At 38.8% G+C, this 72089-nt stretch overlaps 2 protein-coding genes across 3 annotated transcripts; both read left to right on the plus strand.

Moving 5' to 3' along the window:
* The first annotated feature begins 1727 nt into the window (after positions 1-1727).
* LOC127086363 (uncharacterized) lies at positions 1728-34059 on the plus strand. The gene is made up of 4 exons (XM_051027113.1): positions 1728-1867; positions 32481-32551; positions 32626-32886; positions 32961-34059. Exon 4 carries the CDS (start codon positions 33150-33152, stop codon positions 34056-34058), a length of 909 nt encoding a protein of 302 aa, XP_050883070.1. The 5' UTR covers positions 1728-1867; positions 32481-32551; positions 32626-32886; positions 32961-33149; the 3' UTR covers position 34059.
* Positions 3387-10800, plus strand: LOC127086362 (uncharacterized). Of its 2 annotated transcripts, XM_051027112.1 has the most exons (5): positions 3387-8507; positions 8726-9187; positions 9451-9560; positions 9666-9762; positions 9841-10800. In XM_051027112.1, exon 1 carries the CDS (start codon positions 3853-3855, stop codon positions 4909-4911), a length of 1059 nt encoding a protein of 352 aa, XP_050883069.1. In that variant the 5' UTR covers positions 3387-3852; the 3' UTR covers positions 4912-8507; positions 8726-9187; positions 9451-9560; positions 9666-9762; positions 9841-10800. The 2 variants fall into 2 exon arrangements, with proteins under 2 accessions (XP_050883069.1, XP_050883068.1); XM_051027111.1 differs by having other exon boundaries at positions 9666-10800.
* Positions 34060-72089: the final 38030 nt, after the last annotated feature.

The following is a 72089-nucleotide window of genomic DNA, read 5'->3' on the forward strand; positions in this document are numbered from 1 at the left end:
TTATCATCTTATAGGTAGGAAAAGGTTGCCAAGGTCCACCAACTTATAGGCAAGAATGAATGAATGATCGAAAGAGGGTGTATAACCACGAGGTGCTAATAGCAAAATATGCTCCATTATTGAAGTGTTGAATGATTGATGCTTGCTTGAAAAAGACATGTCAATTACATGATTTAGATTGCACTAAAGTCTATGAACAAGGACAAATGCTTTGAATAGCTAGGGCATACGCCCTGTATGCAAAGTCACTCTAGAAAAGGGTAGGATAAACTCCGTCTCATCATTCCTCATTACTTAAGGCTCATACCGTGTAACCCTCATCATGGTTGAAAGTGTTATTAGAGGCTTCTGATTATTGATCTTGATTATTCCATGTTGTTTGTTGTATTGAGAAGACTTGACAATGGTTTGATATGAATTGTGCTATAGTCTATGAATAAGGGCGAATGCTTTGAATAGCTAGGGCCTACACCTCGTACGCAAAGTTATTCTAGACAAGGGTAGGAGAGACTCCGTATCATCATTCCTCATTACTTAAGGCTTAAGGCTTACAATTTGAATAACGCTTGTCAAGTGTTGATACCTTTGTTGTGCTTTGAGAAGTAGCCCACTTTGCTAGCTATGCTTGATTGATGTTGGCTTGAAGTCTTGATCTTGTATTTGAACCTTGAGGTTTTGAACTCCTGAGATTCAGCAGATCCAATATAGCTTGAGCATAATTAACTTGCCTTATCAAGTGATCAATGGTCTTTTGATCACTTGGATAGGCTTGGGGAATTACAGCACAATACAAAGGATTTGGTTGACCAAAGCGACATTTGGTCAACACTAATCAGTGGGATTGAAATAATAGTTGAAACTAGGTATAAAATAAACCTATTGAATTAATAAACTAAATAGAATCAAACAAATCCAATTGAAGTCCTAAGTTAAATGATCATTCATTAAAATCAAGATTTTTAAGCCCTAAGGGCAAAATGGTCATTATGTACAACTTGAACTAGTTAGGAAAATAGTCTCTAATAATCAATATTTAATTAGAACTAATCAAGCCTAAGTATATTTAATCATGCCAAAAATAATTAGTCCGCGTACTTGATAAAAATTAAAATTTTCTAATAATAAATCAAGATTAACCTAATTGATCTAAGAGATTATTAATAAAAAAAACTTGAATTAACTCCTATTCGTAACATTAATCAAGTCCTAATCATACAATCTAATAAATCTAATTTTAATATCTATTCCTCAATTTTTAATTAACCAAACATTCATAAAAAATGCAAAAAATACATGCCAAAAAAAAGGTTGAAAATGAGCCAAAATGATGAACAGAGGGGGTGCAGACCTAGATGAAAGGGGATCAGAAGAGCAAGCTCGTTTGGGCCTTAGGCCCAAACGGCCAAAGCTTGAAAACGATTCCATCCACCTTCTTTGTGTGAGATGCAGCGGAAACAAGGGAAAGAAACGTGTATGCCAAAAAGCTCTTGCATCTCGTTTTCAAATCTTGGATTCCGGCATCTCTTCGCCGTCACCAATCGCATCCGATCACGGGGTAGCATCTGAATCGCTTCTCCTAAACGATTCAAATCAGCAAAGCCTTCATCTCTCGTCCTCACTTCCACCATCATCGCGGTTCAACGATCCTTCATGGATTCACAACGTTCCTCAATCCGCAATGGTTCGCATTATTCATCATGTTCATTTATCATTATCGAAAATTCGAACTTCAATCCACGAATTCACATTGCGTCCAACAAAAATCGAAATCAACGATATCAAATCGCGACGGTGTCATGGAATTGAGCCTAAACGAAAAGCAGGGAGGAGTAGAGTTTACCGGTTTCGACGCGGCTTGCAAGAACAGGTGCGAATCCTATATGTTTCTTCTAAAAATTATGCTCTTGTGATGCGTGAATTGTTGGTTGTGAGATGCTTCTTCTCTCTGTTCTGAATTTCTTTTATGAAAGTTTTGGCTTCTCTGCATCCTCTGATTTCTGAAGTGTCGAATGATTATACAGGATTCAATTTCGGTTAGAAACTCCAAATGAAATTCAGTTGAAATGCTATTGTAATTCCTAGTTGGTTACAAATATTAAAAAGTTGGTTAGAAATTGAAATTGAAATGAAATTTCCAATGTACTGCAAATGAAATTCACTTTTCCCGCTTCACCAAAAAATGCACGGCTGGTGTTTAATGTAGGTTAGTAGAAATTCAATTTGTGACAATGAGCTTTGTTAGTTATTAATGGAATTCTTCTTGTTTTTGAACTATACTATTCCTGAATGTTTAAAGCTAGTGAAAAACGTTTAGAAAAATTATGCTGTTAGTGAAAATGATTTTAATGAAATGTAAAACCACATGCTAAATCAATGTGTTAGTGGGGAAAAAATTGTCTGTTAGTTTTGTGATGTTATTAGGTTGGTTAAGTTTATAGTTGATGGTTGGTTATGAGTTGTAGTGTAATTGAGCTTCAGTCGAAAAACTTGCTTGCTGTTAATATTGATTGGATTATTGTGTTATTTTATGAACTGTTCTAAAACTTGTTGAGAATGGACTGTTTGAATTGAATGCACGCATGCCAATGGTATAGGATGAAAGATGTTAGTGTTTGCGGTGGATTTTGGCGAACAACCTCTCATTTTTCAAAACTTGTCGAATTGGATTACTTGCAGGATCAACCACACAAATCCTAGGATATATGCAAATCTAAATAACTTTGTAAATCTCTAGAACAACTTTTGTATCTTTTATTTGGTTCTCTAAGTATTTCATGTCGAAGGTTATTGACTGAAAATGCTTTAAGTAAAAATAAACTTAGCAAGAATAAGATAAATGGCAGAATATAACTGGCGAAGCATAAAGTATCGAAAAGAAAATGCGGAAAGATAAATGACTGGAAAACGTAAAGGAAACTGGTAAAGAACTTTGAATTTTATGAAATAAAACTTTGAAAGAAATGGTGTTTGTTTACACGTACATGTTCCACATATGACTCTTTTCTCTCACACGGGCACTTTGAGTATTTACAGGAATCTTGTACAAGTTTTCACACACTTTTTTCAGATAACAACTATCCTATTTATATACAAATAAAACAACTGTTACTAACGAACAAATCCTAAAACTGTGACACTTGGCTTTCTTCCTTTCGCCAGATGCTTCCACGCGTCTTCTGCCAAATGTCACAACTCTTTTGAATTTGAAATTACACTTTACGTCGAAATGACGTCCCTCTCCAGACTCTGTCGAATTTGTCGAAATACTATAGCATCATCCATATTCGTCAAAGACGTCTTTCCATCTGCAACTATCCTGTCGAAATGTCGAACCATCATTTTGTCGAAGTGTCGAACAACACAAATGGCGTCATTTGTCGAAAGAACCATTTTGCACACTAATCTCATGGCGTCAAAAACGCATGTATACAAATTGCCCCCAGCAAAGATGTTTCGACTGTCTTGGAGAAACAGTCATTTGTTGTCAACCAGTGTTTTGATGCCATGTCATTTAATCTCATTAATTCCAAGTTTTTGTAATCTCAAATTCCAATACAGATTCATCATTACACTTTCTCCAAGATGTCACGTCTAGCCCACGTTCAGCATCTACCTCCATCATTTCCTAACATCATGGCCTCTTTTCCACTTCCACCTCTTCAACATCACCATAAAAATCAGCCACGTGTCCACGATCATCATTAACATTTAAAGTATTTTTATCATCTTCCTCCTATAAATACCCATAAACCATTTTCTCTAAACTCTTTTAACGCTTCAGAACTCCTCTCTTCATACCCATTTTTAAACTTTCATCTTTCCTGAGAAAAAGTTTCTTCTTCCTTCTCAACAATGGCTCCTCAAAAATCTTCCAGCAACAAACACTCTAAAAAGAAACAAGATTCAACTCTTCCTCCTGCGCATGATTTGAAGGGACCAACAACTATTGGAAACCAGCAATATGTTCCTGAACCTCCAAATGAGAGAGAAAAAGAATGTATCTACAAATCTCAGGTATTAATTCCTGTTCTTATTTCTGGAAACTGTCACGCTATGTTAGGTCCACTTCCGAACCCAAAGATTAAGCCAGATCGTTTAAAAGAATTTTTTCCAACCTATTTCCATATTAAACCCATAGGCGCTGGAGTGAAACCTCAACCTAAAGAGAAAATGGTAGAACAAAAAGACCCATCGAGTTCGACTGATGACGGAGAAATGAACTTAACTTATTTAAATTATACCAGGATATTTAGAACTTGTCCATGGTCGAAAGACCCTTCAGACTACTTATCTTGGCTAAATAAAGTTGAAAAGATTAAAGGGAATTTCTGGAAAGAAGTAGGTATTTTCGACCTTATCCAGTTGTCGAGAGCAGGACCCAATATTTGTCCCAATATGCTTTTGGCTTCCCTCTACTTCTGGGATAGTACCTACAACACCTTTCACCTTCCTTGTGGGATGGTTACGCCCACTCTTTTCGACGCCGCAACCATCGTTGGCCTTCATCCCAATGGGATAGATTTCAACCCTACTAACCTGAACGAAGATACCATCGCTTTCGACACCAGCCTTGCCCCATACTCTTTATTTACGTCTTACTATCATGACAAGAGTACCATGGAAGTTTCGGATGTCAAACACATAGCCTTTTTGACTCTGTGGCTATCCAAATATGTGTTTTGCTCTCGTTCCCTCCAAGTTGCCAAGAGATTCATTACCATGGCCAATCAGCTTCACGCAGGCATCAAACTATGTTTGAGCGAAATGATTTTGGCGAACCTTTACGAATCTCTGAGTGAGAGCGTACATCTTTTGAAAACCATCAAACCCAAGGTAAAATCAATTTATCAGGACCTTTTTGGATTTTACAACTATGGCTCAATGCCACATTTGAAGCTTCTCTCCCTGTAGAGCCAGAGGTAGATGAAGAAGAAGTGAAAAGCAGGACTGTCGAATGGCCAAGGTTGGTGCAACTAACGCCAACTGATGAAGGGATTAGTGTCGCATTACGCGAAAAACCGGCGGGAAAACAAGAACAACAGAGCCGCCACCGTGCGTTATTTATCCCAAAAGAGGGAAAGGAAACGCTCAGAGTAAACCTGGAAAGAACATGGTCTCGCGACCAGAGAGAATGGGATCGGGAGTCGGTTATGCGAAGGGAAGGTATTAGCACCCCTACGCATCCGTCGTACTCGACGGGATCCACGCACAATAGGAAGGAAAATGGTTGCTAAAACACTGCTCAAATAAACATCTACACAGGCTGAAAGAGACACAAGGAAACAAACAAGACTGACTCGGCAGGACATCGTATCCTGGGCCTACTTAGTCTATCAGGCATAGACATCAGAGTCAAAGTAGTTCGGACAGGGGAAACGACACATGCTCGCTAGGATGTCGCATCCTATGCATACGTATCTCCTTTGGACGAAGGAGAATCAGAGCATTCGTAGCTCGGCTGACACGCACACAAACGAACACAGGCAATGGCAAACGTGGAGCCTGAATGCCAATCACTGGGCTTACATCAGCATCCGAACCAAAACACACAAAGGGGCAAACGTGGAGCCTGACAACCAATTGATGGAATTATGTCAGCATCCGAACCCAAAACACACTCAAAAGGGCAAACATGGAGCCCGACAACCAATTGATGGAATTATGTCAGCATCCGAACCCAAAACACACAACAGCATACAACAAGAAGAAGGGTCTCGATTGCAACTAGGGTAAGAGAAGGGGGTCTCAATCGCAACAAGGGCGAGAGAAAAGAATTAGTGTTAGTGGTTAGTCAAACTCGACAAGACATCGCATCTCGTGCCTACGTATCTCACCTGAACATGAGAATCAGAGTTGCCGTAGTTCGGCTAAACTATTCCTGTTGGTTCGTGTTTTTTAGGTGGACAACGTCACTACGCAATCTACTGGATGCTCGACCTTTGGAGACTTACTCACCTGTAGTAGAAGGAGTGGACGTATCCTTAAGAGGGGATAATGTTTGTTTGTGTTTTAGGAAAGCTCAAGCAAGAAAGGAAGTCCTATACGAAGGAACCGTGCTACCTTAATTGTCATGCAAACGAGACTACGCGGAGTCTAGCAAACCTAGGGGATACAATCACACCACACAAACATATACAGCATGAAATAAACACACCAACAAGGGGGCTCAAACATCAAGGCTAGGCTTTAGTCGAGGGGTCATATCAACCTCAACAAACAAGCCTCTGTATCGGGGTCAGGTTAGCTCTTAACCTTGCCATTGAGGGGCTAAGGTGAAGCCAGATGAAAGGTGATGAGGGGTGTGCCTCATTGCTTCTATCTCAAGTCAGAGAGAGCATCAGACAAGGGAGCGTGGGTCCAGAATGGGGGGACCCTTCTACGCTCAGGACATAGACTCGACTGTACAATGTACAAGATCTTGGGCTTGGATCTCAATGCTACAACCATGCAATGGGAGCAAGGAGAAGACTCACAGAATAGTGGGGGATAGATTGCTTATCCCTACCTTCCACCAATTGCCTCAAATGAGGACTTTCCCTGCTTAGGACAAATATAAACATACACAAGCATTGCCTCTTAAGGAGGACTTCAGACAATGTGCCCGGCCCGGTAACAGCCGGGTCTCCAGACTACATGAAGAAGAAAGTTCTATACCTCAATGCCAATTGCTTATAAGCAAAGCAATGCAAGTTCTTAAGAGAACTGAGCAACTAAGGGTACCTGTGTAAATAGCTAACCAGTCAGTACACAATTCAAACAAACAATCAACAGTCAATATCACACAAACAGACAAATCCAATCAGACAACAATGAGCGATCCATGAACACAAGGGAATCCCCCATTAAGGCCTACAAAACACACAATTGTTAGCCAACAACAACAAATGGTTAAGCTCAAATGAAGGAGCATCATCACTCATGGAGATGCATTCTTGAACCTGAAATCACAATTCAAATGATAAGTCCAAACCACTAGGTCGAAGCCTAGGGTCAACAGAGGGAAAAAATCCAGAACAGAAGCTGATACTCCACATGAAGCTCATTTACTCAGGTGATAATATGTCCTAAAATTAAGGGAGCATGCAAAATTGAATTATTTCTAAGCCTAGGGGTAGAATAGTCATTTCACAGTTAGGGAGTAATTTTGAATTAAATTTCTATTTATGAAAGTTCTAATTAGAGCAATTAAATTCTATACTATTCTAATTATTCTAAAACAAAACTCCTAAGAGATTATTTAACTCTAATCCTAAAATTAATGTTTCAAATGACTTCTATCATTAACTAAAATTCTAATTAGCTTCTAAAATCTATTTAGACTAATCCTAGAATTAATTCTAAATCAACAGTATTTCTAATGGTCCACAATTAATCCTAAAATTAATCTTTAATACTACTTCAAATGTTTTTCTTTATGGAAAATCTAAGTTTGATAACTCCTAAAACTCTGTTTAGTTCTAGTGACTAATTAGCTCTAAGACCAAATTTTAATACCTAATTAAAGTCCTAAGAACTAATTAACTAGCCTATTAATCTGAGATCTAATGCTTCTACATAATCCTAATCCTTCTAATCAGCATCTAACCATCTGGAACATAGAAATACACATGTGAGGAAGCGTATAGGTGAAGTCCAAGAAGAATTCACCAAACGCGCTTTTTCGCAAAAGCTACACAGGCAAAGGAAGCGCTTGCCGTTGACAAAGTGCTTAAAGAAAACTCCATGCGAACATCACATTCGTCATCACCCTGACATTCACCAGCAAACATCGCTGTTCGCGGACACTTCACCATCTCGGATCGTTCAACAGTCTAACGCGATTCGCGTCCATCCACCATCAACAATCAACTACTCAAACTTACGAAATCAACAACATCAGCTATCCTAATCTACGGAGCCGAATCGCAACGGCATCAACAAATTACTCGAGCACGACGAAAAAGAAGAACAACAACTCACCGGCGATGACGACGGGAGGACGGATCGGCGACGGCTACGAATGGATCGGTTTTGATGTGTCGCCGCGTTCTTCTTCCTTCTGTTTCAGTGCTTGCAATCTTCTTGAATTCGGTTAGAATTTCTCCTTGCCGCGAGCTTCGCCTCCACTTGTATTCAATGCTCTTCTTCTTCTACCTTTCTTGGAGCGATTCCGGTGAGATGTTGATTGTTGACGGTGAAGGTGTCGTGAATCGGTTACGGTGGTTGAAGATTCTACGAGGATGATCGGAGGTTGGTACAGTGAATGTGGTTGAAGAACCGAGGTGGAAGAGGAGGTTGAAGTGGTGGCCTAGCTCTGCCGTGTGGAGCTTCGAATGATGAAGCTCCCACAACAATGGAGAATGAGCGTGTACTGAAGGTGAGGACTGAGTGCAGAAGCTTCTGGGAATCAGGGAAAGATCGTTCGAACCCAATGATTGGCAATGATTGCAGCTTATATAGCACAATCCCAAGGGCAAATTGGAGAATTAAGTATGAATCATCCAGCTGGCACCTGAGTGAACGAGAAGGTGAGTTTCTACATCGTGAATTAAGTCACGTGTTATTTTGACACCAGTTTACTCTCTAATCCATTGGCTTCAAATTCTTCGATCCACTGTGGATACCTATATTGAACTAGTTTGTATTCAATAACCGGTTTGTTGCTTGAATAATCACTGATTTGAATTGGACTGTCATTTGGATGACTTGCTTCCTTATCTGAACTGCTCTTTCATGGTCTATGCAGGTTTGTGGTCTCATTCTCTCGCCCTTTCACGTGCCGTTTTGGTTTTTTCAACTTTTCTTTTGGCTTGTGTTGCTGCGTGCCGCTCATGTTTCAGCTTTTGGTAGTTGAGTTTGGACTGCAGTTAGCGGCTTGTACTTGCGTTCACATTTGGAATATGCGTGCTATGAGCTACGTTTGACACTGGCTCGGAGTTTGTAGCAGTTTGGATTTGCCGTCGTACAGTTGCCGTTGGGTTGTGAAGCTTGTTGCATTTCGGTATTTCGCAGCTTGCACCTTGAACGTGTTGATGTTGCTTTAGTATGAGCTGTGTTTTGGACAGAGTTTGGCAAATGTTCTGCAGGCTCGTCATGTATGATGTAGCAGTATTAATGTGGACTTGTGCAATGGTTTTGTTGTACTGTGAGTTATCCAATACTCTGACTTAATTTTCCTTGCAGTTACAACTTCAATATGCTAAACCAGGTCAGTCCAGAATTCACTCTTGAGCTGATTATACCTTGCCCTGTTTTCTGTGTAATGGTGGAAACCCTGTTAACTGAACTTGATGATGGATACAATAAGTAATCTACTGCAAGACTGCCCTTTCTGGCTTGATCATTGATGTTGGATTGCAGGATGTTATTGGCTCGGTTTTTTGCATTAACTGCCTGACATGCTAGGATGAGAGCCCTTTGTGGCATGTGAATGTTGTTGTTTGATGTTGTGTTTGTCTGTTGTAAATGCAGGTTGGTATTCCATGATAGAAACACATACTCACTCAAGGTCTGATTTGTTAGAATGAATTGCAACAAAGTGTTGCAAAATTCTGCAATACTTCATGACAGGCTGGATAATGGTAAGTGAGATACCCCTCCTGATTAGTTGTAATTTTATGTATTAATTCCTTGGTCATGACCATGGTTCTGTTCTGGTTTTGACTTGTGGTTCATTGTTTTGCTAGGTATGATGATAACTCGTTCAACAAAGTGACCACTGTTGGATTCAACTATAAGTGAGATCCCCGTCCTGGCTTGGATTCTGCAGCATTGAATTGCTAGGTCTGTGGAATATTATAACTGGATTTAAGTGTCAACGGGCTACACTTGGTCTTTAACAGGGAGCTTTGTCTATTGCAGCGTATGGCTAGGGGGATGAGGAAACCGGCCATCACGAAGTGCATTGCCAACGGAATCAACAAATAGACTTGCAGGTCTGCCCTCAAGATCATATATACTTGACTTGTTAATAAGACCACCAGAGACAAATTGGAAGCTCCGGTACGGAAAGGTGGTTCACGAACCTGGCTATATGGTCCTGTTGGGAGATTCATGAGGCTGAGGTTGAAAGTTGCGGCCTGGAATATTAAACTGAACATCAGAGCCGGCTGGTTGCTTAAGCATGGTTGGCTGAAAATTATCCATGGAGTTTAAGGCCTGTCCCGAATGAAGTGCAGGTGCAGCTCCATGATTCCTGAGAAGCGCTGAAGAGTTTGCTGCAGAAAGAGGCTGATTTGGACCTGTTGGATGTTGCCTCTTATCATGACCTGAATTGGATTTTTTTAATTGCAGGTCCCATCTCTACTTGACAGTGTGCCAACTGGTTTATACGCAGGCTGCTGCAGGATGATGGCATGATGGTGGCATTGAGTCTCAAACCAAACTCACGAGCATCCTTTCCTTCAACTGGCCAATGTAAGTGTAGTATCAAATCATGTGACTGTGAAGCTTGGTTTTGGTGCACGCAAGTCCCTGTTAGCAGTGCAGCATCATGGTTGGCAAAAATCACAAGACCAAGTCATAGCAAGGTACACATGGAGTTGAAAATGAGACAAGCTACTTGGACATGAAGATACAAAGTCAAACCCATCAAAAACGACTCTTGGATGATAAATCACGGGAAAAGAGCTAGATTAGGCCCTAGATGGTTAAAAATGGATGAGTTGACTTTGGTCAAAGTTGACCAAAAAGTCACCCGTTGACCAAAGTCAACAATTGGTTAAAGCTTATTTTTTTTTTGTATTTTCCCCAATGCTTGTACATTTGTGATGAATTGTAAGTGATTGTGAATGAATGTGAGATTATGACTTGATCTTGACACTTGAAATTAATTCTTGAACATGAATGGATACTTGTAATTATCATGAATCAAAACTTGACTTTGTAGTGGATTAATTAAAACCTGACATGGAATGCCTTACATGACAGGGCCAATGAACTCTTCACAGATGAATCACAGGAATCAAAACTTGAGTGAATGACAAGGCTTGAATGTGCATAGGTCATGACTTAAGGGTTTGGGTTGACTTTGGTCAAAGTTGACCAAAAAGTCAACCGTTGGTCAAAAAGTCAACTATTGGTTAACACACCTCTCTTTGCATTCTTTCATGTAACGGACCCGTCATGATCATGTAATGAATGGAATTTCTTCACCTGAATGAACTAGGAACAAGAAGTTGCTGAATGCCATTTAACCAAACAAGGAGATCAAGCATCTTGAATGATGATGTACCAGCCGAACTAAGATTAGGAGGCCACAATATAGGAGTTTGACCCGATTAGGGTATGGAACCATGACCAAGTAAAGGCCTTTAAAACAGAGTCTCGGCACCTCCAGAAACCACCATTGACACCAGATTTAATCATAATACCCAAACATCTCCACACTAGGCTTCGATTGGGGCCACCCCGAATTCACTAAGAAATCCTAGTTGCCACTAGGTGTAAACATAAAGCTCTGAATTCAAGTCACTACCATCTTGTGTTGAACCTAGCTTATATAGATGAAATGCATGCTCATGATGATATGCAAATATTAATAACCTAAAAATGAAATGAATGTACAAATGGTAGGGTGCAAATTTGAGGTGCTACAGCTGCCCCTATTCAATCAGCTGGGAACCCGAATGGATGAGAGCAACGGCTGTCAGACTTTCAGGGTAAACAGGGATTGAATACCGAGTACCGTAGAAATTTGCACACTGCTGGGACTTATTTCTCTATTTTCCTTTTTTCCGAGGTACAACCACATCCAGACATCGACACACGATGAATGGGATCAGAAATCATCTCAACTAGATGCCAACGGACAACTAGGAAAAACTCAACGTTTACCAAGACCAACGGAGAGGTACGTCAACTCTACTGGGACGACCAGGAAAGGACACAACCACACGTCAGCGGACGTAGCGGGAAAAACTCAACGTTTACCGAAACCAACGGAGAGGTAAATCCACGTGGGGATAGGTACAACTAGACGTCATAGGACGCATAGGGAAAAACTCAGCGTTTATCGAAACCAACGGGGAGGTAAATCAACTGGGGACGACCAGGACAACTCGACCAGACGTCATAGGACGAAAGGGAGACTCAACGTTTATCGACACCAACGGAGAAGGAGAAAACTCAACCAGACATCATAGGATGAAAGGGAGACTCAACGTTTATCGACACCAACGGAGAAGGAGAAAACTCAACCAGACATCATAGGATGAAAGGGAGACTCGACCAGACGTCATCGGACGAAAGGGAGAAGGAGAAAGCCACTTCACGAGGGAAAGGCATCACAACCGGAAACCGAATAGGACGTCTACTGGGAATTCTGGCTGGGAATCAACCAGACATTAATGAATGACTGGGAAGAGGGTATACAATCAAACGTTCGCGGACGAATGAGAAAAACACAACGTTTATCGAAACCAACGCGGAGGTAGATCCACTGGGGGAAGGATACAACCAGACGTCATCGGACGACTAGGAAACACTCGACGTTTATCGACACCAACGGAGAGGAGGAATATTCTGAGGGGAATCATCTGGTACTACCAAATGATCTGCGGGGAATAAGCAACTATACGTCATAGGACACATAGGAAAAACTCGACGTTTATCGACACCAACGGAGAGGAGTAATTTTCTGGGGACGACCCTGTGGGGAAAGATATCAACTATACATCATAGGACGCATAGGAAAAACTCAACGTTTATCGACACCAACGGAGAGGAGGAAACTCTTCTAGGGAGAGTGAACACAACCAAATTATCAGCGGATAACTGGGAAAAACTCGACGTTTATCGACACCAACGGAGAGGAGGATCAAATTCACTAGGGAAGGGACGACGTTACGAACATCGAAAGATGACGTTTACCGACGTCAAAGAAGACCAGACACTTACGCATGACTGGAAATCACCGAAGAGATGGTGTTTACCGACACCAAGGAAGACCAGACACTTACGCATGACCGGAAATCACCGAACGATGGTGTTTACCGACACCAAAGAAACAACCCTCGCGGGTGCTGACGAGATACTGACATCTACAAGATGACAGGGCAAGGCTTGACACTTGCAGGGGGGTCTCACTGGGGAGAACAATCTTTTCTTTCCAACGGATGAGGAAATAAACCTCTGTGGGGATTACCCTGAATGCCATCAGGAGCAACTGTAGCAAACATGCTGTACAGGTTGAACAAACATCCGCCTCTGCCGGGGATACTGTCTGATTGGGTTTTGGAACACATGAATGCATATGTTTGAATTTTTCTATGGCGTAATGCTCCATATTGAATGGAAATGCTACGCGTTTTGAGGATGCAATGATTACTACATGCAAAATGCGAATGAACCCTGGCTATGGAGCCAAAAGATCAGGTACTCCAACTTGGCGGGGAGACTCTGACTGAGGCATACTCTGCAGGGAGAGCCTTCATCTGGGAATGCTTTGCGGAGAAAGCACCGACTTCTCACTCATGCTGGAGAAACAAAACTGTTGCCGGGAACAGGATAGACTTCGCTGGGGATATCCTTCACAGGATCCAATCCACTCGGGGACTCCACTTGGGAAGCAAATAAACAATACTCCGCTGGGGAAGTAGACCAAGCAACTCTTTGGGGATGGTACTCGCCAGGGAATAACAAGACATCTTTACCAGAGATTGATAAAGCGACTTCACTGGGGAAGATTCCACCCAACCTTAGGTAGAACAGCTCTGCTTCGGGGAATAACCACTACTCCACTGGGGACGACCCCCACAATCCATAGGTAGACTAAACTCAGCTGGGGATGCCAATACCGATCTGTCACGGTAGCTCGTCCAATCCACAAGTAGGATGAACTCTGCTGGAGAGATATTTCATGAAACCCGCTCCACTCGGGGAACTTGCTGAGGAACAACCCACACCACTCTGCTGAGGAGAACAACTCTGGTGGGGATGATAACACATCATATCATACTGGAGATAGACCTTCACAACCCTGCTGGGGAGAAGCACTCACGACCACGCTGGGGATAACAATACCACAAACCCAACTGCTGGGGAACAACATTCTCACGACAAACTCCGCTGGGGGAACTCCTGGGGAAACGCCCGCCAGGCACTCAGTGGGGAGCTCAGCTGGGGAACCCATCAGCACAGGCCTGCCGGGGATAGGCAGTCTTTGGATTTGCTGAGGAAAGAAGGTACTATCCACAGGCACCACTGCAGGGGAATAAAGCTCTGACAACTCTCAAACTTGCCTGGGGAAGAAAATACTTGCTGGGAAAATGCTCACGGATGACGACCTGCAAGACAATTCAACACAATGCCCCAAGGGTACATGGACAAGATATGCTCAAGTGTCCTCAACATTCAAAATGATTTTCAAATGTTTTATCCTTCTGCAAGTTATGGTTAAGCCCTCATGTTTTATTATATGCAATGTTTATCAAAAATTCGGACGTTTTTGCAAACAAAACAGTAAAAATAAAACAAAGAGCTTTTTATCTGAATAACGACTTTTATTGATTGAAAGTGTGCCTGAAAAGGCAAATACATCGGGAAGCAATTCCTAGAAAGAGGTAATTGCGCACAAAAGGAAAATAAACTATCCTAATGGCAATGTGAATACGGCATCCACTATTTCCCAATCCTGTTATAACCCACAGATCATCAGTTTTCCTCCCAACTCCTTGCTTTCTGAGAAGAATGACTGGACCGATCACATCTTTCGAGATGGCAGACGAATGAGGCGCGATGAAGTACAGGTAACTCAGACTGTAGTCTCCGCTTTAATCCCTCTTCTGGCTGGATCGCCCTTTCGGGTTTTCAATCCACCGGGATACCCATTTTTGCCTAAGCCGCCCATTGCGGGTTTTCGACTTACCGGGTGTACAAATTCTTTTCATTTATATCCCTAATTTTTGCCCGAACCTTTTCTTTCTGTTTTTTGGTTCGCCGGGATGCCCTTTTTTGCCTGGACTCTTTTGTTCTTTTTGTCCAGCGGGTCAATTTACGCGAAGTATTTTTTGACTACATCTGAGTTAACAGGGGACGGAAAATCTTCACCATCCATCGTTGCGAGCATCAAGGCTCCACCGGAGAAAACCTTCTTCACAACATATGGACCTTCATAATTAGGAGTCCACTTGCCCCTGTTGTCGGTACCGGGAGGAAGGATCCTCTTCAAAACTAGATCACCAGTTTGAAATGTCCGAGGACGCACTTTCTGATCAAAGGCTCGCTTCATCCTTCTCTGATATAACTGCCCATGGCACACAGCTGCTAGCCGTCTCTCTTCGATAAGGCTTAACTCGTTAAACCTTGTACGAATCCACTCGGCTTCGTCCAGCTTGACATCCAATAACACCCTCAGAGAAGGGATCTCCACTTCAACTGGTAGGACTGCTTCCATACCATACACAAGGGAGTACGGGGTTGCCCCGGTCGACGTGCGCACTGAGGTACGGTACCCATGCAAAGCGAAAGGCAGCATCTCATGCCAATCCTTGTACGTAACGACCATCTTCTGCACAATCTTCTTGATGTTCTTGTTAGCTGCCTCTACAGCGCCATTCATCTTTGGTCTGTAGGGAGAAGAATTGTGATGTTCGATCTTGAAATCTCTGCATAGGTCTTTCATCATCTTGTTATTGAGATTCGAACCATTGTCAGTGATGATTCTCTCAGGAACTCCATAACGACAGATGATTTCCTTCTTGATGAACCGGGCAACCACTTGTTTGGTAACATTGGCATAGGAAGCTGCTTCCACCCATTTGGTGAAGTAATCAATCGCGACCAGGATGAAGCGATGTCCATTCGAAGCAGTAGGCTCAATCTTCCCGATCATGTCAATGCCCCACATGGCGAACGGCCAAGGCGAGTTCATGACATTCAACGGGCTTGGTGGTACATGCACTTTATCAGCATAGATCTGGCACTTATGGCATTTCCGAGCGTATTTGAAGCAATCGGATTCCATAGTCATCCAGTAATATCCGGCTCTCAATAGTTTCTTGGACATTGCATGACCACCAGCGTGGGTACCAAACGAACCCTCGTGCACTTCTTGCATCAACATGTCTGCTTCGTGTCTATCCACGCATCTGAGCAAGACCATGTCAAAGTTCCGCTTGTACAGCACATCATCCTGATTCAGATAAAAGCTTCCAGCTAGCCTTCTCAGGGTTTTCTTGTCATTCTTTGATGCACCTTCAGGATACTCCTGAGTCTTGAGGAAGTTCTTGATGTCATAATACCACGGTTTCTCATCAATAGCATTCACAGACTCGGCTGCAAACACATACGCAGGCCTCTCGAGTCGATTCACAGCAATATGTGGCACATGATTCCACCAATGAACTTTTATCATGGAAGATAAAGTAGCCAAAGCATCAGCCATCTGATTCTCATCCCGGGGGACATGGTACAACTTCACCTTCTTGAAGAACGTCAGTATTCTTCTGGTATAATCTCTATACGGAATCAAATGCGGCTGGTTCGTATTCCAATCTCCATTGACCTGATTGATCACTAGGGCAGAATCTCCAAATATGTCAAGTGTTTTGATCCTCAGATCAATGGCTTCTTCTATCCCCATGATACAAGCCTCATATTCAGCTTCGTTGTTGGTGACATCAAACGTCAATCTGGCAGAAAAAGGTATATGAGCACCTTTAGGATTGATCAGCACTGCACCAACACCATTACCGTTCACATTTACGGCCCCATCAAACATCAGTGTCCACTTGTCATCAGGATCCGGTCCTTCCTCGACAAGAGGCTCTTCACAATCTTTCATCTTTAGATACATGATGTCTTCATCAGGGAATTCAAACATCATAGGCTGATAGTCATCAATCGGCTGTTCGGCGAGATAGTCTGACAAAACACTACCTTTGATAGCCTTCTGAGACGTGTATTGGATATCATACTCTGTTAAGATCATCTGCCAACGGGCAACACGTCCGGTGAGAGCCGGCTTCTCAAAGATGTATTTCACTGGGTCCATCTTAGAAATCAATAAGGTAGTATGGTTCAACATATACTGCCTCAGTCGGCGAGCAGCCCAGGCCAAAGCACAGCAAGTTTTCTCGAGCAGTGAATATCTTGTTTCACAGTCGGTAAACTTTTTGCTTAGGTAGTATATGGCATGCTCTTTTCGACCAGACTCGTCATGCTGTCCCAATACACACCCCATCGAAGTCTCGGTAACTGAGAGGTACATTATCAAGGGTCTCCCTGGAACCGGAGGGATCAGGATTGGAGGTTGCTGTAAATACTCTTTTATCTTGTCAAAAGCTTTCTGACAATCATCATTCCACTTGATTGCCTGATTCTTTCTAAGCAGTTTGAATATCGGTTCACACGTGGCGGTTAGGTGAGATACGAACCTTGCGATGTAATTCAATCTCCCTAAAAACCCACGAACCTGCTTTTCGGTTTTCGGTTCAGGCATCTCCTGAATAGCTTTGACTTTAGCTGGATCAACCTCAATCCCTTTCTCACTGACGATGAAGCCTAACAGCTTCCCAGATCTCACCCCAAACGTACACTTGTTTGGGTTCAGCCTCAGCTTGAACTTGACCAATCTGTCAAACAGCTTCTGCAAATTAACCAGGTGCTCCTCTTCTGTCTGCGACTTCGCAATCATATCATCCACATACACTTCAATCTCTTTGTGCATCATGTCATGAAAGAGAGTCGTCATTGCCCTCTGATAGGTAGCACCGGCATTCTTCAACCCAAATGGCATCACCTTATAGCAGAACGTGCCCCAAGGTGTAATGAATGTCGTCTTTTCCATGTCCTCTGGCGCCATCTTAATCTGATTATAGCCCGAGAAGCCATCCATGAAAGAGAATACCGAGGATTTAGCCGTATTATCAACCAATACATCGATGTGAGGTAATGGGAAATCATCTTTCGGACTCGCCCTGTTCAGGTCCCGGTAATCGACACACATCCTAACTTTGCCATCCTTCTTCGGCACAGGAACGATGTTGGCTACCCATGGCGGGTAAGTTGTTACTGACAAGAACCCAGCATCGAACTGCTTCTGAACCTCTTCCTTGATTTTAACTGCCATATCAGGACTCGTTCTGCGAAGCTTCTGCTTGACCGAAGGACAATCTTCTCTGAGAGGCAGTCTATGAACCACAATATCAGTATTCAGCCCAGGCATATCTTGATAAGACCAGGCGAATATCTCCACATACTCTCTCAGCATCTCAATCAACCTGCTCTTGACCTCAGGTTTCAAAGCAACCCCAATTTTGATCTCCCTTCTGGCGTCCTCAGTACCAAGATTCACAATCTCCAATTCCTCCTGATGAGGTTGGATGACCCTTTCCTCCTGCTTCAACAATCTAGCCAATTCTTTCGGGAGTTCACTGTCTTCATCACTCTCCTCTTCAGCTTGGTAGATGGGATTGTCGAAATCATACTGAACCATAACAGATTTGTTCATAGTGGATGCCATAAGATCAATTCTGCATGTTGATGCTTTATTTTAGAAAAGATTTCAGGAAAGTCACAAAAAACAAAAACATTGCCATTTTTATTTTTTTGAAAAATGAAAAACAAAATAGAAAGACATGGATCACAAAATTGTTTGCAAAACGTCCTTTATTAATGATAAACAATGAAAACATGTGGCCCTACAATGAACCACTACGTCTTGGGCAGAACGTAGGGTTTGGTGCAGAATGAGAAAAACAAAAGAAAATTACTCTGTCTGGAGAGTAACTTGGACTATATCCTCGGCAGTCCAGTTGTTGATCACCTCCCCTGGTGCACTCGGGCGGACCCAGCAGTCGAGATCACAATCGCTATCAACATCTTCAACATCAGCTGCGAAGACGGCGCCATGATTCATCAGCCCAGCGCTGGTGAAGGTACTCGGACCTGCTGCCCCCTGCTCTGCTCGGAGAGGCTCATAACCGATGCCAAACTTATCTTCTTTGACAGGCAAGTCCACCATCTTGCCCCAGCCCTCAGCTCTACCAGAGTTAACCACCTCCTTAGCTTGCTTGTAAGAAGTGATCGAAGCACCTGGCTTCTTCTGCTCAGCGTAGGCCACCTTCTCAAGAGCCACGGTCTCGAACGCCTGGCATAGAGTTTCGTGGATCTCGCCATCCACCTCAACATATTTAAACGAGGACAGATGACTCACCAAGATATCCTCTTCACCGCACACGGTCACAATCTGACCGTTCCAGACATACTTGAGCTTCTGGTGGAGAGTCGATGAGACTGCTCCCGCTGCATGGATCCATGGACGTCCCAGAAGGCAACTGTAAGCAGGCTGGATGTCCATGACGTAGAAGACAATGTCAAACTCCTCCGGACCGATCCTTATAGGCAGAGTGATTTCACCAAAGACAGAGCGCTTGGATCCATCGAATGCACGCACAACCAGGTCACTCGGCGTCAGCACAACCCCTTCAATCGGTATCTTCTTCAATATTTGCTTAGGCAACACGTTCAACGAAGACCCGGTGTCCACCAAGACATGTGACAGCACAGCCCCCTTACACTCCATGGTGATGTGCAGGGCCTTGTTGTGGTTCCGCCCCTCAGGTGTCAAATCAAGATCAGTGAACCCTACACCGTGTCGGGTAGTCACGTTAGCAATTACACCTTCAAGTTGATTGACGGAAATCTCATGAGGTACATACGCCATATTTAACATTTTCAGCAAGGCGTCTCTATGTGCCTCAGAGCACAACAGCAGAGAAAGGATAGAGATTTTGGAGGGAGTTTGATTGAGCTGATCTACAATCTTGTAGTCGCTCTTCTTGATTATCCGCATGAATTCCTCCACATCCTTCTCAAACGAGCCACCAGGCACATTCGCTTGAGTAGGAACTTCATCGACCACGGCCTGTTTGCCCTTTGCTTTAACAGATGCCTCAGCATTGGCATCCCTCAACTGTTGAGGCGCAAACAACCGACCACTACGGGTAAAGCCTTCGGGTCCACCCACATTGTCCACAGCGGGACTCACAACGACCGGAGCTTTACTGGCAGGTGCATAAATCGTTACAGGCGCTTGATTTGAAGGCCTGACCCTGTTCTCAGCCCTCCTGTTGCTTCGGTAGGCATTGTCATACCTCCAAGGCACAGCATTATTGTCCACGGCCCTTCTAACCGGAGCGACGATTGTTGTCGGAGTGTTGGCAGCGACTGGTGTAGAAATGGTAACCGGAGTACCACTATTTGTAGGTGCACGTCCTTCAGACGGCTTGAAGAAAATTGTGACAGTAGACACTGCCCCATGATCTCTGTTATCAGCCCTACCAAACTGCACACGGCCTTGATCCATCAAACCCTGGATACCAGCCCTCAACAGTTCACATCCGTCCTCTGACTCTTCACAGCCCACACAGTCTCTATCACAGCCCGGATGAACACCACTATTCAGCAGACGGTCTTTGACTACCAGCAGAGGAGTCTGAATCTCTTCAACATTGGCAACCAGATCTTCAGATTCAACCCCTTCAACACAATTTACCCTATGAGCACCATGCGCGGGCATAGGATTATTCACAACATTCGGCACAGGGGAGAAATTGATCGTCTTGGAATCGATCAGATCTTGGACTTTATGCTGAAAAGCCCGACATTTCTCTATATGATGTCCTGGTGCCCCAGAGTGGAAATCGCACCGGACATTCGCGTCATACCCAGGTGGCAAGACAGTTGGTGGAGCCATAGTTCTCAACTCCACGAAACCCAATCTGAGCAACTCAGGTAGAAGCTCAGCATATGACATGGGCAACGGGTCAAACCTTCTATCCGGTTGCAGCCTCTGCCTCGGCTGATAAGGACGTTGTTGCTGTTGTTGTTGTTGTCTTGGTTGTTGAGGGGGTGGACGTTGTTGCGGTGCAGGGATGGTCACTGCAGCAACCTGTCTATATTGAGGCTGATTTCTGTTCGGCCCCCGGCGATGCTGAACAGCACTGGTTTCACCTTCTCTACGGCGAGGTGCCCCAGAGAAAGGTTTCTTTGATGAAGAGGAACCCGCATCATTGATCTTCCCGGCCTTGATCAAACTCTCGGTCCTTTCACCACAAATTACCACATCAGAGAAGCTTCCGAATGGGCAACTCCCCATTCGGTCCATGAACACTCCCTGCAGTGTGCCAATGAACATATCAGTCAACTCCCTTTCCAGCATAGGGGGTTGAACTCTGGCAGCCAGCTCACGCCACCTCTGGGCATATTCTTTGAAGCTTTCGTTATTTTTTTGGCACAGACTCTGCAGCTGAGTCCTGCTCGGTGCCATATCCATGTTGTGTTTATATTGTCTGAGAAAAGCTTCTCCCAGATCCCTCCAGCATCGGATAGAGTCTCGTTTGAGTTCCATGTACCAATCTAAAGATGCCCCAGATAGGCTATCTTGAAAGAAGTACATCCACATTTTCTCGTCATCTGTATATGCCGAGATCTTCCGATAATAAGCCTGCACGTGAGTGCGAGGGCAAGAAGTACCGTTGTACTTGTCAAAGGTGGGCGCTTTGAATTTGTGGGGAATCCTCAGACCTTCCACTAACCCCATGTTCGTGACATCGAACCCAAGAGAGTTCTGGCATTCCATCGCCCTAATTTTCTCAGCCAGGGCATCGACCTTACGATCCCTATCTTCATTTCTAGCAATATCACCCTCGTCCTCACCCATCATTGTGAACATGTCCTCTTGTCTATCGACAAAAGGAGCTGGGTGACGCGCCGGAGCCCTGGTAGCCCTGGCATTAACCTCTGCAGCAAGAGGCTGACCATCAACCCTTATACCCCTGAGTTCTTCTCCAGTGGCGTAACCATAACCAGGAGCGGCAGCAACGTTGACATTCTCATAACCGGGTGGAGCAATAGGTGAACCATGGTTAGACGCCTGAATAACCGTTTCCTGCCTTTGAACCAAAGCACGGAGCTCCTCCTGACCCTGAGCAACCCCTTGCATCATTGTCAAAAATTGGGCCATGTTCGCCCTCATCTCAGCCATCTCAGCCTGAACCTGATCCATGCTTCTTTGCTGATTGAGTCTTGTGGAGTACCGGTGTGGTCGCTGATCAGCTATCCTGCCTGACACAGGAACCAGAGTGAGAAGTCGGCACAAGAACACCTGTTATGCAAATGTCATGATTATGGTGCTAATGCATATGATGCGAATGATATGATCATTTCTCAGGCATTCAAAGAGCCTGATCCATCTCAAGAAATGACAATCTGCAACAACGCAAAAGCAACAGGGAGATATAGAGACATCATACAATTGAGTAATGAATACAGAGTGAAACCAAAATCTCATCTATAAATGAGCAACTGGATCATACAACAAAGGTCCAAATATCCAAAAAGTACAACAAATGAATCCCATCCAACAAGCCTGGGGGTGATTCACAACATAACATCAGGAAATACAAGCTAAGACAAGCTACTTCCAGGAATGAGCGTCTTCAAGTAGTGACACTGGTCTATCAACAGTTCACACTCTGAACATTCTGGTAAGGGAATGATCTTCTCCTTCAATTGTCTTCTAAGCTCAATAACCTCCGCCCCAAACTGGGTCTCTGATGCAAGTCTCTGGTCGACTTCTCTCTTCATCTGGATATCTTTGGCTTTGAGTTGCTTCTCCAAGTCTCTGATCTTCTTCAGATAACCGGCTTCAGCTCTCTGCAACCTCAAACACTCTCTGTGCTCTGCATCTAGCAAGGTCTCCATCTCTGAATAAGATCTCTTCTTACTCCTTATTTCCCCAACATCTGCACTCTGGATGTCTCTGAGTTGATGAGACAGGTTCAGCTTATCAGCTTTGGCTTGGTACAACTCCATCTGGGCATCCTGCTCTTTCTCCTTCAGGCGACGATTCTCCATCAGAGCTTGCTTATACTATTCAGCAGGCACAGTACTAGCAAGAATCAAGGGTGGTTGCACTTGCAACGGACTCATCCTATCATAGGGCAGCAATAAATTTTCCACTCTCTTCTTCACCCAATCTGTGTAATCAGGCATAGCAATGGCAAACTTCTTCCCCAAAATGGATCCATCTCTGACACCAATGGACTTCCAGGCTCTTCCAATCTGCTCCAATCTAACAGGGTCATCTTTCTTCTCAAAATACACACTCTCAGCTATCTCAGCTTCAAGTGGCCTTCTACTCATAATGAATCCCAACTGGCGAAGGGAAAGAACTGGGTTGTAATTGATGCAACCCTTGGTCCCCACAAGTGGCACGTTCCGGAATTCTCCACAACTCATAATAACATCTCGCACATCCATCCGGTATGACTGCCATCTGATATCATATGAAGTGAGAGACATCACCCTCTGAGTCCACCTATAAGTGCTCTGAGCATCGACAAACGGCCCACTGACTGGTAGGAGAGACATGAACCATCTGAGCAACAGTGGGAGACAACACCTGATGGCCCCACCCTTACCATGCCTACTGTGGATAGCATAGTAAGTGTCAGCTAACAGAGTAGGAACTGGATTCCTTCCAATGAAGATGCAGACTGCAGCATAGTCAATAAAGTTGGGCATACTAGGAAACAGGACGATCCCATAGATCATCGCAGCAAGCTGGGCATGAAAAGCTCCCCAATTCCCCTTCTCTGCTTCTCCTCTAGCAACTCTCAGCAGAAACTTCAATGGCACACCCACAGCATCTCCATTGGCCTTCCAACTATCACTGATATCCCGGACACTCAGATGCAAAGCCCTAGCAACAACCCTGAAATCAACTTCCTTCGGTACGTCCAGGAAAGGAACCTGATGCCGAACAGGGACACCCAACAGAATGGAGTACTCCTCGAGAGTAGGCGCCAACTGATAGTCCTGGAAAGTGAAACATCTAAGCTCTGGGTCATAGAACTGGAGAAGCGTCTGTAACGGCACCGGGTCGACTACCATCTTCCACAGAGTCAGAATATCCCCATACTGATCCACAAACCCCCTCAGACGATCACTGGTCACAAGACTACTCAACTCAATCAGAGATGTCAAAGGCTCACGGTGGAAAATGTAGGAACAAGTCTTCCGCTTCGGCTCGGGAACTGTTGCCATCTCTATCAATGAATCAAGCTCTGGAATGTACCTGAGAAATGATATGCATGCAAGGATTAGTTTCTTCTTTTTTTTCTTTTTTTTTTTCATTTTTTTTTTCATTGCATTTCTTTTGAAAAATAAACATGCTATGATGCACATGATGCAGACACGACTGGCAAGCTGTGCATCTCTGAACACAGGATCAAAACTTCGGCTTGAATTCTGATCACAATCATCTGAAACCCAAAGTCAACTGGTCAACTGTCGTCTGAACCCAATCTGAGGAACTGAGTCACCAACAGGAACACACTGAGTCACCAACGGTCACCATCAGTCACCAACAATCACCATCTGTACCTGTTAAAATGATCATTCCCTCCCCACTCACGGGTGTCATCTAGGCCAGGGTAAGGTCGAGAGAAACGCAGGATAAACAACCCTTTCAAGAATATCATCCTGTGCACACCAGATGTATGCACCGATAATACCCCATCAGAGTCTGAACTGCTCGTGATATCAATGTTCCGCTAAGTGGCGTACACCACCCGCTTCCCATGAATCACTCTATTCCTAGGTTTCCTAGATTGCACTCATAGCCTGGGTATTGGGCCTTTTACCTCGAGTATCACCCACCCCAAACAGAGAACACACAGCCAGCACAACAGATGAATATGAATGAATGCAAACATTAATGCACACAATAAATGCAAACAATAAATGCACATATATACAGATGAATGCAATAAATAAAGCAGCATATAACAACCAAGGCCCTAACCTAGAGAGCGCTAGGAGAGACTCGCTTAGGGAAGAAGGACCAGCACAGGTCAACTTCTCTAGTCCCCAGCAGAGTCGCCAGCTGTCGCATTACGCGAAAAACCGGCGGGAAAACAAGAACAACAGAGCCGCCACCGTGCGTTATTTATCCCAAAAGAGGGAAAGGAAACGCTCAGAGTAAACCTGGAAAGAACATGGTCTCGCGACCAGAGAGAATGGGATCGGGAGTCGGTTATGCGAAGGGAAGGTATTAGCACCCCTACGCATCCGTCGTACTCGACGGGATCCACGCACAATAGGAAGGAAAATGGTTGCTAAAACACTGCTCAAATAAACATCTACACAGGCTGAAAGAGACACAAGGAAACAAACAAGACTGACTCGGCAGGACATCGTATCCTGGGCCTACTTAGTCTATCAGGCATAGACATCAGAGTCAAAGTAGTTCGGACAGGGGAAACGACACATGCTCGCTAGGATGTCGCATCCTATGCATACGTATCTCCTTTGGACGAAGGAGAATCAGAGCATTCGTAGCTCGGCTGACACGCACACAAACGAACACAGGCAATGGCAAACGTGGAGCCTGAATGCCAATCACTGGGCTTACATCAGCATCCGAACCAAAACACACAAAGGGGCAAACGTGGAGCCTGACAACCAATTGATGGAATTATGTCAGCATCCGAACCCAAAACACACTCAAAAGGGCAAACATGGAGCCCGACAACCAATTGATGGAATTATGTCAGCATCCGAACCCAAAACACACAACAGCATACAACAAGAAGAAGGGTCTCGATTGCAACTAGGGTAAGAGAAGGGGGTCTCAATCGCAACAAGGGCGAGAGAAAAGAATTAGTGTTAGTGGTTAGTCAAACTCGACAAGACATCGCATCTCGTGCCTACGTATCTCACCTGAACATGAGAATCAGAGTTGCCGTAGTTCGGCTAAACTATTCCTGTTGGTTCGTGTTTTTTAGGTGGACAACGTCACTACGCAATCTACTGGATGCTCGACCTTTGGAGACTTACTCACCTGTAGTAGAAGGAGTGGACGTATCCTTAAGAGGGGATAATGTTTGTTTGTGTTTTAGGAAAGCTCAAGCAAGAAAGGAAGTCCTATACGAAGGAACCGTGCTACCTTAATTGTCATGCAAACGAGACTACGCGGAGTCTAGCAAACCTAGGGGATACAATCACACCACACAAACATATACAGCATGAAATAAACACACCAACAAGGGGGCTCAAACATCAAGGCTAGGCTTTAGTCGAGGGGTCATATCAACCTCAACAAACAAGCCTCTGTATCGGGGTCAGGTTAGCTCTTAACCTTGCCATTGAGGGGCTAAGGTGAAGCCAGATGAAAGGTGATGAGGGGTGTGCCTCATTGCTTCTATCTCAAGTCAGAGAGAGCATCAGACAAGGGAGCGTGGGTCCAGAATGGGGGGACCCTTCTACGCTCAGGACATAGACTCGACTGTACAATGTACAAGATCTTGGGCTTGGATCTCAATGCTACAACCATGCAATGGGAGCAAGGAGAAGACTCACAGAATAGTGGGGGATAGATTGCTTATCCCTACCTTCCACCAATTGCCTCAAATGAGGACTTTCCCTGCTTAGGACAAATATAAACATACACAAGCATTGCCTCTTAAGGAGGACTTCAGACAATGTGCCCGGCCCGGTAACAGCCGGGTCTCCAGACTACATGAAGAAGAAAGTTCTATACCTCAATGCCAATTGCTTATAAGCAAAGCAATGCAAGTTCTTAAGAGAACTGAGCAACTAAGGGTACCTGTGTAAATAGCTAACCAGTCAGTACACAATTCAAACAAACAATCAACAGTCAATATCACACAAACAGACAAATCCAATCAGACAACAATGAGCGATCCATGAACACAAGGGAATCCCCCATTAAGGCCTACAAAACACACAATTGTTAGCCAACAACAACAAATGGTTAAGCTCAAATGAAGGAGCATCATCACTCATGGAGATGCATTCTTGAACCTGAAATCACAATTCAAATGATAAGTCCAAACCACTAGGTCGAAGCCTAGGGTCAACAGAGGGAAAAAATCCAGAACAGAAGCTGATACTCCACATGAAGCTCATTTACTCAGGTGATAATATGTCCTAAAATTAAGGGAGCATGCAAAATTGAATTATTTCTAAGCCTAGGGGTAGAATAGTCATTTCACAGTTAGGGAGTAATTTTGAATTAAATTTCTATTTATGAAAGTTCTAATTAGAGCAATTAAATTCTATACTATTCTAATTATTCTAAAACAAAACTCCTAAGAGATTATTTAACTCTAATCCTAAAATTAATGTTTCAAATGACTTCTATCATTAACTAAAATTCTAATTAGCTTCTAAAATCTATTTAGACTAATCCTAGAATTAATTCTAAATCAACAGTATTTCTAATGGTCCACAATTAATCCTAAAATTAATCTTTAATACTACTTCAAATGTTTTTCTTTATGGAAAATCTAAGTTTGATAACTCCTAAAACTCTGTTTAGTTCTAGTGACTAATTAGCTCTAAGACCAAATTTTAATACCTAATTAAAGTCCTAAGAACTAATTAACTAGCCTATTAATCTGAGATCTAATGCTTCTACATAATCCTAATCCTTCTAATCAGCATCTAACCATCTGGAACATAGAAATACACATGTGAGGAAGCGTATAGGTGAAGTCCAAGAAGAATTCACCAAACGCGCTTTTTCGCAAAAGCTACACAGGCAAAGGAAGCGCTTGCCGTTGACAAAGTGCTTAAAGAAAACTCCATGCGAACATCACATTCGTCATCACCCTGACATTCACCAGCAAACATCGCTGTTCGCGGACACTTCACCATCTCGGATCGTTCAACAGTCTAACGCGATTCGCGTCCATCCACCATCAACAATCAACTACTCAAACTTACGAAATCAACAACATCAGCTATCCTAATCTACGGAGCCGAATCGCAACGGCATCAACAAATTACTCGAGCACGACGAAAAAGAAGAACAACAACTCACCGGCGATGACGACGGGAGGACGGATCGGCGACGGCTACGAATGGATCGGTTTTGATGTGTCGCCGCGTTCTTCTTCCTTCTGTTTCAGTGCTTGCAATCTTCTTGAATTCGGTTAGAATTTCTCCTTGCCGCGAGCTTCGCCTCCACTTGTATTCAATGCTCTTCTTCTTCTACCTTTCTTGGAGCGATTCCGGTGAGATGTTGATTGTTGACGGTGAAGGTGTCGTGAATCGGTTACGGTGGTTGAAGATTCTACGAGGATGATCGGAGGTTGGTACAGTGAATGTGGTTGAAGAACCGAGGTGGAAGAGGAGGTTGAAGTGGTGGCCTAGCTCTGCCGTGTGGAGCTTCGAATGATGAAGCTCCCACAACAATGGAGAATGAGCGTGTACTGAAGGTGAGGACTGAGTGCAGAAGCTTCTGGGAATCAGGGAAAGATCGTTCGAACCCAATGATTGGCAATGATTGCAGCTTATATAGCACAATCCCAAGGGCAAATTGGAGAATTAAGTATGAATCATCCAGCTGGCACCTGAGTGAACGAGAAGGTGAGTTTCTACATCGTGAATTAAGTCACGTGTTATTTTGACACCAGTTTACTCTCTAATCCATTGGCTTCAAATTCTTCGATCCACTGTGGATACCTATATTGAACTAGTTTGTATTCAATAACCGGTTTGTTGCTTGAATAATCACTGATTTGAATTGGACTGTCATTTGGATGACTTGCTTCCTTATCTGAACTGCTCTTTCATGGTCTATGCAGGTTTGTGGTCTCATTCTCTCGCCCTTTCACGTGCCGTTTTGGTTTTTTCAACTTTTCTTTTGGCTTGTGTTGCTGCGTGCCGCTCATGTTTCAGCTTTTGGTAGTTGAGTTTGGACTGCAGTTAGCGGCTTGTACTTGCGTTCACATTTGGAATATGCGTGCTATGAGCTACGTTTGACACTGGCTCGGAGTTTGTAGCAGTTTGGATTTGCCGTCGTACAGTTGCCGTTGGGTTGTGAAGCTTGTTGCATTTCGGTATTTCGCAGCTTGCACCTTGAACGTGTTGATGTTGCTTTAGTATGAGCTGTGTTTTGGACAGAGTTTGGCAAATGTTCTGCAGGCTCGTCATGTATGATGTAGCAGTATTAATGTGGACTTGTGCAATGGTTTTGTTGTACTGTGAGTTATCCAATACTCTGACTTAATTTTCCTTGCAGTTACAACTTCAATATGCTAAACCAGGTCAGTCCAGAATTCACTCTTGAGCTGATTATACCTTGCCCTGTTTTCTGTGTAATGGTGGAAACCCTGTTAACTGAACTTGATGATGGATACAATAAGTAATCTACTGCAAGACTGCCCTTTCTGGCTTGATCATTGATGTTGGATTGCAGGATGTTATTGGCTCGGTTTTTTGCATTAACTGCCTGACATGCTAGGATGAGAGCCCTTTGTGGCATGTGAATGTTGTTGTTTGATGTTGTGTTTGTCTGTTGTAAATGCAGGTTGGTATTCCATGATAGAAACACATACTCACTCAAGGTCTGATTTGTTAGAATGAATTGCAACAAAGTGTTGCAAAATTCTGCAATACTTCATGACAGGCTGGATAATGGTAAGTGAGATACCCCTCCTGATTAGTTGTAATTTTATGTATTAATTCCTTGGTCATGACCATGGTTCTGTTCTGGTTTTGACTTGTGGTTCATTGTTTTGCTAGGTATGATGATAACTCGTTCAACAAAGTGACCACTGTTGGATTCAACTATAAGTGAGATCCCCGTCCTGGCTTGGATTCTGCAGCATTGAATTGCTAGGTCTGTGGAATATTATAACTGGATTTAAGTGTCAACGGGCTACACTTGGTCTTTAACAGGGAGCTTTGTCTATTGCAGCGTATGGCTAGGGGGATGAGGAAACCGGCCATCACGAAGTGCATTGCCAACGGAATCAACAAATAGACTTGCAGGTCTGCCCTCAAGATCATATATACTTGACTTGTTAATAAGACCACCAGAGACAAATTGGAAGCTCCGGTACGGAAAGGTGGTTCACGAACCTGGCTATATGGTCCTGTTGGGAGATTCATGAGGCTGAGGTTGAAAGTTGCGGCCTGGAATATTAAACTGAACATCAGAGCCGGCTGGTTGCTTAAGCATGGTTGGCTGAAAATTATCCATGGAGTTTAAGGCCTGTCCCGAATGAAGTGCAGGTGCAGCTCCATGATTCCTGAGAAGCGCTGAAGAGTTTGCTGCAGAAAGAGGCTGATTTGGACCTGTTGGACGTTGCCTCTTATCATGACCTGAATTGGATTTTTTTAATTGCAGGTCCCATCTCTACTTGACAGTGTGCCAACTGGTTTATACGCAGGCTGCTGCAGGATGATGGCATGATGGTGGCATTGAGTCTCAAACCAAACTCACGAGCATCCTTTCCTTCAACTGGCCAATGTAAGTGTAGTATCAAATCATGTGACTGTGAAGCTTGGTTTTGGTGCACGCAAGTCCCTGTTAGCAGTGCAGCATCATGGTTGGCAAAAATCACAAGACCAAGTCATAGCAAGGTACACATGGAGTTGAAAATGAGACAAGCTACTTGGACATGAAGATACAAAGTCAAACCCATCAAAAACGACTCTTGGATGATAAATCACGGGAAAAGAGCTAGATTAGGCCCTAGATGGTTAAAAATGGATGAGTTGACTTTGGTCAAAGTTGACCAAAAAGTCACCCGTTGACCAAAGTCAACAATTGGTTAAAGCTTATTTTTTTTTTGTATTTTCCCCAATGCTTGTACATTTGTGATGAATTGTAAGTGATTGTGAATGAATGTGAGATTATGACTTGATCTTGACACTTGAAATTAATTCTTGAACATGAATGGATACTTGTAATTATCATGAATCAAAACTTGACTTTGTAGTGGATTAATTAAAACCTGACATGGAATGCCTTACATGACAGGGCCAATGAACTCTTCACAGATGAATCACAGGAATCAAAACTTGAGTGAATGACAAGGCTTGAATGTGCATAGGTCATGACTTAAGGGTTTGGGTTGACTTTGGTCAAAGTTGACCAAAAAGTCAACCGTTGGTCAAAAAGTCAACTATTGGTTAACACACCTCTCTTTGCATTCTTTCATGTAACGGACCCGTCATGATCATGTAATGAATGGAATTTCTTCACCTGAATGAACTAGGAACAAGAAGTTGCTGAATGCCATTTAACCAAACAAGGAGATCAAGCATCTTGAATGATGATGTACCAGCCGAACTAAGATTAGGAGGCCACAATATAGGAGTTTGACCCGATTAGGGTATGGAACCATGACCAAGTAAAGGCCTTTAAAACAGAGTCTCGGCACCTCCAGAAACCACCATTGACACCAGATTTAATCATAATACCCAAACATCTCCACACTAGGCTTCGATTGGGGCCACCCCGAATTCACTAAGAAATCCTAGTTGCCACTAGGTGTAAACATAAAGCTCTGAATTCAAGTCACTACCATCTTGTGTTGAACCTAGCTTATATAGATGAAATGCATGCTCATGATGATATGCAAATATTAATAACCTAAAAATGAAATGAATGTACAAATGGTAGGGTGCAAATTTGAGGTGCTACAATTAGCCTTCGACAAGCTTTCCAAAGCTATGTCATGATGTTTGCCAAGAGGTATCAGTTTACTTCGACCATCGCACCTTTTGCTGATAGAAAAATTGGACCTAAATGGTTTACCCAACAACTGCCTTTGGAAATGCAGAAGGATGAAAATATATTTCTGAATGTTTGGGAATCATTTTTAACCCCTAGGCTCCTTTTTTCTTATCGTAACGCCACTAAAACGCAAATCGCTTTGATAGTTTATCAACCCAACCTTGTTTCTAGACAGTTTGGCCTGATCCAGATAAAACCTCGACCTATATTCCCCAAGAAAGGATCCATCATCTTTTACAACTCCCTTCATACTGAAGATGAGGGCAAAGAACTGTCGAAGAAACTGACTGATGACTCTCTCGACATCCGACCAATGATCTTTCGACCATCATTCCTATGTACTCCTGAGTTTGATGAGTGGTGGAAGGCTTATTACACTACCAGATTTTTTGACGTAGCTGCCTTTGCTACACATTTAACAAATGCTTTCGCTTTTGTGCAGGATCGGACCAAAAAAGGTATTCAAAGACACATTAGGGAAATACAAAAATTTCAAAAATATTTTGAAACTGTGTCTAAACCTGATGATCTTAGTCGAACCATACACGAAGCAGCAGCAGAATTAAAACGTAAATTGATGGAGAAGTTTGAAAAATTGTCATTGCCTTCAAATGTTCGACCAGAGGCGCGCTATGACCTGGCTTTCAGTTGTCATCCACCAAAATTTCCTCCTTTGCCAACTGCTGAATTTGGCGTGGCATTTAGCCCTCCATTTCCAAATTGGTTCGTTTGTGGAGATTTTAAGAAAATTCTTCGTCAACAGTACAAAAAACCTGCTGAGCGAATACCCAGGACACCTTCATATTGGAATAGAACACGTTCGTGTGGAAGATCCCATTCTTGAAGGTGTTCACAGAAAATATGATTTTTCCTTTTGTTATTCTAACTGTATTATCATGTGTCTCTTATATTTGTTTCTGAATCTTCTTTCTTTCCTTAGCCGTGAGGATTCCTGCCAAGAAAACTTCTGTCGAAGCGTCACCAAGTGCTGCTAAGAAACATTCGACAAAGGTACAACCCTTTTCTCTTCTCATATTCTTTTCCCTTTTTTTTAAAAACTAACTGGCTTTGGTCTGCATGACTAGGTAAGTCGAAAACCCCCAACAGTCCAAAAGAGAAAGAGTGAAGAGGAGAAAGAAGAGGATAAAGTTCCTAATGAAGAATCTGGTGAAGAATCTCCAGAGCTAATCCCCCCTCCTCCTCAGAAGAAGAAAATCACGAAGGTCTCTTCCCAAAGATCCATTGTTAAATCAACTAGGAAGGATTCTGCAAGTACTCCCACTGCTAACCTTCAGTCGAAGGATACGGAGAGCGGGAAATCTAGCTTTAACATTGAGATTCCTGAGGTAAGTCTTTATTTCGACTGTATATATTCACCTTCTTTGCATCTTTTTCTTCTAAATCTTAGAATTATTTTCAGGAACAAGTGGCTGTCGAAAGAACTCCTAAGAAACTTCTGGAAGAAACAGTCCAAGAAGAAGATATCCCCCCAAGTGATCATGACAGGCAAACTGTAGCAGAATTCGACGCTACAATAGGTGAAGCTTCTGAAGAAGAATCTCCTCCTCATCCAGGATTAGATGCTGCAACTCAAGGTGATGATACTGACATGGAAGCTGGGGTCGAAGATGATCATGAAGACGAAACTGCCAAAGATGGGGGTGACCAGTCGAAACAACCAGAGGCTGAGCAAACTTTAGAGCGAAACACTCCACCTGCTCCTGACCAGACCCAAGGAAGTGGTAAATCAACTGGTTCGACTAGTTTCTCTCGCAAGGAGCTTGAAAGTCTCAAAGTGCAGAAACCCTTAGAGTATCTGAAGGCTATGCTTAGTGCTCGTTTTAATTTCCAAGATTCTTCGCAGAGCAGTTCGACTACTTCTGGGGCCACTTCTGAAGCACCATCACTTGGCAACATCTTGACCAAGATTAAAACGAAAATCCTTGATGTTGATTTGTTCAAAATTTTGGAAGAAAACGCCCTTGCTCACCTTGAACTTAAGAAAATTTTGAAACAAGTAAACGTCTTGGAAGCTTCTGTTGAGGTTGGAAGTTTTGTGATGGAGCTGATGACCCTTATTGACTTGGCGACTGCAGACCTTCATCGTCAAAGAGATCTTACCCATCAAATCTCCTCAAAATCTGAAACTCAAACTGCTGAATGGGATGCTGTTGCGACTTCGACTGACAAAGTTTCAAAGTTGCAACAGCTTTCTGAGACTTACGTCAAAGAAGTTGCTGCTTGTGATGACAATATCCAAAAATGGGAGAAACAGATAGCAGCACTTCAAGAAAAGATCTCCCAAGAGAAAAAACGTAAAGCATCCATACAACAACCTAAGCAGAACGAGATTGACGAGGAACTGAGGGTGGGTATTCGACATGCAGAGAAGGCCCATCAACTTAGTCAAGAGATTGAGACTCTCTCTACTCACAAAAGTCTTTGTGATCATCGACTCCAGTTTCAGAGGAAGAAATTCGCCACGTTGAAGGAAACTTTTGCCAGTATTAATTTGTAGTCGAATTAATTTAACAATTCTCAGCCCTTTGAGGCTTTCTTTGTAATAACTTTAGTGCCATTTTTATTTGGCAAAGCTTATCACAACTATGTTTACAATTATTCTATTATTATTTTTACTTCCTGCAATATTGGCTTATATTTTTTCAAATACTTGCCATTTATCTTTAGGATTCTCTCATCTTTCTCTATTTCTTCAATCTCATATGCGCCATTTGAAAAGCTTTTCAAAATCTGGAAAGGTCCTTCCCACTTAGGAGAGCATTTTCCCATCAACTTATCTTTTCGATCCATAGGAAGGATTACTTTCCAAACAAGATCACCAATTAAGAAGGTCTTGAATTTTACTTTCTTATTGTAAAACTTTTCGACTCTTTCTTTTTGTGTCTTTATTAGATCTAGCGCACGTAGTCTTTCTTCGTCCAGATCAACCAATTCGTCCATCATCATGCTCCAATATATATCTGATGGGATTTCATGATGCCTTTGCACTCTAACTGACTGCAAATATATTTCGACTGGTAAAACTGCATCATGTCCGTAAGTCAACTTAAATGGAGTCGAATTTGTTGCTTCTTTTGGAGACGTTCGACAGGCCCACAAAACTTGATCTAAAGTTTTATGCCAATTTCTAGGTTTTTTCCCTACATGCTTCTTGATCAAATTTATCACTACCTTGTTGGCTGCTTCAACCTGCCCGTTGGCTTGAGCATAGTAAGGTGTCGAAGTAATGAGTTTAAAACCTGTTTCTTGTGCAAATTTCTACATGTTTTTACCAGTGAACACAAATCCTTGGTCTGTTGTTATTGTTTCAGGTATCCCAAATCTGTAAATTATGTACTTTTGGATAAAATCTATGACTGCTTCTTGATCCACATTTACCAATGGTATAGCTTCAATCCACTTAGTGAAATAGTCTATCCCAACCAAAATGTACCTTTTCCCTTTTGAAGAGGCTGGCCGAATTTCACCAATCAAGTCTAAAGCCCATCCTCTAAATGGCCAAGGCTTTATAATTGAATGCAACTCACTTGCAGGACCGTGGGGTATGCCTGCATGTACTTGACATTCCTGACATCCTTTTGCAAATTCGACACAGTCCTTCAGCATTGTTGGCCAATACATTCCTTGTCGAAATAATAACCACTTCATTTTATGACCTGCTTGGTATGCGCCACACGCTCCACTGTGCACATTCGACAAAGCTATGTAGGCTTCATCTTCACCTAAGCATTTCAACAAGACTCCTTCTGCAGTCTTTTTGAACAATTCGTTTCCAAAAAGTACATAACTTAAAGCTCTGTATTTTATCTTTCTTTCTGCTTTCTGATTTGGGTCTTGTAGATAATTCTTGATAGGCTTCCTCCAGTCTGCAATTCCTGAATCATCTATATTGAATATCTCAAAATTTTCTTCGTCACCGTATCCTAATCTTATTGACTCCAAATCTGATGGGGACAACTTGGTGGATACGACTCTTCCTCTGAATTCAATAGCTTTTTCTAACTTTTCCTTCGACACTTTGTATCCAGACACCAGTTGAGCAAGGTCATTCGCCTCCTGGTTCTCCATACTGGGAATGTGCCTAAAAGCTACATTGTCGAATTCCTTGAGAAGTCTATTGGCTATTACAAAGTACATGATTAAATTTTCTTTTACACATTTATACTCTTTAGTCAACTGCTTTATCACCAGTTCAGAGTCACCCATTATTTCGACTCTTGTTGCCCCCAATTTCAACAAGATATCAAGTCCAGCAATCAAAGCTTCATATTCTGCTTCATTATTTGAACACAGACTTTCCACTTTGTACTTGAATTTTGTTGGAATTTTGTTAGGAGAAATAATCAACATCCCAACACCAGTTCCATTCTTATGACTGGAACCATCGAAATACAATTTCCATGGTTCTAATTCGACATACTCTACATCTTCATCTATAGAGTGATCAGCTATAAAATCAGCAACCACTTGTCCTTTCACAGCCTTTAAAGGCAGATATTTCAAGGAGTATTCTGTTAATGCTAAAGCCCATTTTCCAATTCGACTATGTAAAATAGATTTAGATAACATATATTTTATTACGCCGAAATGGGAAGAAATGTATACATCAACAGGCTTTGTATAATGCTTTAACTTCATACCAGAAAAATATCCACACAAACATAGTTTTTCTATAATACTATATCTAGTTTCAGCATCATTCAGGATTCTACTGAGATAATAAATGGCCCTTTCGACGCCATTCTCATCTTCTTGACACAACATACTTCCTAATGTCTTGTCTGATGCCGAAATGTACAATCTCATACTTCTTTTTCTACAAGGAGACATTAGGATTGGGGGACTAGCCAGGTATTCCTTGATTTTGTCAAAGGCAGCTTGCTGTTCTTGCCCCCATGCAAAGTCTTCCTTCTTTAGTCGAAGTAGAGGAGAGAAAGCTTGCGTCTTTCCACCAAGATTGGAGATAAATCTTCTGAGGAAGTTGATCTTCCCTAGCAGAGACTGCAACCCCTTTTTCGTTGATGGCGCTTTCGCCTCCATTATGGCTTTGGCTTTGTTTTCATTTATTTCGATCCCCTTCTTGTGGACCACAAAACCTAAGAAATCACCCGCCTGCACACCAAAAGCACATTTAAGTGGATTCATTTTCAAACCAAACTTCCTCATCCTTTCAAAGGATTGTCGAAGATGATCTATATGACTTTTTCCTGAAACAGACTTAATCACAATATCGTCAATGTACACTTGCATGAAAGTTTCAATGAAGTCATGAAAGATGGAATTCATAGCCCGTTGGTAAGTTGCTCCAGCGTTCTTTAAACCGAAAGGCATTACTACCCACTCGTACGTTCCTATTGCTCCAGGACAACGGAAAGCCGTTTTAGGAACATCTTCTTCAGCAATAAAAATTTGATTATAGCCAGAGTATCCGTCTAGCATACTTAAGTACTCATGGCCTGCTGCAGAATCTATAAGCATTTCTGCCACTGGCATAGGATATTCATCCTTTGGGGTAGCTGAATTTAAGTCTCGAAAATCAATGTATACCCTAAGTTTGCCATTTTTCTTAATTACAGGAACAATATTTGCAATCCATTCGACATACCTGGTTGTGCGGATGAACTTGCATTTTAGAAGTCTTTCGACCTCTTCTTTTATTTTCGACAGAATATCTGGTGCGAAGCGTCTTGGAGTCTGCTTTACTGGCTTCTTTCCTTCCATTATTGGCAACTGCAGTTCGACCAAACTTCTGTCTAGACTAGGCATTTCGTCGTAATCCCATACGAAGCAGTCTTTGAACTCTTTCAACAACTGGATTATTTCGACCTTGAACTGGGGGTCCATTTTTGCGCTTATGTATGTTGGTCTACTCTCTGCCCCCACTCCTAAATTTATTTCTTCTAATGGATCCTGCGCCACCATCTTCACGTTAGTTGACACTGGATCTTTTTCGAACCCCAGAGGTTCGTCATCATAAATGGCGTCAAGCTTCTGGTGTTGCCATTCGCCCATTTGGTTGTTATCATAATCTTCTGCAACGTCTCTTTGGGGACATTGTTCGTTGGAATTTTCTTTGTTGGCTTCGACAGCCATATATTTTACTTCAGCCTCGAGGGCCTCTTTGAGTTTGTTTTCGGCTATGTAAGTCGTAATTCTTTCGAGCGCTGATTCTTTACTCGTCATCGTCAAATTCGCTTCCCCATCCTGTTGGCGCTATATGAGTAGTTCCCCACATGTAAGATTCGCCAATTACTTCTTTGTCCCACTGAAAGCCATGTGTAGGATGAAGGTACATGGAGCAGTAGGCGTTGTCTGTTGCTTTTAAGTCGAATTTGGCTGGGCTGCACGGAGGCATGTGAGCCAGATTCTTGTCGAAACTTTGACTGTTGACATTGTTTACTTCTGTCATGAAATAGCTTTGATCAGCCTCAATATTTTCGACAATCCCGTCTGGCCTCTAAATGGCTATTCGCTGGTGCATTGAAGAAGCTACAACCCCTACACCATGAATCCATTCCCTTCCAAGTAGTAGGTTGTAATTCGCCCTTGAAGCAATGACCATGAACATCGTTGGCCTTGTTATGGTTCCAACAGTCAAATTCACCTGGATAACGCCCATAGTGGTTCCTACTTCCCTTCATAGTTCGACAACACCATGTTGTGAGGTTTTGCGTCTGAATCACCTTTCCCAATCTTCTTTAGCATGAAATGAGGCATCGAATTTACTACTGCTCCGCCATCTACCAGTATCTTGTTCACACCAACATTCTCCACCTTTCCTTTTATGAACAAAGGCTTCAAATGTGCTTTCATGGAATCATCTGGCCTTTCGAAGAAAGCGTTCTGCTCTTCGACGCATCCATTATTCATGACGTAGTAGCAAACGGGTCTGTGTGCCATTGTTTCCTCTTCCATCTCATCTTCTTCGTCTTCGACCCCCATGACTCTATCATAATCTCTAGGGAGAACAAAAACCACGTTGCAGATCACATTAAAGGATGCTTTTGAGTCAGATTCGAAGTTGTCAGTTATTTCGTCGTCTTCCTGCATCTTCTCTTTCAACACTACTGGTTCGACAATGCTGCCATGGTTGATCTGGTGGGAAGTCTCTTGTCTGCTTGCTATCTGACGATTGTTACTAGATTCTGCTTTGTCTTTGCTGTCAGCATTTTTTCCATTCACGCTTTTTTCTGTAGCCTCTTTTTCTGCCCTCTTCTGCCTCTGGAATCTTCTCCATTGGGATCTTGACATAGGGTTTTTCCCTTTGTAGTTCTCTGAAGGATATGGTCTTGGCTTGTGCTTTTCCATTTCCTTCTTGCCTTCCATCGAAGCGCCTCTCTGAACCTCAAATTTTCCCCATTTTTTCTGCCCTTGGGCATCTCTAATGGGTTAAACCCATTTGTCATCCATTGCTTTGTTAGATGGTTTGTAGGTGTTATGGTGTCTTTCTCCATGCCTCCATTGGTGGTGATCACTTCTCCTTGGGTCATATCTTACTGTCCCCCAATTCTCTTTCCTTTTGGCTTTATCCACTGCTTCCAGATTGGTTGTTGCCTTCCTGTCGAAGATTGCACTGTAGCGTGGGCATAACATCACTTCGGTCCTCATCTTTTGGCACCTCTTGATGAATTCCACTAGATTTTCCTCTTCTTTAGGATACGTCAGCCTTTGGTACTCCTTTCGACGACGACTTTCACCCACTTCAGCTTGGTCTCTCTGAGATACTTCCACCATATTTACCCCAACATTTCGTTCGTCAGCGATGCTTAATTCGTTCATCTTTCTAATGAGTCTTTCTTCTTCGACTTTGACACCTCTTGGTGCATGGTCAAACTCCTTTTCTGGGCAGCAACACCAAGACATGTTCCTGGGACCATGTTTGCAACAGCACTTGTTCCAATTTCTTTTGGGGTCCTCCATTACCCTACGCAGAATTCCACTGATCACAGGCTTCAAAGGACCATTAACAGCTTCCGCTTTGATTTTTGTGACTTCTTCACTGAAAGACCCCATAGTGTTGACGAAATTTGCGACATCAATTGTCTGTATTTGATCAGGATCGAGGCCTTCAGTAGCCTTGTTTTCAATGGTGAGGTCTTCAGTAACCTTCTTTTTGATAATAGGGAGATTCTTAATTGTCTCAAATGTTTTTTCATTGTGGCTCGAAGGTACATCTTCCCAACCGGTTGGTTGGATTGTGTTGATGTCGATATGAGAGCTTACCGGCACATTGTATTTCATGAGATAATCGTACTTCCCACTTGGCTGTCCCAAGCAATCCCAATTCTCTTCTTATCGAACCATAACATCTTCAGCAATATCGTCATTGTCCTTTTTGTCGAAACCTTCAGTAGTTTCGCTCTCTTTCTGGTTGTCAAAGCCTTCAGTAACTTTAACTTCGTTCTGGTTTGCGAGATCATCAGCAATCTCAACCATGTTGATATTTGTGTCGAAACCTCCAACAGCTTCCACCATTTCAAGATTGCCATCAGGAGCAATTTCAACCTCCACCATGTTCACAATGGATGGTTCAGCGTAATGGGCTTCGACTGGCTGCATGGGATTCAAATCAATCCTCATCTGTTGTTTTGGCTTATCACCAAACTTCAGCCTTCCGTCACGGATAGCATTTTGAACGAGATCCTTGAAAAGGAAACAACGAGACGTTTTATGGCCCAGAAAATTATGGTATTTACAAAAACCTCTCTTTTTCTGTTGTTCCATAGGCGGTTCTTTAGCGCCTGGTGGTTTTATTAATTGACCATCTTTAACCAACAAATCGAAAATTTCGTCACATTTAGTGATGTCGAACGTATAAGTTCTTTTGGGGAACTTATCATTGGTTTCGACTGGGTTTCCGTTCGACGGAGTTAGTACTTTACACGAATAAGGTGGGCCTTGCTTTAGTTCTGCTAAGTCAATCTCTTGTTCGTCGAAGTTACTTAGTTCGTTTTCGTCGTATTCATCATCTTGGCAAACCCCTACATAGGCCACCCTTTCCTTTTTATTCTTATTTGCTCTGAATTTTTCATCCCTTAACCTTTCGACCTGTCTCACCCTATCTGCTAACTGCGCCATATCCCTTAAATACTGGGTGTCTAGTTTCTTTCTTATAGAATAATCTAGTCCCCCTGCGGCCATTTCGACTAACTCATGTTCTGGTACCGGAGTGAAACATCCAGCCTTTAGCAATCTGAACCTATTTAAATAATCATCTATTGGTTCTGAGTGTTTTCTCTTAACACTGGCTAATTCTTTCAGACTTATTTTTGTTTGTCCCATGTAAAATTGTTCATGGAACAACCTTTCTAATTGGGTCCATGTATATACTGAGTTTGCAGGCAAAGATGTAAACCAAGTAAACGCGTTTTTCGTCAAGGAACTAGGGAAATATTTTATTTTCAAATTTTCATTACGGGCTATTTCCCCCGCTTCGATAAGATAACATGCCACATGTTCTATGGTGGACTCACTAGTATCCCCTGAGAACTTGGTGAACTTAGGAACTTTCCACCTTGGGGGCAATTCCTCCTGCAGAATATACTCCGACAGTGGGGAAGCGTAACTGGGCCTTTGTAATTCCATGTTCACCCCATTTTGTGCCATTATCGTTTCGACCATGGCTGGTAAGTTGTTTTCGACAGGCAAGTGATTATACCGGATTCGCTGTTGCAACACAGCATCAGCGTCTTGGCCTCTCTGGATTACTATCCTTCTAGGCTCTTGTGGAACAGGGATTTCGACACGAGGCTGTTCGACCACATCCTCTTGGTTTCTGACGTTTGTCTGAGGATTGTCTAATGGTGTTTGGTTTATCGTAGGCTCTTCCTGGACCGCTATCGCTGGGTTCTGAACCACTTGTTCTCTGTGTCGAGTTTGAGGGACCCCAAAGAAGTCAACAATGCGCGTCATTTGTGCTGCCAACAATTGGTTTGTTTGGGTGGTGTTTTGTATTAGAGGATTAAACACCGCCCCCATTTGTTGCGTCAACATTTGGACCATATCATGATTACTCTTGTCCATTTGTTGTCTAATCACTTGCGCAGAATTATTTGTTATTGCCGGCATGTAAAGTGGTTGTTGGTTTAGTCTACTCATGTTTCCGCCATATCCTGACCCTTGTAAAGGTGAAGACATGTTGGCCATAGAATCAGAATATACTACCGGGGAATTGTGTAAATTTGCCATTACCGAAGTTGGCATTCCAAATGGTTGTTCCCTACCATGCAGAGGCATGGTGAAATTTGTCACAAAAGGCCTAGCAGCATTCCCTATAGGAGGGGGTGTCCCAACGGGCATTTGTTGTGCCCTAATGGACGAACTAGGCGCATTTTGCGATATTGAAACCGCTGGTATTGACCCTGTTAACGAAGGCACAACCTCTGACACAGGGACTGATCCTACATTGCCTCCTGTCGAAGGGACAGGGTTGGATACTGGGATGGCTTCATTTGGAGTAGAATTATTTGGCTGATTCGCCATTCTTCTTACTCTTGTTCTTTTAGGTCTTTCTACGTCAGATACGGCTAATTTACCGCTTCTTAGTCTCATAAAACGAAGAAGAAACCTTGACTAACGATTATCTAAGTTTTAGATTTCTGCACAGTCCCACTGGGCGTGCCAGTTTGTTCGCGGTGGATTTTGGCGAACAACCTCTGGTTTTCCAAAACTTGTCGAATTGGATTACTTGCAGGATCAACCACACAAATCCTAGGACATATGCAAATCTAAATAACTTTGTAAATCTCTAGAACAACTTTTGTATCTTTTATTTGGTTCTCTAAGTATTTCATGTCGAAGGTTATTGACTGAAAATGCTTTAAGTAAAAATAAACTTAGCAAGAATAAGATAAATGGCAGAATATAACTGGCGAAGCATAAAGTATCGAAAAGAAAATGCGGAAAGATAAATGACTGGAAAACGTAAAGGAAACTGGTAAAGAACTTTGAATTTTATGAAATAAAACTTTGAAAGAAATGGTGTTTGTTTACACGTACATGTTCCACATATGACTCTTTTCTCTCACACGGGTACTTTGAGTATTTACAGGAATCTTGTACAAGTTTTCACACACTTTTTTCAGATAAAAACTATCCTATTTATATACAAATAAAACAACTGTTACTAACGAACAAATCCTAAAACTGTGACACTTGGCTTTCTTCCTTTCGCCAGATGCTTCCACGCGTCTTCTGCCAAACGTCACAACTCTTTTGAATTTGAAATTACACTTTACGTCGAAATGACGTCCCTCTCCAGACTCTGTCGAATTTGTCGAAATACTATAGCATCATCCATGTTCGTCAAAGATGTCTTTCCATCTGCAACTATCCTGTCGAAATGTCGAACCATCATTTTGTCGAAGTGTCGAACAACACTTATGGCGTCATTTGTCGAAAGAACCATTTTGCGCACTAATCTCATGGCGTCAAAAACGCATGTATACAGTTAGATGTTGGTTAGTTAGTATCAATTGTAAGTAGTTTGGATTGCTATAGAGATACTAATTTGGATTGTTATAATGAGTTTGAAGTCTGAATTATTAGGATTGAATGTTGATATGTATGAATCAATTGAACCGAGCTATAGTGAAATCTTTTATTGCTTATGAAACTTGGGTTGCTATGGACCTAACCAATGGAATTGTTAAAAGTTTATTAATTGAATTGTTAATTGAAGTTAGTTTGAAGTTGATGTTGCATTACCATAGAATTTGGAATTTGAATTGTTAACATGTTGTCAGTTATGAAAGCTACTAATGGTTAGTTAATTGTTAGGGTTGTTATAATTTGTGACAATTAATTGTTGAATTATTGAAAGATTATGGCATGTTAATGTTAATGTTATGGAACTGATTAGTTATGGTACTGCAATGCAAAGTAGGTTGCTTGAATATGAGATGGAGAATCCATTTAGAACTAGAAGCATCATAACTAAATGAAATAGCTAGCTGAGTTGTTAGAAAGAAATTAGTGTAATTTGAACTATACGATCATGATTTGAATAGTTAATAAATGAACTGAATGCATTGTTATCCTTAGCTTATGTTAGAAGTTTGATGGAACTGTTATTGTGCATTGTGTATGGGTTGAATATCATGGCCTTGGTTTGTATGTGAACAAATGACTCATTGCTCTTTTGTGGTTTTTGCCTTTTGTAGTGATTCAAATGCCAAGAATGGCATGATAAAGGCATGTGGAAATCATCAAGATGGAGGATAGAGATGGGACGAAGATGAATCATAAATGGGAACTAGGGTTTTAGAATTAGGTGGTGTTGACTTTGGTCAACAGTTGACCAAAAAGTCAATAGTTGACAAAAAAGTCGACCTTACCAATCTCTTTTTTTTTGTAAATTTTGTATGAGCAATGTAAAAATGTTTTATATGAATGTAATGGTCAATTTTGAATGATTTTTTTTTTTGAATCGATGACAAAGAAAGCCTTGTTTTCAAATAAGAATTTCCCCCTAAAATTCAAATTTGAATTCAAGAGATTTGGATGAACCATTGGCTTGAATGAAAGCAGGGAAACTTGGTCCAATGCACCATGAATCAATGAATACACTCTAAAAATAAATCAGTGGACCATGAATGAAAACTATGCACCATGAATCAGTGAAAGCACTAAAAGAAAGGAAATAATTGATCATGGATAAAAACTCACAAACCATGATCAACAAACTATTGATTCCAAAGACAAAGGCATAATGCATGCACAATGACCAAATAGCCCTTTTTCATGAATTAGGGTTTCCATCAATCACAAGATCTCTAGACAAACCACATGATCTAACAAGCAAGAGGGTCTTGCCATCAAATCCAAAACAAATGGTCCTTAATGGTAATTAATCAAAATTAGGGTTTCAAGCCGTGATTTAAGGGATAAACCTTTCAAATTGCAGGCACCACCAAAGCCCATAGGGCTTGAACCTTGGAAAAACCCTTGTCCTTGTTAGGCATAAATACCACAAACCTTTGAATTTGTCATGGATGATTTGAGGTTGTTGAAGTGAATGAATGATTACATGTATTTTTGCATGCATGAATGAAGATGAATCTCAAGTCATCAGTTAGACGAAAAAGGAAAAGGGATGGGTAAATTTTGGGGTACGTCATTATGCATGCCTGGTTGTTATCCGAACTTGTATACACCTGGTTCAGAACTTCGTCTGGTTCAGATCTTGTATACGCCTGGTTCAAAACACACCCGGTTCTCTTGAACTTAGTTCATAACATGAATATGTTTGGTTAACTACAAATTGCTTGGTTAAATATTCAGAACATAAGCCTGGTTCATTACTCAGAACATAAGTCTGGTTCATATGAACTTAATTCAGCTTAACTAATGCCTTATAACCTGAAACACTTGGTTAGCATGATGAACTTTTTCAAAGTTCTCAGAGAGGTTACCAATGTCAGAATAATCAATTAGAGACATGTTTGGGTTTCAGAATTAGAATTATATATATCAAAATAAGTCATTCTTTCTCCCCCTTTGTCATCATTAAAAAAAATAAAGACAAAGTAAACCAAAAATAAAATTTCATTTCATTAAAAAGGTAATCAAGTACAGAAATGAAAAACAGAGATAACACAAAGTTTTTTAAAAACTAGGGTTTAAGGAGGAGGTGGCAGTCTTGATAAGATCAATTCAAACATCCCTTCAATATTTGATGTCTTCTCACCCTGTTGCTTAAGTCTCTATTTAACTTCAGAATTCTCAGCCACCAGGTGCTCCAAAGTCTTCATAATGACTTCATTAAAAACCATAGTCTTCTTAACCCCACAACCGCTTCCATCTACAAGAGTTGTCTCAGAAGCAACCAAAGTAGTATGAGCAGGAGAAAGAGGTGGAGTAACTTCTGGAGCGGGAAGAAGAAACATTGGAGGAACCTTATGAAGTAGAGGTTCAACTATACCAGAGAGTCTAGCATAGAAGTTCCTTTTAGCTTCCTTCAGGCACATAGACTTCAACTCTTCAGAGTTGACTTATATCCAACTTCTGAAGTTGTTGGTCAGAGAACGCACTGCAGAGAAGTTTGCATTAGAAACGCAAACCTTAGAGAGAGTGTTTAGTCTGGAAACAACCTCGCCTTCAAATTGAGAAAACAATTCATCCAGGGGGTGTAGGGTGAATGTTGGTTTGAAAGGGTGTTTGGTTAGAGTGTGGTTAATGGTTTTTGTTAGGGAGGGCTATGAGCTCAACAACTGACTCAATATCATAATCAATGTCTAATTCTACAATAGGGACGTCAGAGTGAGTGGGGAGTGTGGGTCGATAGTTTTCAGAATGAGTTGTTGGTGGAGGTTTTTCTGGTTGGGTGAGTTATGATAAAAGGGAAATTGGTAATATTGGTTGAGGTGTAGGTGAGAGAGTGGAGGTTAGAATTTCAGAAAATGATGGTGAGATGGTGGAATGGTGACATTTGGATTTATAGTTTGGGGAGCAGAGAGGGGGAGGAAGTAACCTTGTAAATAAGTATGTGGAAAGGGGATAAATGAAGTGAGTGTGATTGTTGGGATGGATGAACTGTTATTATCAGTAAGTAGACGAGTTTTAGAAGGAACATGCTTTCTAGAAGTAGTTCCTGTAGAAGTAGCTCCAGAGACTCTGGGTTCTTCAACAGAAGTATCCATGTTCTCCGTATAAGCCTTATACTTCTTGGCCATCCTTTAAGAATGCTCCTTATCAATCTTCCTCTTCTTCTTCTGAGAAGTAGCTTAAGAAGCTGCAAGAATAACACCTACATGACATTTCTCCAAAAATCCTACCACCTCTTCCAGAGGATATGGCTTTGAGAAGATAGGAAAATCTTCCAAAGGAATCCTTCTGTTGTGGATAAATTTCTTGGGCATTTCAGCAGGAGGGCTTATCACATCAATAATGATGCCCATATTCTTCAGACCCTTGGCATTAAGCATCTTGCCAGCCAGAGGTTGCATACCTTTGGAAAATTGATCATCTGTTAGAGAGTCAATAAGTTGGCTCTCCATCAGAATGTTTGAGATCAGCCTACCTAGAGGAATGTAGTTCTTCATCTTTATACTACCATCTCTGGTTTCCTTTACACTATCCCTTAAGTGCTGAAAGAGAAGTGCATGGAGATTCACCTTCTTCTCAGTAACAATGTAGTAAAGGACTTATTGTTGGTCACCATTGATGTAGTCAGAAGAGTTTATAGATTTTCTATGATGAACACATCCCAGAATAATTCTATCCCTCACCTTGAGCTTAGGGTGAAGATATTTGACCTTGCTAGAATGTTTTCCAAATACGAAAGTAACCTTAGAAATCTCAGCAAAATTGGATTCCTTTTCCACCATTAGTTCGTATCTGATTCCAGACCCATCATATCCAATGAGTTTGGCAATCAACTTCTCTGAAATAACAATCTTCTTTCCAAAGACAGAAGAAGTAACTTAGAAGAGAGAAGATTTGGCATGAATCCGGAATTCTCTAACTAGATTAAAGAAGAATGGGTCTTGAAGATGGTTGAAGAATTGTTCCCAACCTTGAACTTTGACATCAGTTAAAAGATCAATATCATTGTCTTTCATATTGTTAAATTCAACCAATAGTTCACACATCACTTTCAGATTCTCTATTGGAACGGACAAAGTAACCTCAAGAGCATCATAAGAATCTTCAACATGCACACATTATCCTAAATAAGATCTTGATGAAACAATTTGCATTAGATGAGGAATTTGTGGTTTTGGTTTAGATGAGGAAGAATAACCACGAGGAGTACGTTGAGTAAAAAAAAACTTGTTGTTGAGCTTGTTCTTGTTGATCAGATTGTTGAGTAGATTATTGTGAATAAGCCATTGTTGACGAAGAAAGAGTTTTAGAGTTTGCTGAAAGTTTTAAGCTTAAAGAGAGAAAGTGTAGGTTGTGGTAGTAGATAAAGTGTGTGAAGTGAGTGAAGTAGGTTTAAATAGAAGTTTTTGAAATCATGAAATTTTTTTGAATAGTGCAAAAATATGACAAGGGGGTAAATCATGAAGATTTTACCTAATCCCAAGATTTATTCACCCAACATGTCACATCAGCAGATCATAAACTATTCGATTTTCTAAGACAACTGTCTTAAAATTGTTCCACTAATCGAGACTGATTGACAACTATTAAATGCAAAACTGTCTAGTATCCATAAAGCAGATTTGTTTAACCAAACAAGTTCTGACTAGATACATCTAAACTTATGAAACCTTATCACTTCATAAGACTCACACGTTCAGAACCACAAATACATCTCAGAGTCTCATTTGACAATTCAGAGAGATTAACATTCTGGACATAATTCCATTTTCAATTTTTCAGAATGAAAACAACTCTATCTTCAGCAAGGGGTTTTGTAAAGATATCAGTCCATTGATGGTCTGTATCAATAAATTTTAGATTTAAAATTTCCTTATGAACATAGTCACATATAAAATGACGTTTTATCTCAATATGTTTTGCTATAGAGTGCAAAATGGGATTCTTTGATAAACAAATAGTAGAAGTATTATCACGGAGTATATGAATGTTACTCTCATATATTTAGAAATCTTTTAGCTGACTTTTCATCTAGAGAATCTGAGCTCTACATCCAGAAGTTGAAATGTATTTAGCTTCATCAGTTGAAAGTGCTATTGTTGATTGCCTTTTGCTAAACCACGAGATCAGGTTATCTCTCAGAAACTGACAACTTCCATAATTATTTTTCCTCTCAAGTATGTCTCCAACATAATCAACATTACAATAAACCACTAGCTTGTAGTCTTTAGGTTTTCTATAAAATAAGCCAAGGTTGATTGTACCTTTCAGATACCTGAAGACCCTCTTAACAACTGTTAAGTGGGACTCTCTAGGATCTGATTGGAAGAGAGCACACAAAAGACACTAAACAAAATGTCAGGTTTAGAATCGATCAAGTATAAGAGAGAACCAATCATACATGTGTATACCTTATGTTCTACCTTAGCACTTACCTTATCCTTCTCCAGAAGTTCTTTGGTGTACTTGCTCTTATGGATGTACGTTCCTTTGAGACTTTGATTGATCTGAATCTCCAGAAAGAACTTGAATTCTCCCATCAGACTCATCTCAAACTCTGCCTTCATAGACTTAGCAAATTCCTTACACAAAGTAGCATTAGTAGAACAAAATATGATATCATCAACGTAAATTTTAAGAACACAAATATCATTTTTGAATGACTTACATAATAAAGTTTTATCAACCTTCCCTCTAGTGAAATCATTTTCTAAAATAAAATTGCTTAGTCTTTCATACCATGCTCTAGGAGCTAGTTTCAGACCATATAATGATTTCTTAAGTTTGAAAACAAAATATGGATTTTTAGGATTTTCAAAACCAAGGGGTTGGTGTACATACACTTATTTAGTAATGTAACAATTCAGAAATGCACTATTAACATACATATGATATAAGATGATGTTATGATTAACAACAAAGGAAATTAAGAGACAAATAAACTCTAACCTAGAAAATAGTGCAAATGTTTCTTATAGTCAATCCCATCTTGATAACTATAACCTTATGCTACAAGTCGAGCCTTGTTTCTTACTACCTCTCTTTGTTCGTCCAACTTGTTTCTAAAGGCCCATTTTATTTCAATAACGTGAGTTCCTTTGGGTCTTGGCACCATATCCCACATGTCATTTTTGGAGAATTGATTGAGTTCCTTTTGCATATCCAGAATCCATTATGGGTCCAGAAGTGCGTCGTCAATGGATGTAGGCTCTATCACAGACACGAAACCTAGAATAGTCTCTTCAGAAGGTTTGCAAGAGGATTTAGTTCTGACAGGTTCAGATTTGCCTCCCAGAATCAATTCTTCAGAATATGAAGATCTTTCTTTATGCCTTCTCAGAGGAGTCTGAGCTTCAACAACTTCTGGTTTTAAGGAGCCTCAGAGTCTTTTTCTTTAGCTTCTTTGGCTTCTGATATCTTTCGTTCAGAACCTGAATAAGTGATCTCCAGATCTGCAAATTTCTCAACTAGCGTTGACTTTTTAGACTCAAGCTTATTATTGAATCTGACAGATTGATTCTTCAATAATCTGTGTCTCAATGTTATATACTCTATAATCTTTAGAGCGTTCAGAGTATCCTAACATGATGCATTTCTGTGTCTTAGAATCAAACTTGCTCATATTCTCTTTAGTGTTCAACATGAAACAAGAACATCCAAAAGGATGAAAATATGAAATTTTGGGATTCAAATTCTTCCACAATTCATAAGGAGTCTTACCCATAATAGGTCTTATGGAGATCTTACTCTGAATATAACACAATGTGTTGAGTACCTCTGCTCAAAAGTGCTTAGCCACATTAGTCTCGTTGATTATGGTTATGGCCATCTCTTGCAGAGTCCTATTCTTACTCTCTATAACTCCATTTTGCTATGGAGTTCTAGGGCAGGAGAAATCATGGGAAATTCCATTAGCATCAAAGATTTTTTCAAAATCTTTGTTCTCAAATTCTCCATCATGATCACTTCTGACTTTTACAATTCTGAGATCCTTCTCATTTTGCACTTGGGAGTAGAAGGTAGAAAGCACAGAATGTGACTCATCCTTGTGTCTGGGAAATTTTACCCATGTCCATCTGTTGTAGTCATCAAAAGTGACTAGTACACACTTCTTACCATTGACAAAGGCAATTTTAACATGTCCAAAAAAGTCAATATGAAGAAGCTCTAATGGTCTGGAGGTTGAAACAACATTTTTATCTTTGAAAGATTTTTTAGGAAACTTGCCTTTCTGACATGCTTCACAAAAAGCATCTGAAGCAAACTTCAGATCTGGCAGGCCTCTGACTAAATTAAGCTTGTTTAGCTGAGAAATCCTCCTTATTATAACATGACCCAATCGTCTTTGCCACGTCCATTGCTCTTCATTTACAGATTTAAGACATTTTATATTTTGATTCTTCAAATCAGAAAGTCTTATCTTATAAATGTTGTTCTACCGCTTTCCATTTAAAACAACTGAACCATCATTTTTGACTGACAACTTCACAATACTTTTGATTGAAAATAATGTCATAACCATTTTCACTTAATTGACTTATGGAAAATAGATTATGCATTAATCCTTCAACTAAAAGAACATTAGTAATGGAAGACAAATTAACATTACCTATTATTCCAGAGCCAATGATCTTCTCTTTCTGAACACATCTGAAATCGACAACACCTCCAGACTTAATTTCTAGGCTTTGGAACATATGCCTTCTTCCCATCATGTGCCACGGGCATCCAGAGTCCAGGTACCATGACTGGTGTCTCAACTCCACTACTAAGGATATCTGCAACATATACTATCTTATCATTAGGTACCCACATCTTTCTGGGTCCTTTGGGGTTAGTCTTCCCAGAGTTCTTAATAAACTTGGGTTTTTGTACATGATATCTATACATGAATGCATGATTGAAATGGGAATAAGGTTTTGCTTTAGCTTTAGGTTTATAAGAAATTCTACCTTTAGGCACACCTTCTTTTTGTTTCCTAGAAGGGACTAAATATGACTGAAGAGTATTTGGATTCTTATCTTGTTCAGAATCATAACCAATACCCCTTGTTCCGTTTCTGCTAACGTCATATATCATGGAAGCCTTTCTGAAGCTCACAGTAAGCTTCTGATTCATATACATGAATCTTCACTCAAACTTGAGAAATCTTTATGAAATAATATTTCTTCACTCAAACTTGAGAAATCTTTCTGAAGCTTATAGTAAGCTTCTGATTCATATACATGAATCTTCTTCAAATCCTTGTATTTGTCCAGAAGATTCTAATACTTGTCTTGAACTTCACATAAAGTAGATTCAAGTTCAAATGATAAAGTTAAAAAAACACCTCTTCAGAATCTGACTCATATTCTAATTTATAAAAAGAAAGAAATTTGTTTTGAAAAGAATTTGTGATTGAATTGAACTGAAAATTTTTAGTGAGTGAATTGGAAAAGATTTATGAAAGGTATTGTTTGGACCAAGAATGTGTTTTTTGAACCCATAGAGTTGTGTCTGAACTAAGGACAAGGAATTGTAAATAAAATTGTGTCATAACCAAGGACAAAAATAAAGTGGTGTCATAACCAAGAACAAGAAATAAAAGTGGTGTTTAAACTAAAGAGGAAATAAAAGTGGTGTTTAAACTAAAGAGGAAATAAAAGAGATGTTTAAACCAATGGGGAAATAAAAGTGGTGTTTAAACCAAAGGGAAAGAAGTGATGTTTAAACCAAATAGGAAATAAAAGTGGTTTTTAAATCAAAGGGAAAGAAATGGTGTTTAAACCAAAGGGAAATAAGTGGTGTTTAAACCAAAGATGAGTATTTTAACCAAACGATGGTGATTAACCCAAAGAGGAAATAAAAGTGGTGTTTAAACGAAAGATAAAAAATAAGAGTGGTGTTTAAACCAAAAAGAAATATAAGAATGGTGTTTAAAATAGAAGTATCGTGTGTAACCAATAAATGATGGTTAGCCAATGTAGAGTTGTAGGGTTTTGCCTAGATCCAGGGATCAAGATCTACATAAAAGGGGTATGCCTAAGCCTGAGTCTCACAAGGAGGACATACAAGAGGATGAGGGGTTTTCCTAAGCTTGAGTCTCATAAGGAAAACATGCATAAAGGGGCTTGCCTAAGCCTGAGTCTCATAAGGCAAGCATGCATGAAATGGTATGTCTAAGCCTAAGTCTCACAAGACAGACATGCATGAAAAATGGTTTACCTAAGCTTAAGCCTCACAAGATAAACATAAAAGAAAAATGGGTATGTCTAAGCCTGAGTCTCACAAGGAAGACATGCATGAGAAAAAAGGGTTTTCCTAAGCCTGCGCCTCACAAGGAAAACATGCATGAAAAAGGTTTTAACCATGAGAAGGTGATTAATCCATGAAGGAGGTGTTTAACAATTAAATGATTAACCTCAAGATTTGTGTATGGTTCAAAGATGGGTGTTTAACCAAGAGAAGGTGATTAACCAATGAAGGAGGTGATTAACCAAGAGAAGGTGAGTAACCTTAAGAGTTGTATAGGTGTCCAAAGAGTATTGTATTTGGTCCAAAGAGTATTGTATTTGGTCCAAAGAGAAATGTGTGGTGGATGTTGATAGTTAAAATGTTGGTATGAGGATGAAAGTTGAGAAGTGTTTTGATTTGAATTGCACTAAAGTCTATGAATGGAGGTGAATGCATTGAATAATCGGGGCCTACATCTCGTATTCAAAGATATTCATAACAAGGGTAGGACTGGTCCCTCTCATTCTTTTCGATTGCTTAAGGCTCGTGGCGTATAATTCGCATCATAATTAAGTGATGTTTTGAAAGAAGATTCTTTTTATTTAAAAAAGGATGAGGCAAAGTGTGCTTGAATGGATGAAGCTAAGCATGATCAAGTCTTGATGTCCTTCCATCTTCAGGGTCTTGAATGTGAAAGGCCTCGGGAATGACTTAATGGATAAAGTGGGTGCAAGTCTCAAACTCTAATTTAATCAAGTGATCAAGGGACTTATGATCACTTGAATGAATAGGAATTCTAAGGGGAGCATGCAATTATATCACAAAATGTAATTAATTGATCAAAATAAATTTGATCAACTAATGAATCAATGAAGTGATCAAGCTAAGAGTTGTATATCAAGCATATGAAATTATGAAGAAAACAAAGGCAATATAAATTGGATGTAACATGTTAGAGCCCTAAATTCTAATCTATTAGAAATTAAATTCTAACAAAATTAAATCTAACTAAAAGTAACCTAAATGGAAACCTATCCTAATAAACTATATTCTTAATGACTATAAATATGTATTTTTAACGTGCTATAAGAAAAGAATTAAGAAGAAATCAAAATAAATAAAATAAATAAATACTTCACTCTGCTAGGGGGGGTGTTTAGTGAAAAGGTGTTTGGATATCAATTGGGGCGCATGGCCCAGAAGTTGAAGGCCCATGGTAACATTCTTATTTGAATTCATACTAGACGGTGTGAGTTAGCAAAGAAAAGGGTGCAGGCAGTGAAAGCCCTTTGGGCTTGGAATGGAAGCCCAATGCATGAAGGGCAAATGGGTTGAGTGAATCAGACTTGAATTCATTTCAGTTCTCAATCATCAAATACACTATATCCTCTCCAACACCTCCCTTCTCACCGGAAATAAGGAAGAAGATGGAAGTGTGATCCTACTTCTCACATTTGGAGGATGTCATTCGCTCAAAGAAGGGGTTGGAGGATGAGGTGTTGGAGCTCAAAGATGATATGGTGGCAACCTTTTGTGTCTATTTTGGGCATCCAACGTATTTAATCGCCTCAAGGAGCGGTTTCGTATTGATTTATTTCCTTTGGTTTCCTGCAAAAGGGGTGATGGTACTGCAAATAATTAAAAATAACATTGTGAGGATCCTCATTAAAAACCTTTTCCCCCACACGAGGTGCAAGGGAAAAAAGTGTTTCCCCCAAAAGATAACATGTCCTTAAAAAATGGAAGAGGTAAAATACTCTCCTAAAACCAAAATAGTAACAAACAAAAATAAACAACGATAAAATTCCTTACGAAGCTTTCAGTCGGGGCCTCCTTCTCATGTTTTATTGCTCTTCTACGAAGGGGTCTCTTCATCTTTCAGAGATGGTTCTGATGACTTGATTCTCAGGCCCACGCGTGCAATGTTCACGCCCAGGGTTCTAACTCCTTTTAGCTTTAGACTTTCCATATAGCATTTCTTGGAGACTTCTTGGTCTCCTTGGATGACTCCAAATCGCTCATCAAAAAGCAGGTATTTCATGCACAAATATAGGATGGACAATGCGATGAGCAATTAGTTGAAGGTTGGCCACCCTATGATCATATTATAAGAAGAGGGGGCATCTATAACATGATATATGACCTTGATCTGCTTGGCCTATTCTCTATCCCCGAATATTGTCTTTAGTGTTAAATAGCCCTTTACTTGTACTTGCTCCCCAGAAAACCCGACCAGTGACCCTTGGAAATATTTTAGATCAACAAGGTCGAGGTTAAGCATCTCAAATGCATCCAAGTAGAGGATATCTGCGGAGCTTCCTTAGTCCACAAACACTCTTTAAATTTCCCAGTCATCACAGCTTACGGTGATGACCATGAGGTCGTCGCTGAGGGATGGATGTCTGTCGCATCTTTATCTGAAATAGAGATCTCAATATTTGGCACAACTTCTGAAACTATAGATGAGTCTTCAATGGTTAGTATCTGGCGAGCATACCTTCATTGGGTGGAACTGGTCTTTCTGTCCTTAGTGAATCCTCCTGCAATAATATTGAGGGTGTGGCATAAAGTCTTGTCGCCATCTTCTTTGCATAAATAGTTTCCCTTTATAGGTCTGAGGCTTCTTAGTTTGTCGCGCTTGCCAGAGCTGGCCCTGCCCGGTCTCTAGGAAAAGACACCCTTGACGTATTTCATGAGGTAGCCCTTCTGGATTAGGCTCTCTGTTTCTTTTTTAAGTTGGTAGCAATATTTTGAGTGGTGTCCTTTAACCTTGTGGTAGTTGGACCATTTTCCAGGATTAGATCCCATGACATCTTCTTTTAGAGCTAGAGGTGGATGGATGTCGTGCAAGGGGAGGACCTCTCGCCATATCTACTCGCAGAGAGTGTTCAGGGGGTGTGAAGTTCTCCATGGTATTTTCACCTTGTTTAAAGGATATCTTATCCCTTATGGGCAAGGTGTAATTGTTCTTCTGCTCATGATATTTGCCTTCGATGTTAGGAACACGCTATTTCACGTCACACGCCTTTTTCTAGGCATTACTCGCCTCTCCCTTTATATAACACTCCACCCTTATGACCACTTATGCTAACAAAGATAATGGCCTTTCGATGAGGAACTCATTGAAGTGCACTGCTTTGAGGCCATTTTGAAATGTTCCTACAAACATTTCTTGATTCGGGTGGACAAATTTTATCATGGCTTCTTTGAAGCAGGCGAGATATTCCCTCAATGACTTTGAGGGACCTTGCTGAATGTTGAAAAGGATTGTCGTGGACATGTTTTTATGTCGGCTTGCTGCGAACTGGTGGTTAACAAGTTTCTTCACTAGATCTTGGTAGATGGCGATGGAGGAATGGGGTAGGTCCATATACCATTGCATCCCTTAAAGTTCTATACAAAAGCTTACATTTCAGACCATCGGGTGCTTCAATGATGGTCATTTGCGTGTTGATGGATGCGACATACTCGCAAGGATCACTATGCCCATCAAACTTCTCTAAGGAACTAGGCTTGAAGCCTTAGAGGATATGTGCTTCACATGTCTCGTCTAAGAGGGGCTCGGGATCCAACATTTCTGCCTCATATGTGGGGGTGACTTCTTGCTAGCACTGTTGGATGTGAAGGACATTGTCCTCCAAAGTTTGATTTTGGCGACACAAATTGCCAATGGCATTTGAATACTTGTTTCCTATAATATCCTCACGTGCATGAGGTGATGCCCTCACAACAACCATGATTAGGGAAAGTTAGTACTAGGAGCGGTGACTTTAGTGATTGTCGTGGTAGTGATCCATGTTAGTTTTAGCGGGTCCCACGGTGTGTGCCATTGCACTTACTAAAAAAAGTAGAAATGCGTAACAACGATTGACTGTAAAGGAATGCCGAAGGCTTTAGTATTTTGTGGGGTTAGAATTGACTCATGAGGGTGAAAAGCTCTATTTTATGGGTGTTTTCTTTGAATATGAGATTGATTCTCCTCAACCCTAAGGATGAGGTATTTATCGATACCTATGAGCTTGGATTTTAGGCTCCTGAAAAGTAGTAATTGTCTCACCTTAATCATGGAACTCATCGACTTATCATGGAACTGTTGTCATTACTACTTCTATACATGATTATAGACTGCATACACGTCATCATCCATCCTTTTCCGTTAGGGCGAGTCATGTAATGTGTGGGAATCATGTTTATGTGACATACCCTTAGACGGGCGTCTAATGAGAGTTGGTTTCTATGTCGTCCATGCATGTCTTTTACAAAATATATATATATATATATATATATATATATATATATATATATATATATATATATATATATATATATATATATATATATCCGATGAAGAGCACTGCTTGCACAGGGCCTCCCAATTAATGGATCTAGATTTTATTATTTATTACTATTTAAAAAAAACTATGAAATAAAATAATAAAAAGATAAATAATATTTCCTATATATATTGTATAAGTTTAAATAACACTAGTTATCTTTTTGACAGCAAGAAGTGATACAAGTTAAATATACTTAAGTAAATAAATTTAATTCTATAAATTAATAAATTAATAATTTTGTTAAATTTCCTAAAAGATATTTTAATATCATTGAATTATCTTAGGGGTCCTTTAATAATTATACTAGAAATTGGTATGAAATTCACAATTGATTTTTAATTTGTATTTTATAAGATTGGGAAAATTGTGTTAAAAGAAAAAATTTAATAACATGTTTTAGAATGATGCTATTTATTTGTACCAAAATTGTTTTATTAGAAAACTTCATGCAAGGACCCATAGTGCTTGCTATCTTAGGGGTCCTTTAATAATGCTTTAAGAGGCTTATAACATGGAAGAATCTTTAATACTTTTTAAAAGCTTTATTAAAGACTAAAAAAGCACCATTGTAATTTTTTTTTCTAAAAATTCAATTTATATAGATTGGCTATTAAAATTGTCTCCAACATATATTAACAAATTAATCAATATTGATGATTCAATTTTTTATGTTACTTATTGTAATTTTATTTATAAAAGTTAGTTTTGTTAATATCATTTCTCTTTTAGAATTTTGTCCTTTAATAATTATGAAATAATAGTAAAAGTTAAATATATACAGAATACAATAAAAGTTTAATAAACAATAATGAACTTTGATGTTGTTAAATGATCAACTGGGTTTTATTAATTGGGTGACCTAAAGTGGTTAACCCAACACATTAGGTTTCATATGAATGGTTTATTGTTACTCCCAAGAGTTAAAAATTATTTGATAAAAACAAAAGAATATCAGAATTCTTACTATATATAAGAAAAAAAATTATGTGGTTTCAATTTGATCAAACAATTTCCTATTTATTACATTTGCAAAAGAAGAAAAATAATCATGGTTTCAAGTTTCAAGCTCTTTTATGCTTTGATTATTTATATTTCTCTATTTATGGTTTTAATCAACCGTAGTAAGTTATATTCTTGTATTATTTTCAACTTTTTTTTATACATAATGTTTACTTATCTTTTAGTAATTTATTCATTTTTTAATATCGCAGCTCCATTCCCCTTAAATCTACTTCGGTGCATTAAAGATGATGATTGTCCTTGGGATATGTGTCTTCACACTATGTCAGATCGGATATGTATTAGTGATGCTTGTTTTTGCGCATGACTTTTAGAAAAATAAATCTATATTACTCATTAACAACGAATAATTTTACTTGTAAATGAAGTTTACAAAATAATATTTAAATTATTTTTGGCTTCTCTATTTTGATAAAAGTGAAATCAATTGTTAAAGTTGTTATGAATAATATTCAATTCGGATATGGTTGTCCATTTTCTTAGTCTTTTAATATTCATTAATTTTTATGAATAAATTATAATTATAAGTATTTAATGATATGTATCGTGACGTGAAAAATACTCTAAACGTTCTCAGTTTTCATATGTAATCAAGTTGCAATCAAAGTTTATTTTTAAAACAGAAAATATTGATAAAATCCTAAATAATAAAAAATGGTCTTCGCAATTAAATTTAAGTTCGGTAGTTGATTACGTGTAAAGAAGATATTATCACCTTACGACATCCGTTTAAGAAAACGGTTATCTCTAGTTAATTGTGCAAAAGAAAGTCTTTAACCTTTTTATATTCGATTTCTCCTTATTTTTAAACACGAAATATGACTTATTTACAAGAAAGAGGAAACAATTTTTTTTTAATTATTATTATGCTTGACAAGATTTGGTTCTGCCTTCTACGTATCTCTCGGTGCGTTGGAGAATTCAAAGCTATATAGTTATTGGATAGAAAAATCTTGTGTGTTGATCGTACTAAGGCAAAAGGAAAGTTATTTTTTGGTCCTAATTGCTTTTAGGAGAAAGACGAGTGTTCAAACTAATAAGTCATATGACTTCTGTCCGCATACTTCAGGATAAAAAATGTACATCCAGATAATTCCTTTTTAATCCAATTTTGGTTTATAAAGAATGTGAAATTCTAAACTATCAAGTTGTACAACTTGCGCCTTGAAAATTCAACGATTAAAATAGGTGTACATCTATTTAACCATTTTTTTGTTTGTATACTTTGATGATTATTAATTTATTAAAAGACAAGACTTAGGACAACTAAATTATTTTCGGGAAGAAAGATGAGAGTTAGAATGAACAAGTCGTATGACTTGTGTCCGAGCACTCTAGCATAAAAGGAGATACATCCGATTAATCCATTTTAATTCAAGTTTTGAGCGAAAATGTGATATTCAAAACAATCAAGTTATACAACTTGTGTCTTGAAAGTTCGGCGGTTAAGATAGATGTGCATATATTTAACCCTTTTCACACGATTTGTTTGTTAAGGCAAGACTTAGAACAATCAAGTTGTGTTTGAGAAGGAAGAAGGGCGTTCGAACAAGCAAGTCGTACGACTTGTGTCCGAACACTTGAGAATTAAAGAGATGTACATTCAATTAATCTTTTTTTAATCTAGTTTGATTATAAAAAGAGAGATTAAAACAATCGAGTCCTTATCTTACATAACTTAATCATATTTTGAGTTTTGTAACTCGGATTAAGGCGTGACCAACGGAAAATGAAAGCTAACAAAAAGAGATATCTAGTTCCAATAATAATAAAAAATTAAACAAAGATATGTTAATTATTACCACAGACAACACACATACAACAATAGCACACATACATCGTGACATATGTTCGGTAATTTTATCCTATCTTGAGTTCCATCACTTCGATTGAGTTGAGACCAGAGGCAAATGAAAGTAAACGAAAAAACCTAGCTAATATCAAGATAAAAAAGAAACTGAAAATTTATGAAATTAATTTCCATGGATAGAACACAATGAGTTTTAGGAGTATTGATCACTTTATGCCATTAGTTATTATCCCTAACATGTAGCTATGAAGTGTTTAAAAGATAAACTCAAAGAAATAACATCTATAACAAAAATACAACATATTTAAGAGTATATAAATATATAAGAACAAGAACTCAACAATACGTAAAAGAATAAAATGCAAAAAATGGAGAAAAAAAAGCTACCAACAATGAAGCTTTTGGATATACAGGATGTTGATGTTATTTACAAGGTCAATCAATGACTTCTTCGTCCATCTCTCACAATAAAATAAACTCTTTTTATCTCTCAAATTTTTCAACACTTCTTTACTCTAAAAAAGCTTCCCCCTTTCTTACAAAAATGACCATTATTTATAGTAGAATGCTAGAGTTTTGGGCGAGGATAATAACAAACTTTGTTAGATTTTTGAGATAATGATGGGAGGTGAAAAATGCAGGTTGGGAGAGGGAAAAGGATGTCAAAACTTGGTGGCTAAACCATCCAAAATGCATCATGCAAGGCAACAAACATATCACTAAAATGACAAGACAAAAAGGAGGGTAAATTGAAAGTAAAAAAGGACAAACACCAAAGATGAAGATTCATTGATTAATATTAAAAATTAACTTTTGTAAATCTCTGATTAGTCTTTGATCATGATTCAAGATTTTGTCATTTAGCCTTTATGTTTGAATTTGAATTTTTGAATTTTGGCAATTTGCTAGAAAACATAAAAACCCTAAATGCATGATATTTTTTTTTTGGATTTTCATGATGAAATTAAAAACAACAGTAAAATCGGTGATAAATGAATAACGAAAGACTAAATTGAAATATTTTTGTATTTTTAAAGTTAATCGATAAATTTTAAAAAATTATGAAAATCTACGAAATCGATTTTTATTGTCCGGACAAAATTGAGGTACTACAATATGAATATAAACTTGTGTCTTATAAATCGAATTATGTTGCAATGTAAAACACACGTGTACATAATAATATCATACTTTTTTCTCTTCTCTTTCTCTCTATTAGAGGTATCGTAACCAAAAGTAGTTAGACTATTTTTAAAAAGCTTGTTAGCCAAGTTTGTTAGGTGGTTAGATAGTTAGTTAGAGAAGTTAGGAGATGTATCTAACTTCCCTTAGCTCTAACTTGTATAAATACAAATCAATCACCACTCATTAATTTAACGAGCTAATTCTATCAATACAAGAAAATCTTGTATCATATTTTTCTTATATGCATTCAGGTCATTCAATATGGTACAATCACTTAGAAGAGACTTCTTCCATTATCATATCCATCCTCCTTGATTGATCTAGGTGAAGATTGAAGCTTCATAGAAGCATAATATTGTGTTCAATTGAATTATACATCAAGCTTCAAAGAAGCTTCCATAACATAGGTTGAACGCTGCCTTTAAGATTCACAACATATGGTTTGTTCATCACAAACTACCTCAACTCACCTTGCATATTCAACCTCAACAAACACGTTTGCATAAATTTTATCAGTCAAACTTCTATAAAGTAATTTTTTTTACTGTAATCAGCATGTAGAAAGAATTACCTCCCTTAAAAACTCCACAAAGTGATGGTATGGTCATCTCTCTCCCATAATATATCGTTTAATCAAACTAGATAAATAAGTTATTATATTTATTATATTTATTTTATATTCTTCTGCCAAGTTAAATTAATGTATTATTGCTTAAAGAATTATCTTTGTTAATATAATTTATTTTGATTGTAATTTTTCTTTATCCCACACATCAAATTATATAGTATATTAAAACTTTAAATAAATTTTTCATAAGTGCTTTTAACTATTCTATCACTTACTCACAACATAAATTATATACAATTAAGATCCGCACAGTCTGCAGGGTTGGAGATGAGTTAATAAAATAGTTAAAAATTGTGTAATTTAGACAAAAAAAAGAACAAAAAAGTGAACTTTTAAGTGACAAACGGACGGTGGCCAGAGCCACCGTCTTCTCCGGCGAGCATGGAGATTCCGGCCAGAGTTGCAGGTCATAAAAACTTGATGAAAACGAGCGATCCTCATATCATTGGAAAGCTGGGGTGATGTACATCACCCCTGTGCCATTAGTTTCTCTTCTAGATTCTCATAGTAAGAGAAAACAGAAGGAGAAAAATATGGTGTTCATGCTGAACTTCATGGATTTCAAAAATTGAGCATACAGAAATGATGCCTCTATAGAGAGGACTTCCGACAACATAATATCAAGGCCAATAGATCAAGGAATAAGGAGTTTCGAAGAAAAAACCAGTTGATGAACACCTTTGAATTGTGAAGCTTTGAGTCACTTTCCTTGCTTCCTTTTGCCAAACAGAACTTCAATGGACTAGATGATGAAGGTTTAGGAACTTTAGATCTGAAGATTCAACCAAATTCAATAGAATTTCAGATTTGAAATTTTGAAGAAATGTGAACTTAGTTCCTTTGGTATGGTTGGGAATTGATTTCTGCAGAGCTTTAGGCGCCTTTAGGTTGAAGAATAATGAAGCTGAGCTCATGTATTTATAGCAAGGCAAGGTGGAAGCATGGGAAAATCATGTGCATGAGTGGAGAGGGCCTCCATGCATGGGCCTGTACAGGCGCATGGAGGGCCCAAATCCAATGCCAAATGCAAGCTGAAGTATAATTGAGCTGAAATGGACATGTACATGCAATTGGTTTGGAGTGTGCATGAAGTTTGAAACAAGTTTCCATATTTGCACATAAACCTTCTCCTCTTCGAAAATGCCAATTAGAAAATCCAAACATAAGCATGTGTGTAATGGTTGGAAAGGGCTTGACATAAGGAACAAATGTTATGTTGAGCAAAAACTCATTTGAAGTGTGGAAATTTATTAAAACAGGCCATGAAGTTCATAGTGCAAAACATGCCTTTGAGAATTTTGCCAAATTGAACCAACTTCAAGGCTTTCTGTTTTGATGATGAAAGCCTCAAATGGAAACACCTCTAACATAAAAGTTGTAGATCTCTTCAAGACAATCAAGATGGACTTAAATTTTGCATCATTTGGATTTTTGATGAAGAAGTTATGGGCACTTGAAGTTGGACTTTTTTGCCTTTCAATGCATTTGGTCCAAAGTGACCTATAATGTTTTGCATTATCACATGTATTTCTTTTGAGATTTTTAAATTTTGTTCAACATAACATTTGATGCAGACACAATAAGATTTCCAATGCATTTGATCCCACATTAAAATAATAAAAAATGAATGAGTTATGTTCTTGGGAAGTTGACCCAAAATTAGGGTTTCAGTCAAAATGACCTATAATGTCTTGGAATGGGAGATGACCTTCCAAGATTCAAGTAAATTTTTGATTAACATGAAACTTGTTCATATTGTCCTTAAGAACATTTGTTCTCTTGGGATAATCTCCATTTGACCAACACATAAGAAGTTAGGTCTCAGTGCATTTCAAAATAGTCAGATGAATTGACTGATCAACTTTCCAAGCCCACAACTCATATCTTGATGAATTGATGATTGAGGACACTCAAATAAGTTCAAATATGCATGAAATGATGAATTAAAGAACTTCCCTTGATTGTATTTGACCATGGACTGAGGTTGCTTCATGAGCAAGGCACACTTGGTACATAGATGAATTAGGGTTTCCTTGGGAACAAACCTCAGACCCTTTTGACTTGCTTTGATCAAAATGATGAAATGAGATACTAGGGAGGCATATTTGATGGATGAGAGCTTTGGGAACCATTACCATGCTTGCTTTCATCTTCTCTTGGCCATATCTTTGCACAAAGGATCTCCTAGAAGCTTTTGACCTTGTGATTGCTCAAGCTACACACAAGAGATGTTAGTGACATATTTTTGTGCTTTTGGTTAGTAAATAAAATGAGAAAAGAAATAATATACAATTCAAGCATGCTTGGTGATCTCAAACCAATCACAAGAGATCCCACCCAAAGGCAAAGGAAACCAAGATGTTTATGATCCTTGAGGCTTTGCAAATGAAATGTTATGATGCCATGAGGGATCTTAGGGCCAAAATTGGGGTCTTACAGATGCCCCTATTTAAGGTCATTCTAGCCGGAGAAGTGAAGGTTAAAATCTTCGTCTCGACGAGGTAGAATGGGCTTAAATAATAACAAAGAAACGAATTTTGGTCCCTAAGAGACCTCATAAAGCAGATGTATGTATGCAACAGGTAACACTCTGTGGAGATATGTGTCCACAAAGAAAGAAAGAAAAATCCGGAATAACTGAGAATCCACTGGAGTAACATACTCGCAAAAGGGACAAAGACTCTAGGGATTCTACTGGGGAGTAAAGAGATAAAAATGCGTGAGCAGGTCACGACTTGAAACTTGCTGAGAGACTCGAAGGAAATCCATGAAATAAATCACTGGAAGGACTCGAGCTGACTCAAAGATGCATGTATTGGGGAATATGCCAATACAACAAAAATTATCCGTAACAGATACTTCGGATAAGACTCCGGACTCAGGCTGGGAGAATCCACTAAGGGACCTCGCTGGGGAAAAACCCCAAATAAAACTCCTCTGGGGAAGCAACGGGATGAGGTATTACCGGTTACTGGGTAATAAGCTCAAAGAGACATGTGATCCGAACACCGGTATAAGGGTGAGAGAACAACATGCTCGGAAAGAATGAATATCTAAGACCGGTATAAGGCTGCGAGATATCAAAAATCCGAAATCATCTGAGGAAGACCTAAAGAGGTATGCTTCGGCTCAGGAAAATCTGACTCCGCAAGGGACAAAAAGTCATAATAGGGAGCAGAAGGGAAGGAACACCAGGGATACCGGTTACTGGGCATATAATAGGTGACCCACCAAAGCGTGACTCGGGGAGTATTACCAAGACACTCATCATCCAAAAGAGGGCTAAAAGCAAACTCGATTATAGGATGGACATTCGATTCCAACAGAAGGGAATACGAATCTTACTCAACTGGGGAAGCAATAGACTTCAACTGAAGAGTGCATGAGATATATTATCTATTACCGTCAGAACGTAGACAATATACTCGCATGGACGATTATCCACAACCGGTTACTGGGTTAATAAAGGATAGATCGACCGACCAGGAAAGACATCGGGATACCGAATACTGGGTATATAATGATGACCAATCAAAGGGAGAAACGATCATTACCAACAAAGGGTGAATGAGAGATGACTCACTGGGAAATATATTTATATTAGAAATATGTATGAAATTCACAATTGATTTTTAATTTGTATTTTATAAGATTGAGAAAATTGTGTAAAAAGAAAAAAATTAATAACATGTTTTAGAATTATGCTATTTAGTTGTACCAAAATTGTTTTATTAGAAAACTTCATAGAAGGACCCATAGTGCTTGCTATCTTAGGGGTCCTTTAATAAGCTTTAAGAGACTTATAACATGGCAGAATCTTTAATACTTTTTAAAAGCTTATTAAAGACTAAAAAAGCACCTGTAATTTTTTTTCTAAAAATTCAATTTATATAGATTGGCTATTAAAATTGTCATCAACATATATTAACAAATTAATCAATATTGATGATTCAATTTTTTATGTTACTTATTATAATTTTATTTATAAAAGTTAGTTTTGTGAATATCATTTCTCTTTTAGAATTTTGTCCTTTAATAATTATGAAATAATAGTAAAAGTTAAATATATACAGAATACAATAAAAGTTTAATAAACAATAATGAACTTTGATGTTGTTAAATGATCAACTGGTTTTATTAATTGGGTGACCTAAAGTGGTTAACCCAAGACATTAGGTTTCATATGAATGGTTTATTGTTACTCCCAAGAGTTAAAAATTATTTGATAAAAACAAAAGAATATCAGAATTCTTACTATATATAATAAAAGAAATTATATGGTTTCAATTTGATCAAACAATTTCCTATTTATTACATTTGCAAAAGAAGAAAAATAATTATGGTTTCAAGTTTCAAGCTCTTTTATGCTTTGGTTATTTTAATTTCTCTATTTATGGTTTTAACCAACCGTAGTAAGTTATATTCTTGTATTATTTTCAACTTTTTTATATACATAATGTTTACTTATCTTTTAGTAATTTATTCATTTTTTAATATCGCAGCTCGGTTCCCCTTAAATCCACTTCGCTGCATTGAAGATGATGATTGTCCTTGGGATATGTGTCTTCACACTAATTTAGATCGGATATGTATTAATGATGCTTGTTTTTGCGGATGACTTTTAGAAAAATAAATCTATATTACTCATTAACAACGAATAATGTTACTTGTAAATGAAGTTTACAAAATAATATTTAAATTATTTTTGGCTTCTCTATTTTGATAAAAGTGAAATTAATTGTTAAAGTTGTTATGAATAATATTCAATTCGGATGTGCTGGTCCATTTTCAGGATAAAAAATATACATTCAGATAATTCCTTTTTAATTCAATTTTGGTTTATAAAGAATGTGAAATTTTAAACTATCAAGTTGTACAACTTGCGTTTTGAAAATTCAACGATTAAAATAGGTGTACATCTATTTAACCATTTTTTTATTTGTATACTTTGATGATTATTAATTTATTAAAAGACAAGACTTAGGACAACTAAGTTATTTTCGAAAAGAAAGATGAGAGTTAGAATGAACAAGTCGTATGACTTGTGTCCGAGCACTCTAGCATAAAAGGAGATACATCTGATTAATCGATTTTAATTCAAGTTTTAAGTGAAAATATGAGATTCAAAACAATCAAGTTATACAACTTGTGTCTTGAAAGTTTGGCGGTTAAGATAGATGTGCTTATATTTAACCCTTTTCACACGATTTGTTTGTTAAGGCAAGACTTAGAACAACCAAGTTGTGTTTGAGAAGGAAGAAGGGCGTTCGAACAAGCAAGTCATACGAATTGTATTTGAGAAGGAAGATGTACATTCAATTAATCTTTTTTTAATCTAGTTTGATTATAAAAAGAGAAATTAAAACAATCGAGTCCTTATCTTACATAACTTAATCATATTTTGAGTTTTGTAACTCTGATTAAGGCGTGACCAACGGAAAATGAAAGCTAACAAAAAGAGATATTTGATTCCAATAATAATAATAAATTAAACAAAGATATGTTAATTATTACCACAGACAACACACATACAACAATAGCTCACATACATCATGACATATGTTTGGGAATTTTATCCTATCTTGAGTTCCATAACTTCGATTGAGGTGAGACCAGAGGCAAATGAAAACAAACGAAAAAACCTAGCTAATATCAAGATAAAAAAGAAACTGAAAAGTTATGAAATTGATTTCCATGGATAAAACACAATGAGTTTTAGGAGTATTGATCACTTTATGCCATTAATTATTATCCCTAACATGTAGCTATGAAGTGTTTAAAAGATAAACTCAAAGAAATAACATCTATAACAAAAATACAATATATTTAAGAGTATATAAATATATAAGAACAAGAACTCAACAATACGTAAAAGAATAAAAATGGAAGAAAAAAAAAAGCTACCAACAATGAAGCTTTTGGATATACAGGATGTTGATGTTATTTACAAGGTCAATCAATGACTTCTTCATCCATCTCTCATAATAAAATAACTCTTTTTATCTCTCAAATTTTTCAACACTTCTTTACTCTAAAAAAGCTTCCCCCTTTCTTACAAAAATGACCATTATTTATAGTAGAATGCTAGAGTTTTGGGCGAGGATAATAACAAACTTTGTTAGGTTTTTGAGATAGTGATGGGATGTGAAAAATGCAGGCTGGGAGGGGGAAAAGGATGTCAAAACTTGGTGGCTAAATAATTCAAAATGCATCATGCAAGGCAACAAACGTATCACTAAAATGACAAGACAAAAAGGAGGGTAAATTGAAAGTAAAAAAGGACAAACACCAAAGATGAAGATTCATTGATTAATATTAAAAATTAACTTTTGTAAATCTCTGATTAGTCTTTGATCATGATTCAAGATTTTGTCATTTAGCCTTTGTATTTGAATTTGAATTTTTGAATTTTGACAATTTGCTAGAAAACATAAAAACCCTAAATGCATGATTTTTTTTTTGGATTTTCATGATGAAATTAAAAACAACAGTAAAATCGGTGATAAATGAATAACGAAAGACTAAATTGAAATATTTTTGTATTTTTGAAGTTAATCGATAAATTTTTAAAAATTATGAAAAATTGCGAAATCGATTTTTATTGTCCGGACAAAATTGAGGTACTACAATATGAATATAAACTTGTGTCTTATAAATCGAATTATGTTGCAATGTAAAATACATGTGTACATAATAATATCATATTTTTTTCTATTCTCTTTCTCTCTATTAGAGGTATTGTAACCAAAAGTAGTTAGACTATTTTTAAAAAGCTTGTTAACCAAGTTTGTTAGGTGGTTAGATAGTTAGTTAGAGAAGTTAGGAGATGTATATAACTTCCCTTAGCTCTAACTTGTATAAATACAAATTAATCACCACTCAGTAATTTAATGAACTAATTCTATCAATACAAGAAACTCTTGTATCATCTCTTTCTTATATGCATTCAGGTCATTCAATATGGTACAATCACTTAGAAGAGACTTCTTCCATCATCATATTCATCCTCCTTGATTGATTTAGGTGAAGATTGAAGCTTCATAAAAGCATAATATTGTGTTCAATTGAATTATACATCAAGCTTCAAAGAAGCTTCCATAACATAGGTTGAACCGTTGCCTTTAAGATTCACAACATGTGGTTTGTTCATCACAAACTACCTCAACTCACCTCGCATATTCAACCTCAACAAACACGTTTGCATAAATTTTATCAATCAAACTTCTATAAAGTAATTTTTTACGTTGTAATCAGCATGTAGAAGGAATTACCCCCCTTAGAAACTCCACAAAGTGATGGTATGATGATCTCTCTCCCATAATAGATCGTTTAATCGAATTAGATAAATAAGTTATTATATTTATATTTTTTTTATATTCTTCTGTCAAATTAAATTAATGTATTATTGCTTAGAGAATTATCTTTCTTAATATAATTTATTTTGATTGTAATTTTTCTTTATCCCACACATCAAATTATATAGTATATTAAAACTTTAAATAAATTTTTCATAAGTGCTTTTAACTATTCTATCACTTACTCACAACATAAATTATATACAATTAAGATCCGCACAGTCTGCAGGGTTGGAGATGAGTTAATGAAATAGTTAAAAATTGTGTAATTTAGAAAGAAAGAAAAAAGAAGAACAAAAAAGTGAACTTTTAAGTGAAAATCTAAAAACTTCAACAATATCTGTGTTGTTGTGATTTTGTCAAAATACGGTATATGAACCAAAGAAGATAAATCAAAATGTTGAATCTTGAAAATGTGAAATAAGTAAAAAAAAAATTATAATCAATTAATTTATTCTCGGTTGTACTTTTTCCTTCGTTGTGTAATATGAATTTATGTTCGTCATTATTCAATGAATTAAAAACATCCCACATTTGAACACTTTAACTGTGAATATGCTAATTTATGTATGTTTTTCACTATACCGTTAATGTTCAACTTGTATATTAATTTAGTTAGTCCTTTAATGTTAATTACTTATAATTTGTTATGTGTGATGGATTATAAATTGTAACTGTAAAATAATTGTTTAATTTAATATTTGAAATTTAATTTTATAACATACAATTGCAATTACAATTATAAAATGTTTTAGAAAGAATCTCAAGTATTTGTTTGTCTATTTATTTTCTTTTTTATAAAGATTTGTCGATCTATTTCTAAACAATACATTAATTTTTAAAATATTATTTGGTCATTTTAAAAGCATTTTAGTGGGTTTTTTTTTCTGGTATTGTATTTTTAAAATTGATTGATACAAATAAATTTTATCCCGTATAGTTTTAGATGGAATAACATTATATCTAATTACCTAAACTAAATAGATAGATTAAAATATATTAGTGGTTTGAACCCGTTTTGTTACTTGGTTTGAGTTAGTTTAGGTGTTCAATTTTCTGTTAGAATGATGTTAAATTATTGTGCTGAGATGTTAAAATAGGGTAGAAATGGTGTTCTGTTAGATTCAGTTGGAATGTGTTGTGGTTAGTGACTATTAAATGTGCTATTATGCAGACTGATTGCTTTCATTGTTTATGCATTAAGGCAAACCTGTTGTGCAGACTGATTGCTTAATTATACATAGTCATGCTCCTCTGATAATTGTTGTTATGTTAGCTGTATGGTAAATGACCATTATGTTAGTTAGTATTGATTTGTTATCAACTGTTATGATTAAGTTTGAATATAGAGTTAGGGTTATCTTTTGAAGTAGTGAATTAAAGAAAAATTGAATTGGTTTTGTGAAATATGAATATGCATATCAATAAGAGTCTATGCCTCACTCATGTTTTTGTTGTCTTTGTAGGTAATCAAGTGCAATGGATATCATGCCCTAGGCAAGTGGAAATCATCAAAATGAAGGTGGGATGAAGATGAATTACAAATGGGAACTATGGTTTTAGAAATAGGTGGTTGACTTTGGTCAACTGTTGACCAAAAAGTCAACAATTGACTAAAAAGTCAACCTTAGGCCAAAATCTTGTTTTGTGTGTGTGTAAATGTGTATGGACATTTGTGATCTTGATTTTGTAAAATGAAATGAACATCCTTTTCAATAAAAATGGTTCTTCATTTTATGCATAATGTTCTATTTTCAAATAAAATTCTTTTGCCTCCAAATTTGAACTAATCTTGAATCATGCTATTAAATGCCATGTAGACTTAAATGCCACGAATCTTAAAATGAACATGAGTAAAACTTGCATAACAAGGCAATGGATTAAAAGACTTATCAAGCCAATAATCATGAAGTGAACCCTAGTCCAAAGATAATTAATGAAAATGGCAGATGACATGATACAAAACATAAAGATCAGATGCTTCATTCCATGAATCAAGTAAACCACATGACCTAACAAGTAATAAGGCTTTGCAAATCAAATTAAAAAAGTGGTCCTTAATGGCCCTGAATCCAAACTAGGGTTTCAAGCCACATAATCCAAAGATGGCAAAACAAGCAATAATGTTCTTCAAGCAAATCAAACCATATGGCCCACAAAATTAGGGTTCCATAACCACCCAAAGCAAGCCACAAGATCAAGGAACACTCCAAAGTCAAGAATTAGGGTTTATGCATAATTAATACCATGATGCAATCTCCAAGAGATCAAGCACCAAGAATTAGGATTTCATACCTGATCCTGGTGAATGTAACACCATCACCCATAGGGCTTGATTCTCAAGCAAAACCATAGCCTTTGGTTAGGTGTAAACAACCACAACCTTTGAATCTATGAAGATATTTGCAAATGTTACTATGAATGGATGACACATATGTAATTGACATGAATGTGCGCAGATGAATCACAAGGCAAAAGTCAGATGAAAAATGACAAGTGGAGAGCAAATTTTGGGATATGACACACACATAAGTAGAAAAATAAAAAGAGGTAGAAGAGAATAGAGAAAATAAAGAAGAAGAAATATAAATATAAGAAAAGAAAGAAAAATAAAAATAAAGTGAGTTAGAAGAAAAAAAATAAAAAAAGAGGAAAAATAGAAAATAGAAAATTTAACAGTCAAGAATCTACCTTATCCTTGTAGCCCAACAAGAAAGGATAAAGAAAGACAATATGCAAGGTTTCTTGAGATTTCAAGAAATTGCAAATAAACATTCCATTATCATAAGCCTTAGAGGAGATGCTAACTTATACCAAACTCATGAATGAAGTCCTCACCAAAAAATCAAAATACATTAATGAACATACGATTCGATTAGAAGCTAGTTGTTGTGCAACCATTCAATGTAAAATGCCCCAAAAGGAAGATGACCTAGGAAAAGTAACATTACCTGTCATAATAGGAACTGTGAATGTCGGAAGAGCACTTTTTGATTTGGGAGCTAGCATCAATCTCATGCCTTTACCAGTTGTCAAAACGATTGGTGACCTTGAACTAAAAAGGACTAGGATAACTTTGCAATGGTAAACAAGTTTGTAAAACACCCCTCAAGTATCGCTGAAGATGTACTAGTAAGAGTATACAAGTTTCATTTCCGGTTAATTTTGTAGTCATGGAACATGGTTGAACGTAAATTCATTTACAACTAAGTCATTTCCTCATGTTTAATTTCAAGCCCCTGTGTAAAATATTTACAATGTAAACTTTTGAATTATAATTTTAATAAAAATATTTACGATGCTAAGAAACAGGAGTGATAAGCTTCCATATTTTCTTATATGATAGCCATCACGACATCATCAGGGTGGTATTTCAGTTTAAGGTCAAATGTTGAAAATACGACCCTCATCGTCGATATGGTAGGGCGATTATTTA

This window comes from Lathyrus oleraceus, chromosome 5 (assembly GCF_024323335.1).
Source record: "Lathyrus oleraceus cultivar Zhongwan6 chromosome 5, CAAS_Psat_ZW6_1.0, whole genome shotgun sequence".
NCBI lineage: Eukaryota > Viridiplantae > Streptophyta > Magnoliopsida > Fabales > Fabaceae > Lathyrus > Lathyrus oleraceus.

What these genes read in the sequence shown, in the direction of transcription:
- LOC127086362 (XM_051027111.1), top strand. Translation starts at nt 3,853, where the DNA reads ATGGCTCCTCAAAAATCTTCCAGCAACAAACACTCTAAAAAGAAACAA.
- LOC127086363 (XM_051027113.1), top strand. Translation starts at nt 33,150, where the DNA reads ATGGAAGCTGGGGTCGAAGATGATCATGAAGACGAAACTGCCAAAGAT.